The sequence below is a fragment of the Diadema antillarum genome, unplaced genomic scaffold, assembly GCF_040938485.1.
Source record: "Diadema antillarum isolate AM-2024a unplaced genomic scaffold, OU_Dant_1.0 scf00000082, whole genome shotgun sequence".
Taxonomy (NCBI): Eukaryota; Metazoa; Echinodermata; class Echinoidea; order Diadematoida; family Diadematidae; genus Diadema; species Diadema antillarum.
Genome location: NW_027270971.1, coordinates 2,335,807 through 2,407,895, shown reverse-complemented (window position 1 = coordinate 2,407,895; position 72,089 = coordinate 2,335,807). Strand labels below are relative to the sequence as shown.

General features: G+C 38.7%; 2 protein-coding genes across 2 annotated transcripts in view; one reads left to right on the top strand and one right to left on the bottom strand.

Annotated features, from left to right (window-relative positions):
- The window catches only part of LOC139717801 (WD repeat-containing protein on Y chromosome-like), a 28,508-nt gene extending 5,708 nt beyond the window's left edge, over positions 1–22,800 (bottom strand). Inside the window, exons 1-15 of the mRNA XM_071629301.1 lie at positions 22,534–22,800; positions 18,808–18,894; positions 14,540–14,608; positions 13,379–13,447; positions 12,502–12,504; positions 10,715–10,749; positions 7,827–7,992; positions 7,230–7,332; positions 4,350–4,434; positions 3,400–3,598; positions 2,239–2,357; positions 1,718–1,785; positions 1,283–1,431; positions 857–994; positions 153–506 (exon numbers count right to left, since the gene is read on the bottom strand). Coding sequence (XP_071485402.1) covers positions 153–506; positions 857–994; positions 1,283–1,431; positions 1,718–1,785; positions 2,239–2,357; positions 3,400–3,598; positions 4,350–4,434; positions 7,230–7,332; positions 7,827–7,992; positions 10,715–10,749; positions 12,502–12,504; positions 13,379–13,447; positions 14,540–14,608; positions 18,808–18,894; positions 22,534–22,800 — 1,911 coding nt within the window. The remainder of the gene's footprint in view (positions 1–152; positions 507–856; positions 995–1,282; positions 1,432–1,717; positions 1,786–2,238; positions 2,358–3,399; positions 3,599–4,349; positions 4,435–7,229; positions 7,333–7,826; positions 7,993–10,714; positions 10,750–12,501; positions 12,505–13,378; positions 13,448–14,539; positions 14,609–18,807; positions 18,895–22,533) is intronic.
- Positions 22,801–42,717: 19,917 nt separating this feature from the next.
- On the top strand, positions 42,718–68,146 carry LOC139717777 (equilibrative nucleoside transporter 1-like). Its single transcript, XM_071629277.1, has 13 exons — positions 42,718–42,942; positions 47,306–47,461; positions 48,675–48,756; positions 49,881–50,068; positions 50,760–50,854; positions 51,706–51,756; positions 52,933–53,067; positions 54,975–55,103; positions 59,092–59,195; positions 60,710–60,815; positions 65,121–65,203; positions 67,275–67,480; positions 67,924–68,146. The coding sequence occupies exons 2-13, from the start codon at positions 47,310–47,312 to the stop codon at positions 68,033–68,035; spliced, it is 1,443 nt and encodes a 480-aa protein (XP_071485378.1). The 5' UTR covers positions 42,718–42,942; positions 47,306–47,309; the 3' UTR covers positions 68,036–68,146.
- The last annotated feature ends 3,943 nt before the right edge of the window (positions 68,147–72,089 follow it).

The following is a 72,089-nucleotide window of genomic DNA, read 5'->3' as shown; positions in this document are numbered from 1 at the left end:
GGAGGTACTATCTATAGGCGAGCTTAGTACCTCCTTGGTAATATCCACTTTGATTTTTACTGATTTTCACGGAGCTTGAATCGGGAATGAATTAATCATCAAATCCAGTGAGATGGCGGAAAGCAGCCTAAAATACTCCCTGATCCGCTCACTTCAAGATTGTCGAAGACCTCCAGTTCTCTCAGACAGGCGCCGTTGTTGAAGTTCCAGATCTTGACGGTGCCGTTCCTGCCGCCGGTCACCAGACGACGACCCGACGGGTCGAAGGTCATCGCCGTGATTTCCGCCGTCTTCTCCACACCTTTCTCCATGTACTTGTGCGCGTTGGAGAACTGGATCGTTTTGGTGCCCGAGGCGAGGTCCCAGACGCAGACCACGGAGTCGTGGCAAGTGCTGACCACCTGACTGAAGAGGCTGTTGTACAGGCAGTGCGTGATGGGCTTATTGTGTGACGTCATCTCGTCCTCGTCGCCCTCCACTTCCCACTTGTGCTCCAGGAGGGCAATCTGTCAACGTCATGAACAACGCAGTGGGGACAGTTAACATCAAACCGACTGGTGACAGGGTCCAGACAGCATCTTCTATTATGTACTGACCTACCCTCTCAATATCACCTGAGCTATGCAAACTGGATAAGCAGATCGAGGACTCACTCACTATCAACATTTCGGCAACATATCTGTTTAGTTTACAATGATAATATCGACAGCTCTAATTTCCTGATCATTGCTGTTTCTACGCTTATAAGCTCACAGAGCCCTCACTCCTGTATTATTCTTCCCGCAGGACGTCGATACGGTCCTGTCAAAGCGAGATTATGCCTCTTCCAGACCCCAAACAAAAAGTCGACCCATACCTGATTGGTACCAAGGATGAGGGATCCCGTTTTGGCGTGGAAGCAGATCGTGCTGATGGCGTGCTGGCCCATCGTGATGTTCCGCGGGTTGATGTTCTGTAGACACGTCTGGTCACGCATGTCCCACACTTTGATCCCCTATGAAATATAAAAAAGGATATGAACAACACGGAAAAAGGGTTATAGTTAGGGAACCAGTTCTGAACAAGACTTATCTAACTAAAACCCCAAGACACTCGATCTGGAGCACAGGTAGTGAACCGTGCGATGTGGTTTGTAGTACGCCCAAAATTACGCCTTAATCATTCGTGATGACTTGACAAATATATTAACAATATAGCTGAGGCAAATCTAGTGTGGTTAGGCATATATGATTTTGTCTGTAGTGGAATTTCTTTCATTCCTTTCTGTCTCCTTTAGCCTTACCTTGTCCTTGCCCACGCTGATGATCTGACCATGTTGGGCGTTGACCACGACGTGCACCACGGCCGAGGTATGACCTTTCATGACTGCTGTAGCCTTCGTCGTGACATACGGGTTCCAGGTCCGGACTGAGCGGTCCATCCCACCGGTCACTGAAAACACACAATCACAACCTCATTGAAATGACCTCATTTTCATACTATATTCATCATTCCAGCACTTCCACTCCTATCGATAACTGAGTGAAACATCGCCGCCGACGTAGTGGTATTAGGGCACGGACCAACAGGCCGCAAAAGTGTTTCAGTTTCTGGCACACCCAGATATACAGTGCAATCACACATAAAGATTGATATGTGGAGTTGAAGAGGTAGGTATAGAAAAGTGAGGAGATAGATAGATAATGGTAGATAGATCGATGGAGAGAGGTATTCTTACCGATTACATTGGAGTCTTTATCGTAATCGAAGCAGAGGATCCCCTTGCGAATCTTGAAAAACGAGCCCCTGAAAATTAAGAATTGTGGAATAAATGCAAAGACGAGTGTTGAAAAAGAAAAACACAAACACGTCGAAAACAAGCCAATGACATCTGACCAAAGTCATTCAAATAGAAAATATGTTTTCATGTCTTCGAGACTACGACTATAGATATGAATCGACGTCTGTCTTTCCCTAAGTTATCTTAAAGGCAAACAATTAAACAAACAAATAGATCTAAAGACAAATGTGATATAATGACGAAAAGAAATGTGCATTATTTAATAGAGAAATTCATCCAAGATCATCTTTGTGCATGGTTCTCTCTCTCATATATCTACAACACTGTGTTCCCTACGTTCGCCATGATTAGATGATACCTTCGCCCATGCACTCGAACTTCCCAGTCTACCAGTCTCTCATTATTAACGCTCTCTTTTATTCATGAATCCAGACAATTCAGGAAGTATATGTACTTACGACTTCTTCCTCTCCAAATCGCCGATGAAAATGGACGTATCGTTTGTTGTGGCACATGACACGAATGAGTTCAGGTTACAGCAGTACTTCACTTTCCTCACCCAGTCTTCGTGGAGGGGCTACAGGGTCAGAGGACAAAAACTCTTACAGGAATTGTATTGTTTTGGTTGAGACCTAACTTCAGGTTTCAAACATTTTTTGTTGAGATAATGACAAACCTCTTATGAAATGTGAAAGAGGATGTAATTCCAAGAGGAAGTCAACGTTTATTTGACGAAAATTTTGAAATGGCCGAGATATCCAAAATAGAGCAATCCTAATAAAAGGTGGGACCCACCCTTTATTACGATCGCTTTGTTTTACTTTGTTTGTTTGTTTGTTTGTTTTTTTATGTTTCAGCCATTCCAAACCGATTTTCATCAAATAAACTTTGAATTCCTTTTACAATGCTATGCTCTGTATTATTTCATGAGGGGTTTCTTGGTACTTCGCAAAAAGTTTAGAGCCCATTCCTCATCTCCACCAATACCATACCATCCCTTTACTAACGTACTTGTGTATGATATATATCTCCAGTGATGTGTATGCCTATCACACACTGGCAACAATCACAGCAATTGCCAATGAGAGCAGTTGTCGCTGTTACTGAATAATCGTACAGACCAACAGATGGTCAGGTGCATGAGCTTCTGTGATCCGTTCACAGGGTGACGTGTTTCATCAATGGTGTACTAAAACCTATTGTAACCAACCTCCACCAGAAAATCATATTTTGTATCGACCCTCGCAAGTGAGAACTAAGATTTAAATACATCATTACACTTATTGCCCCAGACTCACAGAGAAAGATTACAAAAGTAGCTGCCTATGTTAATCCGGCAAACGCTGGGGTGTAGGACATTTGTGCTTTGCAAGTAAATTTTCATGTTGCGTACCGATTTTTGTTTTCACACGGAAACGGACATTAACGCATCATGCGCGAGATTTCTGACAATTTTATAACCTCAAAGACTAAGCGCTGTGTTTGTTTGTTTGTTTGTGTGTGTGTGTGTGTGTTATTTCCCTTTGTTTTGTCTAACATTACTACTGGTGGGATGATTGAGGTACTACAAACGCCTTTCAGTCTCTCTGGGTTGAATGTGTCCGCAAATCATCACTTACCGAAAACTTCAAGACCTGGATCCCTTTGACCAGTCCCTTCAGCAGTTCCTGGAACGGAACCCTTCGCGACCCGACAGACTTGGCGTTCTGTGAGCCGAATAGCGCCGAGCCCAGAGCCTCGCTGAAGACGATACAGTACACTCCGCCCCCTGCGTCGCCGAACACGAGAACAGCCCGGTTCATGTTCCGGTGGTCGAACCTGTTTGTCGGGTTGTATTCGATCAACAGAGAGAGATGACAATTTCACTACACGAATCATTATCAATCACAACAACTGCCAGGCGAGCAACGAAAAGACTACAGTGTTGTTGCTGATACTCTCTGCTATGGTGTGTGGACAAACCTAATTTAGTCGAAGTGAAAGGCTATTATGACTGTCCACACTAAATTCTGATGTCGTTTTTATAGTCGGTCACTGTCGAGAGAAAATATCGGAAGTACTAATGGAAATGATGATCATTATGAAAAGCATATTGAGTTGCTTCAACATATATGTTTATGCTACACCATAAGATCCCTTCGGATGCAGACCAATGATGGAAATATAACACTATGCACGTGATACATAATTTCAGTTTCTGATGACGTACTTTTGAAAGTTAGCATCTGTCATTCTGCGCCGTCACACGTTTAGCTTTAATACCACGATGATAACTTATTTTGATACACCAGAGATTAACTGTGACAGAAAATGAACGTGCGACGCAATGCACCGTACGTAGGTGGTAAATAATTTGACTTGATTTGTTCTTTATGTTCTTGTATTAATTGTTCTTTGTCAGCCAACTTAGCATATCAGTCTGGACGAAGGCGAATGGCAGGATAACCTACGCATGCTTTTTTGTTTTTGTATCGATCGAAACAGAAACTTACTCGACGCCAATCATAATGGATGCGGTTATGTGCAGTAATTGCGGAAGACACTCTACTCTGTTTCATGTCATACTTACCAATAGTCCATTGTAAGGGCGCAGTGCTCCAGCCCCGCGACTTGGAAGCATTTGTCACATTTACTGGCATTCACATCGAAGAAGCCTGTACAGAAGGGAGTATAATAGACCGGATAACAGAATAGACTCAACGTTTGTGGAAGCTCAGGGTTCAAATTTCCATTCCCAGTCTTCCATAATGGATTTTTACGAGCGATGGCAGCCTGCGTGGTGGTATAGAACCAGAAGGTAAGGTGTCCCTGCTGTACGGAACAATTTAACTTTCATATGCATTGTGTAATCTTATGGGAGCTAGATATTTTTTGGGTTTTTTTTTGTGTTAATGGTATTATGATTTGTTTTAAGTGACGGCTAAGGAAGCAACGACGGGACCAACGAAAGACCATGCAATTAGGAAAAAGTGCCCACGGCCTAGAGGGGCACAACAGCCGCTGCCAGGGGACCATGGATTGACATTCCGTTGTCTTATAGGTTACGTTGTCATATCTACTAGGCCTCATCAGCTCCTCAGTATCAATGAATGATTGTAAATGATTATATAATTGATCACGAAATTAATTAATGGGGGATTCACGCAGCCATGTCCCTTGCCTGAATTATTCCCTCAGACTAACTGGCATAACATGGCAATGTACACTTGTATGTGTAATCTGTTTGGAGTATACGCAGACTCCAAACCACCGCAAATGGGGGGCTTCTGCTGAAAATAGCTTTTAGTTTTGTGATTGAGAGCAAATATCCTAGTCTGATGTATAAATGTATATGCCCTACATTATAAACGTAGTGGAGTGCAGATTATACTTGAGGATACATCGTAGATATAATAGGTCTATGACAGGGCTCGATCGGGCCAATATTCACTGCTCTCACCGACATCTTTTGCAATGACGAAAAAAAAAAATGACATCTTGAAAACTGAGGGTTTTTTGTTACAGGTGACTCCCATTATAACGAAGTCCTCGGGACCGGCAGCTTTCTTTCGATTTATCGAAATTTTGTTACCACCAAACAATAAAGCATACAAAGTTATAAAGAAAAAAAAAAGAAAAAATGAGATTTGAATTTTAATTTCGGTGTAACGATTGAGAGTTTCGATATGTCCGTGTTCATTTATATCGTAAGTGCATTGTACTTAGTAGTATCAGAATATCTGTAGCGGTAAAACGATGATACACGCGAAGGAAAAAAAAAATCCCCTGTGTAGCTTAATTCTGATACGGTTTCTCTCTCATCACCTCGCTATTTGTAACACAATCACTTCACTGTCAGTAATTGTTTCCAGAGTCCTTTCCACATGACATTCATTGTAAACTCGTTGAGAAGTGTGTGCATGACATCATTCTGTCCTTTGGTGATGCTTTGTTGATGATTGGACTGTTCGGCTGGGGAATCTGGCAGTGCACTTAAGTCCAGTCCATTAAAACGAAACCAAACTCTATATATGCTTCTAAAGGAAGGGACAGTTCAGTAAGGAGAATGTAGAAAGTGAGTTCATGACGAGTTCTGTTGACAAATTCTGTAACATACTAAGTAGCTGTATATGCGAGACGCTGTACCGTAGATGTCCATCATGTCAACGAGTGAAGACGGTGTATGTTTAACTGTCAGCATATATATGCAATGTTATTCTTGGCAAAATGCGAAAATATCCTCCCAGTTTTCGTCATCGAAACTCGAAAGCGATATGTTTTTGACAGGTGGGAATGTGATTCTGCCCGGGCATTCTGCATATCAGTATCACAGCCACTGGTCAATTGCGAATATTTGCAGTACGTGCCCTCAAATGATATTACCATGCTATATATACACACCCAACTTTTCAAGACTAACGTAACGATGCTTCAACCGATAAGACGGGACCTCTCCATCACATTTCGCTATACATTACATCGCGACACTTTCAGCAAACAGATGCCACTGTGTGCTAAGGGTGAGATAGTGCATTTTTACATACAATAAATCGTATTTCCTCATTTATGATCTACATAAGGGGGCACAGGGATGATCCATTGATTGTTACGGTAAATATGAGGTAACGGTTTGTCTTAGGCGTTTGTTTACTGATGGGCAGGTTTCCTCAGCAGCAGAAAGATATATAGGTAGATGGCGCTTCATCTACCGCTCGAGATCACGATTGCAAAACCCTTTGAGATTGCATACAGACATGACGTGACAGACATGTTGTCAACTGTATGAGGAAGGCGAGGTTAGAGAGTGGGCCATTGGGTCAAACTATTAGTGATCCCCGCGCGTCACCAGTGCCTTGAAGCGATAGCTTATCCAAAACATACGACAAACTCAGGCATCTCCCTGTGTGTTTATCTGTTTTTGCAAGCCGCAGTCTTTTTTAGAATATGATGTTAATGCGGGGTGATCTTATTTCGTGACACCATTTCCTTGTTGCAGCCAAGGGTGTTGTTTCTGTGCACAGACTTTTAAGTGTGTTGCGGACGAACGATATCAGATTTACCAAGGAGTTATTAAAGTTACTCTTCTCCGTAGTGTGTGTCTGGACTGGTGAGTGTGTGTGGGTGGGTGTGCGACCGTTGATGTGTTCTTGTGCTATGTCGAAGAATATGTATGGTCTATAGGTCATTGTGTACAAGTGTGTCTTTGTGTGTGTACTATCATAATCCATGCCAATTACTGTCTGTGTTAATCACGATACAACTACTACTGACTCAGTCATTTATCGCGTTTATTCATTAATTGAGCTAGCTATTTCTAAATGCGAAAGCATTATTGCTGCGTGTGTACGAGCGGGTATAGCTACATACTTCTTGCATGTCTTCATTAAAGACTAGACTAAGTTGCTTTCAGGGATGAGCAAAGGTACGGGGATATATCAGGTCTTGGGTGTCCTCGAAGCTCCATACTCACTTATTTCCCTTTCTGTAGATGATATCGCAATCATGTTGACGTTGGGCATACACACCATGTCCGTCAGCCACATTGGTTTGCTCTTCTCTCGCGGTTGCTCCAGCTGAAAACGATGGTGGAATAACCATTTTTATTGGTGGGGGAGATAGTGATAACAATATTACAAGCATACTGATACTTGCCAATCTAAAAAACTGAGAAATAGGGATAATTTGGAGTACTATCTTAAAGAAATAAGGACATTTCTTATACATTAATACATACAGTTTTTAGAAAAAAGATAGGGGCAACATAAAAAAGGATCAAAAGATGGCACTTCCAGATGCCCAAAGTAGGAAATGTCCCAGTTAAATAGGGACAGTTGGCAAGTACACCATATGTAATGATGATAATGGTAACAGAAAATATGATACTGCTACTACTAACAATGATAATATTGATGGATACGAGGAAAAGAAGAATGATCATCAAAAAGAATAGAAGAAAACTATAGCGAAGAAAAGCTAGGAGATCATGGATTATAAAGACATGTGTCACGACTGGTCAGTTGGTAAAGTAATGGGGATACTGCATGAAAGCGCAAGGCAAAGAACTCACAACAACAGACTTCATAAGGTTCATCTCCATGTTCCAAAAATTGATGACGCCCTCCTTGCTGACCGAGATATGTCTGCCGCCATGTTCCCCCTCGTCAGCAATATTACCGTGACGCAAGTTGATCGTCTGATAGAAGGCTACTTTGGCGAGCATGTCACGATGGTTACTATGCACGGTGGGGAAAAAGAAAGCAGAGAAAGGTTACATAGATGGTGATGATGATGATAATGATGATGATTCTTGACAGCATTCGTTTGGCGCTATATTTCTGTTTTAAAAAGACATTCAAAGGTACAGACTCCTCCAAGAGAGAGAAAATGTGAGTCTTGATTGAAGCTTTGAAGTGCTCCAAATTTTCAATTTCATGTAGAAAAAACTAGAAATGTCGCTATGGCGACTGATGCCTCCGCCATAATGCATGATTCTCCCAATAGGCGTATAGTACAATGTCTTCACATGTGTGATCCATGACAGTTTCACATAACTGGCAAAATATTGATATGACAGGTTTGTCAGAAATGACTTGAATATTCACTTTCCTTGAATTGGGTTTGCTATAATTGTCGAAAAGTGCAGGTGCACATATTTGGGGAATTGAGAATTTTTACTTGAATTCTGACAGACCCTTAAGTTTATGCATTGAGTAATTTCCAAGGTATGAAGAAAGAGTTAATAACAGTACAAAATAGATTTTTTTTTTTGTTTGGGGGGGGGGACGCATGGAAACCTGGCCTTTGACCCTTAACCTCTGACCTTTGACATTCTGGCTGGAAATTTCCTGGAGAATCTCCATTAGGTAATGCATGTATATATTAAGTTTGAAAACTAATAATGCAAGCATTTCATATATTAGTGTATGAGGGAAACAGTAAAATATTGAGGAGTTGACCTTGACCTTTGACCCCATGACTATTGACCTACGACCCCTAAATTCCCTATATAATCTCTGCCAGTCAGTACATGTGTATGTACCAAGTTCTATGAAGATACATTGAACCATTTGTGAGAAAAGTGATATTACAACATTTTCACCTAACCTTTGACCTTTTGACCTTTGACCTTATGACATGAAACTCTCTCTGGAGAATCTATATGCAGTAGTACATGTCTGCACCAAGTTTCAAGAAAATACCTTAGGGCATTGCATAGATATTGGGGAAATAGCAACATTTTTAGCATTTGACCTTGACCTTTTGACCTTTGACCTCTTGCCAATGTCACTAAAATCTACTCAACTAATTGTCCCATCATACATCATCCTTGGACCAAGTTTGGTGAAAGCTGCTTCATCCAGTTTTGAGTTATCACGTAAACAGATAAATTTCAGGATTTGACCTTGATCTTTGACCTTTGACCTCAGTCCGATTTCACTAAAAAACTAATCAAGTAATTGTCCCATCATACATCATCCTCTGACAAAGTTTGGTGAAATTTGCTCGATCCAGTCTTGAGTTATCGCGTAAACAGATACAATTTCATGATTTGACCTTGACCTTTGACCTTTGACCTTTGGCGGATTTCACCCAAAATCTAATCAACTAATTGCCCCATCATACTTTATACTTGGACCAAGTTTGGTAGAATTCAAGTCAATATTACTCAAGTTATCGCGTAAACAAAAGCGGACGGACGTACGGACGTACGGACGTACAGACGTACGGACGTACGGACGGACGGACGGACAACCCGAAAACATAATGCCTCCGGCACCACTTCGTGGCGGAGGCATAAAAATAGGAGGGAGCTCCATAGGCGAGAAGCAGTAGAGGAAAATGTACCGTCTCCATATCCCTTGAGATGCGTAATGGGCATCTAGGGATTTTAAGGACAGGTGAACGAAGGCCAGGCGAGGATGTTGTCGCTCAATCAGGGATGACAGTCATCCTGCAGCCTGACCATAAATGGCTCCCCTATCATGCTCTTGATCCTTTCCATACGCACTCAGAGTCATAGAGACAAATGGAGTCCCGCAAGATTGCTAGACAGGAATATGATGTGAGTATGCCTGGAAAGGAATACCAGTAGCATGACAGGAGAGCTAATCACACTTTCATGTGGGTAAACTAACCAAACCGTTACCAACGGATTTTGTCGGTGAAGTGTAGCCATGTTATGAGTTACTGTATAACCCGTCAACATGGTCAAGCCCTTTTAACGTGAGCTGCAAACCTGTGAATGCATAGATTCTTTGTCCTACACTTTTTCCTTTATTTCTCATATATATATCTACAAGGACAATTTAGACATGGCTGCTAATTTTCAGTAAGCTTCCCGTGAGTAACAACTTTTCCATTCAGGATACATTTATTCCAGTCAGATTAATCAAAATACGGCAGTAGATTTATATGATGCATGACCGCTTGAAACAAACAGTGATCGTGTCCCAGGAAGTTACATAATAACGAGTAACTTGTGTTGAGATGCCCTGATACACAAAAGAACAGTGTGAATAAATTTGATACAAGAAAATTACGCGCGCGCACACACACACACATGCACACACACACACACACACACACACACACACACACACACACACACGCACATGCACCCAAGAATAAGAAAGTATAAGAAAAAATGCATGTTCACAAACTTTCAAGAAATAATGTAGGACACTACGTATACATGTAATCACTATGTGTGTGTTTATATCTACCTTGGATCAACCGTTCTGGCATGTCTCACTACCTAATCCTGACCCTAACCCATACCCTAATCTTTACTTTAACCCTATTACTAACCTGTATTTACCTGGGGTATAGGCCTAATTGTCCATCCCCCCACCTCCTGGGGGGGGGGGGGGGATTAAGAGAACATGCACAGACAGCATATGGAAAAGATAATGTGTCAGTGTAAATCACTGCACGGCTCAGTAGCAGTTGACTCACCTTGGAATTTGTCTCAACGGTTTTGGAAATGGAATCTGCGTATTGAAAAAAAGAAGGAAAGAACCATGAATGCACAAATATCAAATACTATAGTACACCACATTACGGCAAGCCAAGTGATACAAGTGCCTAATACAATAATGATGGACTTAAATTAGGTTCAGAAGGATGCTACAGGCAGACTTTGGTAGCAAGTAATGAATACGTTTGTTTAGACAAAAGGTTATTAGCAGTTTAAAACCCAACTTCTAGGCACACTACGGTTGTGAGGTTGATTCACGTATCCAAATTCAGATACAGTGGTTATAAGTTTATGCTATCTCCCATCTTACACTATACGTCCATAACTTTTTGTATCTCATTAAATGTCGGTGATTATTCAAATATGTCAAGATGGAAATATTTTACGATATGCATGGCACACCTATATGAGAAAGCATGTAATCTCCGTTCTGATGGTGGTTGAAACTGGGAATTTAATTAGGCATTAAACATTCGGCCAATTCCAGATGTATAGGAGTATATCGTGACACGATGTTGAATATGGATGCAGACATCACAAATGTAAATATGCTAGGTAAATCAGCACTCTGTTATTATCATGTAATGATATGAGATTATAATCTCCGACGAATCCTAAAATGGGTTAATGAGAACAGCGTTGGAAGAAGAAGCATTTACGCAAGTGTCATCTACAAATTCGATTATTGTGATGAGTTGTTGTATATCATGGACTCCCTGAATCTAAAATAGGGCGGCTGCAGCGGTTCAAACCAATCCTGCAAGACATATCACCCAAAATCTCAAAGCTCACACCATTTACGATAGATTTTAGCTCTCCACCAGTACGCTGGAGAATTTCGTCTCAAGTTCTGTTGAGCTTCGACAATAAGCACTTACCGTTCGAGCCCCGGGTGATATTATACTGAAGTACTAAAATCCCAATATTGATTCCAAGCATTCTCAAAACTTCGGCTAACGTACTCATAAGTATAAAAAGAATAAAAAATAAAGAAAAAATAGCAGAGTGTGCAATAGTTGAATATTATTCACACTGAGACACTGCAAAGTCAGATAATCACTCAAATGACAAATGAAGAAGTTGAGAACGTTTTGTAAGCAGAGACCGCGGAACCTTCTTTTTTATTATGGGGGTCGGGGGTGGGGTGATGTGGTTTGTCTAATTGTTCCTGTGTGTGTAGTGTCAAGGGGCATCCCCTCCGAAACAAACAAACAAACAAACACAATCTTCGGAAAGTCCTTTCTATAAGAGTCCCCGCGGTCAATGGTCAGTGGAATAACATTTTCATCTATCATTCTACTGAATAGTCGAAAAGACACGATCATTTTAGGTACTAACTCCTTCAAGCTGATAGCTGCTTTAAGCCCCTTGAGGTGTGGCCGTTCAAATTTAACACATTAAAACAATTATTAAAGAATATCATTTGATGCATGTACATCCACACACAACACGCAAACACGCACACACACACACACACACACACACAGCATATATATTCGCATAAAAGATGAAAAGAATGGACTGTAATGCATTATTAGCGTCCAACAACATTTAATCGTTAAAACTGCACCAAATTTCGACGTGTCACCCTTCTTCTTAAGGGTTTCGGAAAATCTCTCAATTTGAAACTATACATCGTACTGTCGTATACTGTAGGTTATTATATGGTTCACGCCATGGTAAGTGAGAAAGAACGTAAAATTGATTTGTTAGTGATGTGTTCACGACAAGCCGGGTTAGCATTTTTATCTCGAAGAATACTTACTCTCTGTTTACAGGTAGCATTGTAAATGAGAGGGAGAAGACACAGACACACACGTTTATCGTTTTAATATACCCGCAGCTTTTTACCATAGTTTGCCATCGTCAAACCAGAAGCCGATCACCATTCCCACAATCCATTTTTCACATTACTGTTACAGAACATGTGGCAATATATACCCCAGAGTAAGCCCCAAATACCGTCCAAGAGTACAAAAACGTATGTCAGTTTGATTGCATTAAAAGCATTATATAGTTTATACCGGTGGTTCATCGATCCGATTCCAGAAGAAAAAAAAAATCCCACAGAACAGAATTTCACGGATACGGAACTAATTGACAGCCAAGTCATACAAAATCTGTTAGAACTTTCAAGAGAAACATAACCGGCAATAGTATAGTGCACACATTGATTAGAGCCATATGATATTATTTCAAGCCGTAGATACCAGCACATTGGATTGACTTCTCCTCCAAGTTTAGAGTTTATCACCTCTCTCAATTGGAAGCGAATGAAGAATAAATGTCTATTGAATGTTTACCGTTCTCCCTCTCTGTCTCTATCATAATCACCTATACTCGTGCTGGATGCCGATTTATTTCTTATTCATCGGTCCCATGCAAACCATCTATCGGGTGACCATAAACGACATTGTAGTTTTGCAACTACACTCGTGGCGGGCAGGTGAAGCAAAGTTTATGATACAGGCGCTTCTTACAGGTAATAAAAAGACAGAATAACACCATGGAGTTTCACATCTGGGTTTGATAACCTAATGATACTTTCGTTCATACAACGCGCATCCTCCGGAATGTTTGTTTAAAAGTAAACAGTATATAAAACTGCTGAAAATCACGAAAAACCAAGAGGGTTAACTTACGTCCTTGAAAAGGTTGCTCATGTGATCGCGCTCCTGGTATTCCAGCAGCATGTAAGACAAATACTCGTCCTGTGGAGAAACAAAGACAATTTGGTCACGTTATTTTTAGGCCTACATTATAATTATCGAGCACATCCCAAAATATGACCCAATGATTATGATCCTATGAAATGTCCACATTGCATCTACAAGAATTACATGTCGAGTGTGCAATGGCCCCACAATATTACCCCATCATAGCGTTTTTATTTTATCTAAATGCATTAAAGTGAAGAAATTAATCTATTCAATAAAGAAGTCAACTTAAACTATAGCACAATGTGTATTTGTCGTGCCAGCGAATTTATTATAACCATCACGTAATAAAAGATTACCAGAAGACGAATAGAACGTAAACCTTCCGTCTAATCTGCGAGTTACACTTGTGTATATATTTTTTATTACAGCACAGGTTAGCAACATTGGTTCATCATTTCTAATATAGCTTTGTGAGTTGTGTGGCGAATTTGCGTCCAAGCATTCGATTTCGTCCAAAGCTTTCGTTTGACACACAAGATGAGAAACTACCGAACTGTACAGTGTACAGATTATACACTTGTAATTATTCTCTGGACATTGTAACCCATGACCTGAAACTACCATTTAAAAGTGAATACGAAGATGGTGCTCTTTTGTGTGTGTGTGTGTGTGTGTGTGTGTGTGTGTGTGTGTGTGTGTGTGTGTGTGTGGTTCTTCTGTTTTTATTCTTTGCGGCCTCAAGTATTAAGGAAAAATGATTAACTCATTCATTAGGGCATGTACATGCAGGAAGTGAAACAGCAACATGATATATCAAAGAAGTATAAAACATAAATTTGAGTCAGAATGTGTCTTTCTATAATGGGTTTCGAAGTAGCACTATGCGTGATAACGAATTTGTGCTCATTTACATAGTGTAAAGTCTTACAAGTTCCTACAAATCTTTATTGTTGTTGTTTTGTTTTTTTGTGTGTATGTGTGCTGGTTTTTGGTGTGCTTGTGAAAGTGTACGTGTTTTGTCGGTTTTATGCCGGGGTTGAGAGTATAGGAGAATGTGGTGTCAATCACTCTTCATGTGTCGCCTATACAAACTGGCATCATACAGAAAAGTGACAGCGCCTGCAACACAAAGTTCGAACTTACCCAGTCTACGGTTCCATCGCAATTGGCGTCGACCTTCATGAAAACGATGGCGAGCTCCTTGTCGTCAACCTGCGATCACGGAACAAGCATCGACTGTCATGTTATTTCATGCATTCAAAGGAATCATTTCTACGCTAAACATGACCTCTCAATTTATTGTTTCTTTGGTTGAAGACCAAAAAAAAAAAAAACCAACAAAAAACAGTTTGTGCTATGAATGGATTCCACGAGACCAGCGGAAATTTGGGAATGCGGAGAAGAAAAAACGTTGATGCAACGTCTTGCGTTCATAGGTTCCATGCACTATTTGTATTCCCACATGACGTTTAACAAAACATATTGCCATGTCAGAGCGGATTATTCTTATGCATTGCTTTTCTTGAAAAAAAAAAAAATATATATATATATATATGAGACGTAGATGTTACATGAACGTTAGAACGATGACCAGTCTGTGGGGACTAAAAATGGCCGTGGTCCGATATCTCATAACGCTTTGTTTTACGCTGTATAGGACTTCTTCCAGTTGGATCTCGGCAAAGTGGCTCTTTCATAGTCATGCTTCAGCAGGGCTTGTAATCAGGTTTTTTTTTTTTTTTGATTGTTTTTTGGTTCAGATTTTGATTACATGAAAGGACTATCCAGAACAATTACATTTTTCAATAACATCTTGAGTAGCATATGACTTGCTCAAAGGGAAATATGGGATGTTTTTGTCGAAAATGTAGTTTGCAGGAGAATGAAAAGTAACGAAAAGTGTCATCATGCATATATCATATCATATTATATGCCACACAGAGCATGCAGAAAAAAGGAAAACAATCTTCTACAATTGTGGTATACTAACCATGACAGAATAAGAACAGGCTGAGATACACAATATCAAACTCTAAACTTCAGTAATGCTACAGGTACGGACAACATTAATCAACTGAATTTGACTGTTATTTAAAAACAGGAGGAAATTAGAGAAAACTGTGTTAAGATGCTTCTTTGTTCGCTGGTCTGTCGGTGCGTATATTTTACGGTTACCGTAGTCCGGACCAGGCTGGGACAAGCTCGGCCTTGTTGTTCGCTGACTGAATAGCAAATCGATTTCTTGTTTGTTTTACGGTCCTATATCTTCATTCGAGATTAAAGGACGAAATCGATAAACTGCACCAAAATATTTGAAACATCGACAGTCGGTATAACCTGTCTGCCATGGTTAAGCGTTTATCAGAAGCCATTAATTGACAATATTTTTTGATATTTTTTGATGGGTTTTATGTTGTTTCTGAGTGACTGAACATAAATACTATGATAGAAAACACAAATCGAGAGACAGGGTTGGTTAGGGACTGAATGGGATAAAAAAAAGTTGAAAGGGATGAAAGTGACAGTAAGGACATTTCTCAAACAGCTGCAATTGTCGTGACTGTAGCTATGGAGTTTGCATCGCACACTGAATTGATGAAATGAAGAATATGTTATTAATAAGCGTGCTCAGCGGTCATATTAATGCGTTCCACAACATTTAGAGCCATATTGATTTAAAAAGTTGATGACACGTCACAGGTGAATGTGCAAAAAGAGATTAAAACAGAACGTATAATCTACAACACGTCGCCTGAGAATGAGAAGGGCGTTAAGTTGTCTTGAACACGGGTTTAGCGGCAACAGTATAGATAAAATATATTTCAGACAGTGTCTCATGAGATCGTGTATGACATGAGAGATGTTATACACGTATGACCACCCATGAGTCGAATGCCCTGAAATAGTGTGTGAATAAAGTTCCTCTATTACGAATTAAAAAAAAGAAAAAGAAAAGGTTAATTATGTTCTGGCAAGTAGCTGTGTAGAGGGTTTTTTTTTTTTTTCCCAGAGAAGCACGCCTAAAAATCTCAAGTACGTGACAGGCGTACATAAACACAATGCAAACAGATAAAACCTACAGCTTCTATGCACGTCGCGAAAATTGTTGGGATGTACGTGTACGTACTGTTTTCACATAGCAGTTGATCATTGATTTAATTGTTAAATTTGGTTCAGCGTTCACGATAAGATCGTCTGTGCAGTATTGACGTTGCTACAGTGTGGGTTATTCTGATGAATTCTGGATGGACTGTGAGCTTGACGTTCTGCAAATGACATTGGTGATCGCACAAAGATATACACGAGGAAAAAATGCTGAAAAAAATGGAATGATAATCATCTCTATCCACTAGAATACAAAACCGGTGATGGGAAAGGATTATCGTCATGCAGGTTATCTATACCTATCTTATGTGTGTATCTATTTATGTGTTGAGAAAGAAACTTAACATTTTGCTTTGATAATGATTTCGGATCACAATTTCATTGCCAACAATCAGATTGCGGGGTTTACTCCCAGGATATGATTTTGTGATGTGACAAAGGCAAAATGCTATACCGAAATATTATCGATATCAGGCTTGGTGCGTTAAAAAAGCAACAAAAGTAGAGAGTCAGGTGCAATGACACGATTTAGTACATGCAGTTGTTGCAAAGACTGTTGTTAAAGACTGCAAAGACAGCTGAGGATTATGTTATAAAATACGCTGAAAGTAATGATGATGACGATGATAATAATAACGATGTAATTATCATTTTACTATTAAAATTTAAATTGTTATCATGATTATTATTATTGATATTATTGATAACATCAATACTTATAACGATTTATATGGTAATAATAAAGATGTTTACAACGAGAAAGATGATAATTAATGATGTAAGCCTGATGGGTGAGAGTGGGAATGATAGACACGCTATACATACGGTGGGGGAATATACCAAGAGCACAAGAATACATTATACATGTTAGAGGTGAATCACTTTCTTTCTACAGCTATTAATTGTGCAACCGAGTTAAATATACGCATGCACATGTGACTGAGTGTGTATCCGTGTTAGGGATAGGATATCTCGAGGTGCGAATGGTTTTCGTTTCTGACAGTCGAGTTACTTACTTCATCCTGTGTCAAAAGCGGAGCATGCAACGTGAAAAATGATACTCATCAGAAGTTATTTGACGGAAAAGAGAACATCATTTTTCATACTATCGGAGTGTTTGAATAGAATCATAGGTAAGTGAACGTACTGATATCATGTTTTTCGAACATCTTGAAATACAGCTTGAAATTTGAAACTTCACCTGTTTAGTTGGAAACGGCACTTTACAGACAAATTTTTGATTATTTCTTGCAGGGATCGAGAAATATTCAAGGCTGAAGTAAAACTAGTTTATTTTCATTACACTGTAGACACCAAGTTAGAAGTATTTTAAGTTTATGTCTCATTAACCTGTTTCTTCTAATGAGTCATTATCATATACAGCTGTACTTCTTTGGGGGAAATAACGTATGACTTTATCAAATCAATGTACACAGAATGTAAGCATACATAATTATTATGTTACATTTACCTATAATCATTTCAGTGTAGCCCTAGCTCAAGTGAGATCTCTCAAATGTCTTTCTTACTTTTGATACTCTGCTGAACTGAACAATATACTAGTACTATCCGGTATCCACAGTGACAGACTAATCGCATTACTAATCACTTATACATTGAAGTTGAATGCATGTAATTTCCAACCAAGGAGCTTGTCTGAAGATTGCACCGAGAGAGCGATTACTGTTTCGCGTATCAGAACTGGATTGACGTATATCAAGACTGGACACGTGAAGTGGATAGTTCATGACAAGGTCCTCAGTGGGAAAATGTCCAAAAATAGAATCTATTAAAGGGATGGTATAGTTCTGGTTGAGATGGGGATTCAGGTTTTAACTTTTTGCAAGATGATTGTAATTCACTTATATGAAATATCAAAGAGCATACAATTCTAAGAGAAATTCAAAGTTTGTTTGATGAAAAGTGGTTTTGAAATGGTTAAGATATCTTAAAACAAAGTGGTCCTAATAAAAGGTGGGACGCACCTTTTATTTGCGCTTTGTTTTTCTTTGTTTTCGGATATCTCAGCCATTTCAAAACCGATTTTCATCGAATAAACTTTGAATTCCTATTAGAATTGCATGCTGTTTAATATTTTATAAAAGAGGTTCCTAGTTATCTCGCAAAAAGGGAAAACCTGCATCTCCATCTCAACCAAAACTATACCATCCCTTTAAAAGTCGGCCAACTCCCTTTCCAGATATGTAAATGATTTGTCGTTGTACTTGGCGCATGCTGAGGCATGAATGATATCAAGTCACCATGATTTTGGAAGAAGCCAGAAGCCCCTTTTATCTGGCTAGAACTCTTACCATGCCTTCGCCCATGATCTTCCGCATCGCTCCTCTGAACTCATCGATGTCCAGGCCTCCACCGCCATCCTCATCCGCTTCCTGTACGATTACGACAAGCGTGAAAAAAAAAGTAACGGATCACGCGACATGAATACCATTCTTTGCGAGAGCTGATCTCCAGTGCACTGTATATACATTTTGTCTTTATATAGCTTGTTTCTCGTAGTCTTTATGTTGTCGATCAATACATTGTACTGACACCGTATAGCCCGCAGCATGATTAGTGAAAGGCGTATTCACAAGTGCGAGAAAAAATAAACATTCGATTTTACAGTGAAAAATCTTGATCGAATTTCATTTGACACTTGTGACAATCGTTTAGGGCACGTGTTAAAGAAGAAGATTACAACAGAAATAAAAGAAATGGAATTTTGCAAAGCATGAAGTAAATCAATAAGTAAATATGAATATACCAATACAGATATACACATTTTTTTTTTTTGAAGGGGTTCGGATTTTGCACTTATGAAAAGATATCATATTTCACTGTTAATTATGGTACTAACAAAGTTCGGATCGGCCCCTTTATTTTTTATCTTTCTTTGTCACGTGTGACGTTATATTCTGTCACATAACTTGTTAACTGAGTTTCCATGCTGAAGATGACGAAGAGAGAGAGAGAGACAGAGAGAGAGACAGAGAGACAGACAGACAGACGGGGGGGGGAGATAGTGAAAAGGAGCTAACACGACTTGTATGGTTTAAGCTCTAACAGTTTTAGTTTCGACAATCATATCAATCGTCAGATTAGATTATGTACATCTGCAACTCCATAATGCCTTTAAATCATCGTATAATGTTAGTGTTCTCAAAGTATAACTACGGCAACAATCAACGCTCCGCGAGTCAACAGAACAACGACTACTTTTCTTTGCAAAAGATGATAAAATTTACTATTTAACATTTGATTTTATAGCGTCACTACACTTAAGTTCATGGCACTACATCAGATTTTTCTTTTTATGTGGGATTCGCATCAGAGAATGAAGCAAGGCTGTGTATGCAAATTTGGCCAAAAGCCGTCAAATTCTACCGCAGCCGCGACCTTTTTGCAGGTTCATTCTGGCGTTTCGTAGACACTCACGCAAACCTGGAACCTTACAATTATTATTAAGGACTTAGAGGACCAGTGGCGTATCTAGGGAAAACGGCGCCCGGGGCAAGCGCGAAAATTGCGCCCCTAATTTCTGAAAAAGTGTTCAACCCCAACCCCATCCCGGTAGGGACTTTAAAAAAAAGTCCACATGATATGCTTTGTCAAGCACTTAAAAGGGGTCTTTTGAGGGTGATTTAAATGTAATAAATTTAGATAAAGTTTGACGAGCGAGCGCAGCGAGCGAGCCGAAAATTTTTGTATATTTCCGCGTCATCATCACGTTTTGTTCTTATCTTCTTCTTTTTTTGATAAGTTTTGGCGAGCGAGCGCAGCGAGCGAGCCGAAAATTGTTGTATCTCAGCTTACAAAGCATGGAATTCTTGTAACTTTTTGCCTATTAAATCTTACAGTTCTAATCAAGATATAGTGACGGCCTTATAGATAACGATTTATACCAACAAACTGAGGCGAGCATATTGATAAATTTTGGCGAGAGCGAGCGCAGCGAGCGAGCCGAAAATTTTTGTATTTCAGCTTACAAAACATGGAATTCTTGTCATTTTTTGCCTATTAAATCTTACAGTTCTAATCAACATATAATGACGGCCTTATAGATAACGATTTATACCAACAAACTGAGGCGAGCATGTTGATAAATTTTGGCGAGCGAGCGCAGTGAGCGAGCCGAAATTTTTTGTTTCAGCTTACAAAACATGGAATTCTTGTCATTTTTTGCCTATTAAATCTTACAATTCTAATCAAGGTATAGTGACGGCCTTATAGATAACGATTTATACCAACAAACTGAGGACTTGAAAAATTACTCTAAATTAGTACGCACGAGTGAGCCGAAATTTGTATATTTCCGCGCCATCATCGATCACGTTTTGTTCTTATCTTCGTTTTTGTATATATAAATTTTTTGCGAGCAGTTAGCGAGCGCAGGGGGAGAGCCAAAATTTCAGCTTACATAACATGGAATTCTTGTGTGAACACAATAAACATTGTCATTTTTTTGTTTTTATCTTGTTTTATTTAGTTTTCTCCTCCCCCCCCCCCCCCCGGTCTGGGCGAGGTTTCTTCTTCTTCTTCTTCTTCTTCTATTTTTTTTCTTTTTCTTCTTCGTTTTTTTTTTTTTTCGTTTTTCCGTTTTCGGCGCCCCCAAGGAGTGGCGCCCGGGGCACGTGCCCCCCTTGCCCCCCCCCCCCCCCTAGATACGCCACTGTAGAGGACTCAAGTTTGGCTTACGCCGCCACTTATCCAGACATTTTCCACCGTGTTTACGATTTGTTTGAGGAATAAGCGAATAATCTCCCATCGTGTTACAAAAGACTGCGTCTTCTCTTCATACCAAGGTGATTTCTTCAGATGACATTAGGTGCTCTGAAGAATGCGCTTAAAGGATAAACGTGCTGTCATTCCTCGCTAAGCAGCTAAATCCAGTCTTTTCTTTTCAAGCCAGCAAAAAGAAGGATTCAAACCTCCTTTGAGAGGTCCTTGTAGAGTTAACGGTATACAGAATACAATTAGAAGGCAGGCAGTCTGTTCATGCCTATATGGCGATCTCGTGTGCCTCGTACAGTGTTTTTGTGATGCAAATGTCAGAGTTGATACTCTACCATTACGATCATGTAACTTCCTCAAATTTTGCTTGAAATATGACACGCTTACTTCAGAAATAATTTCACGCTTCACTTGCGGTGATTTTTCACAATCAGTCATCGCCGTTCTGATTGAAGGGTTAATGGGAAGAAAGCCCAGCGCTGTTTTAAAAACAAACTACTCACTGCTGGGCACATCGATGCTATATCATAAAGACGATGCGATCAGAAACCATTTCTGATTGCCAATTCATATACAAGAAACCCCCAACATAATTAAGGAAATACGCTTGTACGTTTGATGCATGTTTTCTTTACTCGGACCCAGGCTTGTTAGTTTTTCGAAAAGGGGGGGGGGGGGGGGGGGAGAACAAGAGGAAGTCGAATGGCCTCGCATGATAGCCATGGGGTGATTATTTCATTTCTTATAGACGCGTTGTTTATGTATTCGAGCATGCCTCGACAATTTAGGTGTGTGATAAGTTCTTCATTACCATTCCATAGGACCAGAAATTGTCTGATTGTTTAAAAAAAGAATAAAATAAAAGGTTGTGAGGGGTTGCGGACGAAAGCTTAGAAACTTTCAGTCAGTCAAAGAGAGCGATATCAATTTCACCATCTGTCTTGTAGTTATTTTTTTTTAATAAGCGTTTTTACGCGGTTTAACTTTTCGTATGATATTGTCTCAGATGACAACATGACGTTCATCACCGAATTTGTGTTAGACTGCAATCACGGCATTTTAGTATTGATTTTAGAAACTTCTGTATTCTCACAAAATATAATATCAACGAAAAGAAATTGAAATCTATTAATACTCAAAGTATTCTGCAATAATGAATAAAAGTAACAACACAAAAGGACCGGGAATAACATATGCATACGTAGTAAAAATATAGCATTTGTATCATTCGATTTTTAACTCCAGGTGCGATGTAAGATGGGATGGCAGCGTTAAAAAGAACTGAAGTATACCCTTACCTCAAATATTTCCTGTAGTTTCTGAAGGTGATCGTTGTTCATTTCATCTTCAAGCCTGACGCCCATGCCTGGGTCCTGCTTCCCCGTCAGCGACGTCTTCGAGCCCTGCGAATCACAATCAGAATCGTCACTGTCATCGTCAGAGTAGCTCGCTCTCGATCTCGTCGGCCGGCTCGATCTCTTACTCGATCGCCCTCCTCCGCCACCGGCACCGGTCCGGCGAGTCGAGCCGTCTTCCGGGGTGTACGGTGTGGGACTGAGATACATTTGTCCAAATTGTAAAATGTTTACCCACTCGAATCCAATCTAATGGCGTATTCCAATACAATATCCCTCGAACCACAATCTATATAAAATTCCTATTCCAGGCTTCCATCTCTTAATGAAGTCCAATGAAATTCGAAGTGCCTGATAATATAACGTTGCAAAAACTTGTTATTGGATTTGAAGATCTCTCACGCATCACACAATCACATTATGCTGCACTGCGAGCCCTCTCGAACTCCGTTTTTAGCGTCGCCTTTGGTCGCTCGGTGGCTTTTATTTACAATGGTAACGGGGGCTGCAGCGTGAAACAAGAGTTGCATGGGCTCTTTGTGCAGTCTTTGCTCTCGCGGTTCGATGAGCGGGGCCTGAAATGCCCATTGACGACAAGCCCTTCATTTGCATAAATCCATAATATTGATCATTTTACCCATGAAACTCCTTGTACAACAAGCTGGAAAAGTTGCCGGCTATACGATGAAAATAACAGGTGTATAAGCTGTATATTATTTGTTTCTGTGTATAGTTTACCGGACGATTGGGGCACAAGGGATCGGAGAGAGAGGTACTGGGAACTGAAGCTGTGCGTCTTTCAGAAATCCCATTCTTTCGCATTAAGGGATTACTCTCATAATGAATAGCGCTTCGTATTGTTGTTGTTAAGTTCGTTGTCTATTTTTTTCTCGTTTCTTTTCAGTATCGGCAGTGATAGGAGACATCGGATGACTGCGTCGAGTGTTCATACAACGTCATCATATACAACGGTCATCATTAATGATGACTTTTTTTTTCTCTCCAAGTTATTGTACCCCCAATAATACAAATCACTGTGTTGGCGGAGGAGGAGAAGGTGGGGAGGCTGTTGGTCAAGGAAATTAAAGACGGTGTTTCTAAAACTGATGTACCACCCAGCATAATAACACAAGGTTAATCAAAACCTTGTCTATATCAGCGGAGAGACTTTGATTTAAGGTGTTCTTAAACGTGTCTCACTTATTAGGCCTACTTGCCCTGTGCACTCATAGCAGGTATAGAAATAAGTGATTCGGATAACATGAACGTTCAATTTTCTGATGACGAATTGCATTCAGAGCTCATCAGCATTTGACACAAACACGACGGTATCACACCACAGCACATAAAGATCGCATGGATATCGCGGAAATAACTAAAATAAAATGATAATGGTATTTATCCAGGGTAGCTTTTTTCAGTGTTGACACTGTTCTACCAGAGGGCCCTACCAGAGGGCCCTGCCTTAGCGTTGCCAGGTACCCAGAACTTGATCGAGAGGGACATGGTGAGTAAGAACACCTTGTCCACGAGGACGTAAACACTTGATTGGATTCGAACTCGGGTCGGGAAGCAGGAGTTTTATCACTATGCCACAGTGCCCTCAACAAATACGAAGACACTACTTTCAATAGAGAAATCACAACGTTGACGCAACTCACACAGTGAGCGGTAACAGAGATTAAATGACAGTTTTGTTTGTTTGTTTGTTTGTTGTTTGTTGTTTTTTAATCAGCACGAGCACAAGCAAAAAATTAAAATAAATAACACTCCCATTGCTTTCGGAATTCGGTATACCTCAGACCATGCATGCCTTGGTGAATTAAAACTTATGACCCAACGTGACACATCATACTTTCAGAAAAAGAGTCAAATCATATCATTGTATCTTTGTTCATTTTCATAGAAAATGGGCATGCTGAAGAACGGTCCTGGATGAAGCTTGTACCTTGCTGAAATGGAAATGAATGAATGAATGAATGAATGAATGCATGAATGAATGAATAAATGAAGTGAATGAATGGATGAGTTCATCAATTAATAAATCAATGAACGAAGAGAAAGTTAGGGAGAGGGAGAGACATAGGGAGGGAAAGACAGACAGACAGATGGGGTGCGCTTGACAACCCACTGAAGAAAAAAATATATGCGTGATATAGGCTCTATAGTTATTGCTGATTTTGTGAGGGTGATCTGGAAATCAATGAACCATTTTCTTGATAATAAACTGATAAGTATAAAACTGCAGAACATGAAATGCCTTTAGAATGCTGCAACACCTTATCTTGCTACAGCATCGATTCGTCGTATAGCAGTGCGGTAGTTACAGGGGATCGATGATTAACATGCAGGTATACACTCGGTGTGATTTTTGAAGACGGCAATGCATCTTATTATGGAGAGCCGACGTCGAAATGAATTATGATTCCAATGTAGACAGCGTTCCACCTTTGGCAGGTGCAATCAACTCTGTTGCTATGGCAACACACCGCCGTCTACCCGTCTGGCAGTTGTCGGCCGGCATTCTGCTCGGATGACATTGTTGTGATTTGCGCGCCTCATTAATTTCCATTGTGCGTGCACTGTCTTGGAGTCAATAACTTAAACTCGGAGTTGACACTCCGTGTATAAACGCTAGGAGCGCTGCTTCAGTTAAGCGAGTCAGAAGCATAGCAAAAATGAAAGATCTATGTTACTTTTGCCTATTGTAACCTTGGTCCTCGTGTATGGAAATGTTATTCACCTGCAGAAGTTCCCAAGAGGGCTTGCAGATTTGCCAACCAAGAGATGCTACCCTGAACTGATAAATCATCAGCTGGGATATATTAACGTATGAGGCTATAATACTCCCGACCCCCCCCCCCCCACCCCCGCCCGTTGTACTGCGTCATAAACAGAAGAAGATGGATATTATGTTATTGTACAGTATTCCTTCCTTTTATCCTTTCGTAAATCCTCAGAGATACTTCAATCTGAATTATGCAGTATCCTTCATACCAATCCTATATTCTGTGGTAATTACCGATAGTAGGCCCTAAGTTTGCTCACGCGGGGTCAGGTGGGCCAGGACATAATGTGATCAGGACTGGATTTGGCTCGTGTCGCCTTTTCAGCAGTAACAGGCTACAAGTCGTCCTAGAAGGTCTGAATATGGTCACAAATACAACATTTTATCGTGATAATATACTCTATATAGAATACTGAATCATTCTGCTATAAACAACATTGTTTACAATATGTCTCATTGACTTGACATAAATGTAACTTACGGTGACGGTGAATAGAACGTACTTAAGGACGTTCAAAGAAAGTAAAATCAAATGTTCAAACGAGTATAACCGTACACTGGCTATATAAGACGTGCATTTGCTTCTGTGATTCTTGCGATGCACACTTAGAAGAAAAATAGGTTCAACTTTGCGCGTTTACGAGAGTCACATCGGAAGCACCTTTACGGGTGCAACTTTGCACCTTTATAATTCAGCCCAGACAGGTGCTCCCACTGCGACACTGGTCTAAAAGGTGCAAATGCATCCGTAAAGGTGCTCCCAGTGTGACACTGGCGGTAAAGGTGCAAAGTTGAACCTATTATTCTTGCATGTCGCCTATATAGATCAACATGACGGAAACGTAAAGAAGCTCGCCAAAGAGCTCCAAGAACGTTGAACAGCAACACAGCAACATTTCCGATCACTGTCTTACCTTGGAGACTTTAGTCTCAGTTTGGGTCGAATTGTCGGTGCTCGTGAACGACGTCTTCGAGTCCGTGGTCGTGGTCGTGGCCGCAAACACGCTCTTTCTGCTGTCTTTGGCGGACTTCATTGTGACTTCCCTAACCGTCTTCGCGCTTGTCTGTCCCAGTATGAATACGTTCAAATAGAGAAATATTGTGAGAGGCAGAGAAAAAAGAAAAGAAAAGGAAAAGGACCAAACCATCTCGGCCCGGGTTGGACGGTAAGATTGCTTTTACGATGACATAGCACATGAGGATAAATATTAAATGACAATGATAAGATAAACGGATTAAAAGCAATAATAATTAAAATGAGTAATAGAAGTGTAAGTAATGGTGATTGTCATGATGAAGTAACGATAAATGTAATAATTGTAACAATAACTATACTATCAACAATCATATTTCTACCAATGTAATTACTTTTTATTATGTCAGATTGGTGGAGTTTAATATTTTCAATGTTGGCAAGCGGTAACTTTTTACTTTTTTATTTTTTCTCCTTTTTATTTTTTATTCAAGCAATAATGATCTATCAGTAGGAGCTTGCAAGCATTTTATGTTACGTAATTGAGATGTGTGTATATAAAGAAAATAATTAACTGTGGAAGGGGAGTAATCAACACAAAGTGGTAAAAGAAGATTTCACAGGCCTCTTACATTATACATTTAGAACAGGCTGTTCAACTTTGTCATAGACATTGCTTGAAAAAAAAAAGAAAAGAAAACGAAAATGATTCCTTGGTCCGTGTCTGTGCGTCTTGAGATAATTCTGCTCAATTCCTCTCCAAATTCTTGACGTAAAATTACAAATATAACAGTACAATTTATTAACAAACAAATTTAATAATGATAAATCAAACATTCATGTGGACATAGTTCCAACTTCTTAGTTCTATAATAGTTCTAGCTTCTATGATGGTATACTGGGGCATCATAATGTTATATTTTTAATCCATTGCTCAGTTGTAGTACGTTGTATAATGAAGAACCTTTGAATCACTACAAGAAGTCTACTTAAATAATGACTCAACACTGGACCTAAAATGTTGATATCATCTAGCTTACTATAATATTTCTGCATGGTTCAATTTTTCATAAATTCAATCTAGTGCAGATCTAACATTTGTCTGATTATAGATCCTAGTCTAGACCATTGAAGTCTAGACGTCTATACGACGTTTATACATCGGGAATAAGATTCAGATTCGTCTACACATGAGGACGTGGTAATAATTTCTGCAGTGGAATGTTGATGGGTCTAACAGGGCTTGGCGATGACAGCGAGTTTGCAAAGTATCGTTCCCGCTTTTAACATGGCATGGATGTTCTTTATTTCTATGGTCTAGGAGCTAGATAGAACGTCTTTGACTATTTGATTGACACCGACACACAGTCTCTCTGCCTGACAATTTATAACATTAACAATACATATTATTATATAAATGTAGGGCCTAAGACTATGGATTGCTGCTTTTCTTTTTCAGGTGTTTTCTGAAGTAGTAAAGGCTCTAACCCCACCCCCACCTTTCCACTAAGCTTAAAAAGAAGCTAGATATAGGGACTGCTGAAGGTACCTCGAAACTCTGGAAGATTCCATCTGAACCCATGTTGTAAAATGTTGCTCTTCAAAAAGTTGGAGATAGTTGTGATGGTGCAGAGAACGATATAAATCTTACCTTAAAGGGGGTGTTTCACAAAGGTGTTCTGAAAGATACGAAGAACTCAAGAACGACTGGTGATCAGTTCTTGTGCTGAATTATTGAAATTCTGATAAGTAGGCCTATATAGCACATAAGAACTGATCACCAGTCGTTCATAAGTCCTTCGTAACTTTAACTTTAAGAAGAGCTTTGTGAAACACCCCCTTGTTAGATAACGTTATATGCTCTAGAACTCTGTAACGGGAATATGAGAGCAAGAAAAAAAAAAAGCCCAGCCTACGGATCTCTAGATCTACCCTTTTCCTTGGCATGGCAATAACCAGGGGGTTACTAATTTTCTTACCCTGTAATATTAGATGATAAGAAAGGTCGCTGTCGATGCCATTTCATCTGTGTAGATCACAGGCCTGCATTGTCTTCGTACTTTCATCACTTGGACATTCCAGATACCGGTAGCGTAGCTCTATAAGTTTTACTTGCCCGTTACTCCCGGGGTCCATCTCTTTCACAATACGCTCTTCCACCACTCGTGCAGCTAGATTCCCCCATCTCAGAGCCTTGATAGAATCAACACGCACGTACTAAGTACGTGTATATCGCCCACTGAAAACGGAAAGGTATGATGCGCGCTAAATTGGGATTTGCGCTGCGCAACCGTTGTTCGATCTTGGCTTGGATCTTGGTATGCGCGCATCAAAGAGATTATACCACAAGAGGGCGTAGTCCAGTGGGGAGGCACAGTGCCGTATATTAAGAGAGTCTGGCCAACTCATAAATTGAACGCCATGTCGTTACCCAGCGTACAGTGCGCTTATGGTTTTAGCGTGTGCGCTTTGGGGTTAGCGCGCGCAGGCGTCCCAAAGGCGCAAGGCACTGTGTTGCTGGGGGTGTTTTTTTTTTTTTTTTTTTTTTTTTTTTGAGAGAGAGAGAGAGGGAGAGAGAAAGGGTGTAGGTTGGGGGAGGGACATTCATTCATTCCATCCATGTTGAACAAAGCCAACAATCAATCATTTTTACACATTCAAATAGACACAAGCACACAGGTATATAAACTTAATAGGGAAGCTGTTTAAAGGACATAATTCCTGAATATGAATATGATAAATTATTGCTGTATAAATAAAAGAAGAATTCACTGCATGTCGTGTCGTAAACTTTCACTAGACTGTAGGCCCCCTATGCTATATTGTTTATTTAGCAAGTTGTCCAGGGAACAAGAATATTGTACAACAAAATGATACAATGTATATATATTTACAATTCTAGCTGTAGTGTGCACAGACGATAGACGAATTTCACAGTTTTACTGTTTTGCACATAAATAACCATCAATTACCATCCTATATTTAGTACCATAAACTGACATGAAGGCCTACTAGTATAAGTAGGCCCTAATTCAAGAGGAATACACCTATGTACAATGTATATACAACATGAAAAGTCATCGGCAAGTGCACAATCATAATGGTAATATGTCATAAAATGATCTCAAATTGTTTAAAAATAATTTTAAAAAAAAGACCTGTAATTGAACAATTGAACAAGCACAAGTACCTCATAACATGATAATCATGAGGGATATCCTCAGTGACATCCGTACCAAATATAAACTATGATCAGGACCATTGACTGGATATGAAATGAGTTTTAAAAAATGAAAATGTCCAAATGGCGACCGGTATACCTCCGCCATATTACATTGTTCACAGCAGATGTAGAGTACGCCTTGACAATGTTACACGACAGTTTCACATAATATTGGCAGAAAAATTTGTCACAAAATTTAATGCGTCGAGTGTTTACTTTCCTTGAACTAGGTGTAAATGGATGAGTTTTTTTTTTTAAAAGAGAAGTATTAAGGAATTTGAGCATTTTTTTTACTCGTAAGTTGACCAATCTATTTTCATGGCAATACTTTAAGCGGTTATTTCACAAATCTGCGGAAATTACTGTCATTTTAGTATTTTCACTTGACCTTTGACCATCATGGCCAAAATCTTCCCCCATGCGTCATTGTGTACGAATGGTGACTTGCAAATACCGCGTTTGGTTTTAAGTTTGTGCATTGGGTATAATCTCCAAGGTATAGATGAACTGGGTAATAATATTTCAACAATAGATAGTAGAATTTTAACATTTTACCCGACATCGATCCTTGACCTTTGCCACCTCCCATGACCCCCAACCCCACCCCCACCCCCACCCCCCCCCCTCCAAAAAAAAAAAAAAAAATCACAAGAGAATCAAGGTCGGGCAGTAAGTTTCGTCTGGAAATACATGTGCTCACCTTCAGAAATTGTATACAGATATGGGGGAAATGGCAGTATTTTAAGATTTTAACCATTATGATTTTGACGGTTCACTTTGAGCATGCTTACACAAATGTTATATGCTAAAAAAACTTCGTCCACTCCCACATGCACACAATCATGTCAAGTTTCGTGGCCAATGGTTTCAACAAAATTGATTACGAATGAAGGACAGACAAATGCCTCAGGCGACACTTCGTACGTCATAGAGGTGACATACAATCTTAATGTGAATCAAAACTTGGATAGTCTGAGAGACACCGCGAGGAATCCAAAGAAAAAAAAATCATATAGTTTTCCCGTCACACTCTAATTTATCACTTCTTTCCTTCGTTTTTGGATCTTACGGAAAGCGGTGCATCATTACACTTGAGCCAGGTCGATCGGTTAGCGCAACGCCATGCTGCGCAGGAAAGGCATGACGAATTTTCAGTTTATCGCCGTAAGATATCAAAATATCTTTCGTATACTTCACTAAAATAGACAACGGCAAGGACACTGCACCGTGACTGATGTTGGGGATGTCCCAAAGGCAAGCAATATTAACGCGTAGCTGCGCATGTTCAACAATGGGCACTGCGTATGAACTCTGCTCACGCCCGCGTGATTGACTTTGGTAACGACATGGCGCCTGTAGATCACGGGACCAGCTTTTGACCAATCACAGGCTTCAAAACACATCAGCCGAAAACAGAGTTGGCCAGACTCTCTTAATATACGGCACTGGGGAGGCAGCCGCGCGAGGGAGCTGCCATTTCGCGTTATGGGAGCCGCCATTGCACGGATCCTGTACAGTTATTAATCAGTAGATGGCAGCGCACTGTTTTATGCGCTCGACTTGAATATTCGGCGCAGTGACGGTGCGTTGTTTTATTGTGACGTCACAATGGTCATGTTTAAGCGTCATAATGGTGCTGATGTTGTTTGATTATATGACATGAGTGAGAATGTACGCGAAACAAATGTCATAATGCTCAAGTACTGTCTAGTCTACACCCGAGTTTCCACTATTTATTTTGCGAACAACAAAAAGGTCTGGACTCTACCAAATGGTTCAAATGATATGATATCATCGTAGAAATTAATATTTAAACAATTAACCACATTGTGATTCTGAAAATGAAAATATGTAATGAAGAATAACATGTCATTCCAGATATGATATGAGAAGATATGACTTGAACGTAGACTGAGTGTGCGCTCCCTCTTCAATTTTGGACGCACTATTTGTACGCACGCGTATGGTGACTACTTACTCAATAGCCGGGTTCACACGTACAAATTAGCGGGATGACGATCGCGATGCTCATCCCGAGTTTTTTTGCGAGCGTCCACACGTACCAAATTAGCGGGATAGCGATCGCGATCGGTATCCCGCTAATTTGGCGAGCGTCCACACGTACCGAATTATCCCGCTAATTGCCGATAGAGATAACAACAAAGCCTGCAAACTGGGTCACGCAGCGCCCTTCTCTATCACTGCCTGCGCGCACTTACCTTTGTCCATTGTCTTTTACGCGTCGGTGGTGTGGTTCGCGCGCTGTTGTTGTTGTACTCCAAAGAGGTGAAGGACCTCTTCGCAGAGGCCTCGCTGTTGTGATGTGTGCATTGCATGATGGGATGTAAAAACTCGAGATTCTAATCCCGACCGTTCACACGTACCAGCGCAGGGCCAATTATCCCGCTAATTGACGAACCAGCGCAAGATTTCTTGGGATTAGCATCGCGATGCTTATCCCGCTAATTTTCGGGTTTTTTCTGTCCACACGTGCAAAAAACTCGGGATGCCGATCGCGATGCATATCTCGAGATTTGTATCCCGCTAATTGGTGTACGTGTGAACCCGGCTTATAGGTATAATCTCTTTGGCGCGCATCAACAACACAGAGCCAGTGAGTGCGATGTGGTATAATTTTGCTCACAGTTCAATAGAAATTTGCCCCAATTTGAAAGAGTTTCTGGCTGAAACTATGGGCAAAGGTGAGTCCAAAGTACAATTCAAAGAGGGTTCAGTTCCGTAGTGAATATATTAGGCAGAGTATATTTGCGTTACTAGCATATTTTGGATCAAACATAAAAACAAAACAAGGGGAAATGACTGAGAAATCGTGATGAAGAGATCCTGCAGTAACGTAGCCATACGAAGCATGCAGGGCCCGGGCGCGATGATATCACAAAGTGAGTGTAACGAAGCAGCGCGCGATGTCAAAATTGCTTTGTGATGTCACAATTGCTTTGTTACGTGTATATCACAAAAAAAAAAAAAAAAAAAGATTCTGTACTAAAGCTCTGAGGCCTTTGCATAACTGTTTAGGCCCTACATAATAGCCGGGTTCACACGTACACCAATTAGCGGGATACAAATCTCGAGATTTGCATCGCGATCGTCATCCCGAGTTTTTTGCACGTGTGGACAGAAAAAACCCGAAAATTAGCGGGATAAGCATCGCGATGCTAATCCCAAGAAATCTTGCGCTGGTTCGTCAATTAGCGGGATAATTGGCCCCGCGCTGGTACGTGTGAACGGTCGGGATTAGAATCTCGAGTTTTTATATCCCATCATGCAATGCGCACATCACAACAGCGAGGCCTCTGCGAAGAGGTCCTTCACCTCTTTGGAGTACAACAACAACAGCGCGCGAACCACACCACTGACGCGTAAAAGACAATGGACAAAGGTAAGTGCGCGCAGGCAGTGATAGAGAAGGGCGCTGTGTGACCCAGTTTGCAGGCTTTGCTGTTATCTCTATCGGCAATTAGCGGGATAATTCAGTACGTGTGAACGCTCGCCAAATTAGCGGGATACCGATCGCGATCGTCATCCCGCTAATTTGTACGTGTGAACCCGGCTAGTGTGACCGTACGAAGTAGCGCGCGAGCGCGTACTGTGCGACAGTTCACTACGAAGCAACGCGAGATGTCACAATCCCTTTGCGATTTCCCAATTGCAACACAAAATCAATACAGTCGTACAACATTGTTATCAAGGAAAGTATTTAAATTGAAATACAATAACAACATTGGTTGGAAACTGAAATGGAGAAACTGCTAAAGAACAAAGCTTGTAGCTTGCAGTCTCCTCTTAAATAATAACTAATAAATAACTGCTGAACTATAACAAAACTAGGCAAATTGCCATAACAAAAGAAAGACAAGAAAGAAATCCGCACACACACAAAGACAGAGCAGCTCTCTTGTGAAAAAAGAGAAAAAGAAAAGATTAGCGTGGAAAAAATAACAGAAAGAGACTGAAGAGGACTGGGAAGAGGGGCGAAGGAAGAGGAGTTGAACTTCTTTCAAAACCAGCGCACGCGACGCACGACATTCTAGGGCTCTGGGTATAGAGAGGATATTCCATAAATGAAGGTGAACGCTTACAGAGAACCGTAATTAGGGCTTTCAAGAGTAGGGCCTACACCTATTCTACCATATGGGAATTCCTCAAAATTATTTCTTTAACTTAGAAGTGGAGGTTTTTAGAAGCGAAGGGATGATACAATTTCGGTTGGGATGAACTGGGGCTTTACTACGTTATGCAATTCCATTTTTTTATTATTTTTTTTTTTTAGCTAATGAGAAACCGTGCTCTTAAGAAACATAAAAGAACATGTAAGATGAATTCTAAGTTTATTTGATGAGAATTGGTTTTGAAATGGCTGAGATATCCAAAACAAGGCAATCCTAATAAAACATGGGACACACCTTTCATTAGGATCCGTTTGTTTTACTTGTTTTTGGATATCGCAGCCATTTTTAAAGCGATTTTCATCAAATAAACTGGTTTGGAATTCCTCTTAGAATTCCATAAAGTGGTTTCTAAGTAGGCCTATCTTGCAAAAAGTTAGAAGCTGAATGCTCACCTCAACCAAAGGGGGGGGGGGGGTTAAGGTCATACTCATGTTGATGACAGCCAGAAAATATTGCATCTGAAGTCTCGCCGAGCTTCCTCCATTTATGATGACTAGAATAAGATACTCGCTGAAGAAAACTATCTATATGTTCCGGATTGACTGGGTGAATTTGGGCGAATAAGAATAGAAGGGCGGACGAATAAAAAAACGGATACACAGCAGAGAAAAACGATCGAACAGCGAAAGTTCAATGAACACAAAGCGTATGTCATACTCTTCGTCATCAGCTCAAGTTATGGACTATGCCCAAAATCAAAATTTTGCTCCGACAATCTGCGAACCTTTACGAACAGCCAACGAATACAATGTCATACGGATTACGAACGACAAACAACGAATTTGTGCGGATCTCCAAATTTTCGGATTCGTTAGACATTCGTTGTCTCGATCCGTTCTAGTGTGACTACGGGGCCTTATGGAGCAGGGCACGATGTCACAGCTATTTTTGTGCCTTTTCACAAAGAGACCATTAGAAGTGCGCAATGTCACAATTGCTTTATGGTGTCACTAATTGCTTTGTTGTACGCTGTAATTGTTATACATCACAGAGTTATATAGGATACGAAGCATCCGAATCGTGCAATGTCAGAATTGCTTTGTGATGTCACAATACAATTGCTTTATTAGAAATTATCACATCCTATTAGGCCTGCAGACGATGGCCAAAAAGTGGCTTAAAAAAGGCTCAACTGGCAACTATCGTATAACAAGCAAACTTTAACTTTTTTAAAAAGTATACATCCTGACAATATGCCACCTGAAATTTACCCAAAAAAATCTAATCGGAACATGCTCAAATGACGTCATCAAAATGGCCTCTTAAGAACTACAATTTTGCCAGAGTAATTGTCACTTCGACATCTCTAATAATAAAAATGGAATATTTCGGAAAGGAAGTAATTCTAGCTACAGTAATGCTATTTCTCATGTACCTCAGGTCATCAGCCATCAATTATGCTCATTTTCAGTTGAGCTGGTGAGTTGTACGCATACCAATAGCGTTTCTATAGCGACCTTACACTGACTTAGTAGAAATAAACAAAAAATTTCATAATAATTTTCATAATTTTCATTTAATTTGTTGAAATATAATAAGAATGCCTAGATATGTGTTTTTTATATGTGTCTTGTTGGTTTCAGCGAAGTGCCGAACCAATTTCCGTCTTAATCATGTGTTAATATGGGGGAAATATAGTCATTGCCATGGTAACGCTTTCATGAAAAAAAACCCCTAAATGATAAAATGTAATTCTTTCTACGCAAATAGTTATAGATTAAGCTTAATAACTTTCAAATAAGTAGGTGCCCAGTAAAGGTATCCAGTCACTAGATGATTCAACTCATTGTAAGGCTAACCATATCACTGGTCACCAAAATTGTTTCCATGGCAACGAGAAAGAGCTTCGGAAACAGGTTTACGCAATGGAATGAGAGTGCAATTTCAACATATCTGTCAAGTGTCATTTTGCTTGTGTATTCTGTTTATCAAAATATATTAATATGGATGTCACATTTGAGGTAAAGAACTATGTGACAATCTGTATTAATTACATTGCATTTCTTGGAAACAATCGTGCCCTTGCTATAAGGCACGACAGCATGTACGTTTGAAACATATCATATATTCGCGTCATAGAATAATACTAGTATATTATGTTTTCTATATTGCCAAGAGGATAAAGGGCATTTTGGGGGCACACGGTACCGGGTCGCCCTTCAATAAGCACCCTCTTTATCATGTAGATCTTGTCAGGTAAATCTTCTTCTATCATTTCGATGACTTTTCATTGATGTAAGAGTGTATTTGCTGCATTGCCGGACCTACTTTTAAAACCATTCACGTTAGAACAACTGTATATTTGCGTTGCTAATATCCGTATTTTGTAATAAAGGCCGTTAGCGTAGGTGTAAATTTAGACACCTCCCCAAAGCTTACCTTTGAATGTTCACCTTTTGACAATGTAGTTATTGTAGAGCAATGCTTCCTCTGTAATTTGTTGCATTTTTTAAATACAAAAGTGCCTTTGCTATACGGCACGATGGAATTTCGAGAACATGTACGTTTGGAACATATATATATTTGCGTTATATGATATTACAATGTTTTCTACATTGCGGTGAGGGTGAAGTATTTTTGGCACATCCAACAGGGTTGCCGTTTAATGCGCACCCTCTTCACTGTATAGATCTTGTAAAGTTAAGTTTCTTCTATCATTTCCATTGCTTCCCGTCGATGAAAATCGTATTTGCTGTATTGCCGGGACTACTTTTACAACCATTCACGCTAGAACAACGGTATTTGCGTTGCTAATATATGTGTTCTGTAACAAGAGGGTGTAAGCTTAGGTGTGAATTTAGACACTTCCCAAGGGATTAGTTTTAAATGTTCACCCTTTTGACAATATATTTATTGTAGAGCAATGTCTCCTCTATTAATAAGTTATAATTCTTGGACACAAAAGTGCCTTTGTTGTACGGCACGATGGCATTTTAAAGACATACACGTTTAGAACATATATAATATATTCGCATTATATGATTTTATATGTCTTATATATTGCCGTGAGGGTGGAATATTTTTTGGCACATACCACAGGGTTGCCATTTAATGTGCACCCTCTTCACTGCATAGATCTTGTAAAGTTAAACCTCTTCTATCATTTCCATGACTTTTCATTGTTAAAAAGTGTATTTGCTATATTGCCGGAACTGCTTTTAAAACCATCCACGCTATAGAACAACGATGTTTGTGTTGCTAATATCTATATTTTGTCTTAAGGGGGCTTGAGCGCAGGTGTATATACTTTGGACAATTCCCATGGGGTTGTCTTTTAATGTTCACCCTCTTGACGATATGGATATTGTAGAGTAATGTCTCCTCTATTAACTACAACGTATTTTTTAAAACAAAAGTGCCCTTGATTTACGGCACGATCGAAGTTTGAAAACATGTATGTTTGGAACATAGTGTATTCGCGTCAATGATATTCAATGTTTTCTATATTGCCATGAGGGTGGTGCACTTTGGGGCACATCCCACAGGATTGGCATTTAATGTGCATCCTCCCACTAAATAGATATTTTGAGGCAATGCTTTTCCTATCATTTCCACGACATTCATTGATATAAAAGTGTGTAGCTGTATTGCTGCAACTACTTCTAAAACCATGCATGCACAAAGGAACGTCGGTATTTGCGTTCATAGTATCCGTGTGATGTAATTACGGGTCTTGAGCGGCGGTGTAATTCTTGAGATTTCCCAAGGGATTGCTTTTGAATGTTCACCCTTTTGACAATGTAGTTAATGTAGAGCATTTTTCTTTTTGTAATTATATTGCATTTCTTACAAACAAAAGGGCAATTGCTCTACAACCGTAACGATCGGGAAAATGAGAAGGCATGGAAAATTGAAACATATTGTGCTATATGCTAGTGCATGTTTCTATATTGCCGTGGGGTTAGATGATTTTGAACACATCCCACTCGATTGCCGTTGAATGTGCACCTCTTTGACTATATGATCATTGCAAAGCAGTGTCTCTACCATTTAAAAATCATGAAAAGTAAAGTGTCTTTACTTACTAGTCGGCAAAACGACTTTACATGCATGTACAAGTGAGTTTGCTTTGGCATAAATGCATGTTTTGTTAATCTATTTCAGGACCACGACGGTCAGGGTAGGGGTAATCTGGGCACTTCCCAAGGGCTTATTGTAAAGCAACGTGTCCTATATCACCTTAAATTGCATTTTACGAACATAAAAGCGTATGTGCTACACAGGCGGAAGAGCTTTTTAGAGGTATGTAACCATGGAACATTTTTCTCGTTTGTATACTGCATGTTTTTTATCGCCTTTAGGATGCATGGAGTTACTTTGAGCACCTCTCCTAAGATGGTCTTTGCAAGTGAACCCTTTGGACTGCATAGATATTGTAGATCAATGTTGTTATTTTATCTCTACCCCGGCAACTTTTATAGAAAAAAAATTGTCTTGATATGGCAGGAATCCAATTCAATACAATTCAATTTGATTTTTATTTCATTTTCAATGTAACAAGAACAGATCGAGACATCACTTTCTTTGTAAAAGAAAATGATGTGCGTAAAACTATGTCGAATGAAAAGAATTTACAATGATTATAGCACCATACGATAATTATACATAAACATAAAACTCAAGTGATAGTCATAAAACTCAAGGAACGACTTTTTTTGTTTGAGACATGCACTTTTGGAACGAGTGTAATTGCGTTGATATTTGCGTTGCAAAGGGTAATGTATAGAGGCAATTAATGTGGGTACTTTCCATATTATAGTACGCTCCCTTCGAATGATAACCACTTTAACTATGTCAGTGTAAGTCAAAATTGCAGAGCAATATATCGTCTGTTGACTCCGTTGAATTTCATTAAATAAAAGTTTCTTTGCTAGAGGACCAAAAGGACTGTTTAAAGGCATGTACCCATAGAACATAATTATGTATTTGCGTTGGTGCATGATTATTGCATGTCTTAATACTACTGCCTTTGGGTGGGGTAATTTCAGGCGTCCTCCACGTGGTTGCCTTCGTATGTGAACCATTTTTACCCTATAGAATTGTAGAACAAAAATTCTTCTATAACTTCCACTGAATTTTAATGGAAATGAAACTAAAAGGACGTTATGCACAGAGTTTTTTCGCTTCAAACAGCTGTATTCACGTTTGTATAATTATGTTTTGTACCGAGCCGTGAGGGTGTAGGGATGAATTCTGGTACCTCCCTATATACGAGTCGCTTTGACTGTGCATCACTTTTTAAAGATAGAGTATTATACAAATTGTAGGAAAATATCTCTGTCAATGCCAATTCTATTTCATGGAAATAAAAGAGTCTTTGCTAGACGGCCAAACGACTTAAAAATAAAATCTCGTACGCTTAAAACAACGGGAATCGCGTTGGTTGATGCATGTTGTGTAAATGGTCGTGGGGATAATTATGATCGAGTGGGTTGACTTTGGGCACTACCTACAGGGTTCCTTTGACTGTGCCATCTTCAATATCTCAAAACCCTCAAGGATGCAAGAGATGAATCATCAAGATTCGAGCAAACCACCCTCCAAATAGAGTTCATTCATTACAAAATTAGACAAATTATAGATGTTGACACTTGTTTAATTTCGTACTTTTAAGCTATCATTATCTGTTGGATAACAAACTCTAATTTTATGATATTATTCATGCTAGTTTACTAAGGCTGCAAAGTTTGTTTTTGGTGAAGAGAAACTGAAATATCATATTTGAACACTCTTGATATGCTCATATCGGGCACTTTGATGCATTAGAATATTCCGTTGGCTCGGAACCCTTTGCATATTATGCAAGAGGCCGAGATTATATAAGTGGAAATGTTTGCATCGCACTAACTCACATTGCAAACATAGGTTTCAACATTTTCGGTGTTCCAATCTGAAACCTAGAAGCATTGTTTTCATGGAAACACTGTATTTTTATCATTAAGGGAGCTAATTTGCATACTATGCAAATGAGGCCCAGACTATGTACATGGAAATAGTTGCATTGCACTAACTGACATCGTAAACATAGATTTCAACACTTTCGGTGCACATGTTCCAGTCTCAATCCTAGAAGCATTGTTGTCATGGAAACACTGTATTTTTATCATTAGGCCTATGGGAGCTAATTTGCATATTATGCAAATGAGGCCCAGACTATGTACATGTCATGGCGAATGTTTGCATCGCACTAACTGACATTATAAGCATAGGTTTCAACACTTTCGGTGTTCCAATCTAAAACCTAGAAGTATAGTTTTCATGGTAACACTGTATTTTTATCATAATGGGTGCTAATTTGCATATTATGGAAATTTAGCCACTATGCCCCACTGGATTTCTTAGGACTTTGAGTAAGGTGTTAAGTAGCCCATAACAAGTAGCACTGCAGTGGAATTTCCTACTGCAATTAGTATAGTGGGTGAAACCCTATTTTGACTGGACTAATGTGATCTATGACAAAATGTGAATCCAGTAACAGTGCTTCATTTCTTTCAGAAGTACAGTATTTGTTGCAGTAGTCCATCGAGTATAATGAGCTTGCTTTGATATCGTACAGAAATCCATGCAAGACCCGTTTCACCACTGGCATTGATTTCAGTGAGATCAGTGTCAATTAGTGTTTTCAGTTTCACTTAGCAAGTCCTCGTGACTGAAACATAATAAAAAAAGTGAGATAGCGAGACTGAAACCAGTGAAGTGAAACTGAAACCAATGAGAAGTTTGGTGAAACACCCTACAGGACTGTAAGAAAGGAACAGCCATGAACTAACAAGGGGGCTGAGGTGGAGGAGGGTCTCATCTTATATGAGAAATTGACTTAATCTATATTCTATGCCTAATTGGCTTGAACAAAATGTCAGATTGTCTTATGATTGTGCCAAATGCAAAACGAAAAACAACAAAAAAATCCAGCTACTGAGATGGAATATACATAATATACCACTAATAATGAAAATTGTGATATCTGGACAGCTGTGTTATAATGGCTACAGGCAAATTTGAGTGTAACCATGGTAGCTATGGTATCTCACAGGTTAGGTCTCAACTCTAGTCTATTAAATTTACATACTTATATAAATTTAGAATGGTGTTTATCGTTGGGAGGGTGTTGCATTTTTTGTTTGAGAAAGAAAAATGTTTTCAGCATAAAGTTGCCATAGAAATGACCTAATTTGGGCTCAGATTTTATGAAAAGAGGTCACAAATGGGCTCAATTTTGTTTGGAGAAAGGCAGGAAATAAGAAATACATACACTGGCAACTTATCTAATGATTATAATGTCAGTTGTATAATGAACACTTGAGATATCCTAAAATTCTCATTGATTTTTGGGGGTTTTGTGGTGGCCATATTGATGACGTCATTTGAGCTTGTTCCGACGCAGAAATTTCGGGTAAATTTTACTGGTAAGTTTCTTAAGACATATACTTTCAAAAGATTACAAAATTTGTTTGTTATACGATAGTTGCCAGTTGACCCCAAAATTCAGCCTCAATCCGCAGGCCTATATGCAGAGTGACCGTGCAAAGTGGCGCACGACGTAAGCAGATCAGCTTTGTGATGTCACAGTTGTTTTGCAGGGCAGCGGAGCGTTTTCAAAAGTGGCCGGGGGGGGGGGACTTCCGGGTTTTGTGAGCTAACACGCAAAAAAAGAAAAGAAAAAAAAAAGGCCTTCAGCGCAAAAAATTAACCATTAACCTTACCGCGCTCACACTTCAAGGTGGCCACCTCCCTGATCTATCTCTTTCTAGTGCGACTTACACACTTCCGAGGTAAAAAAAAAAGAAAAAAAAAGGGGGGGGGGGCAAAGTGGTAACACCTTATGTATTACTTTGTATGGTGAAAACAAAACAAAACAAAACAAAGTGGGGGGGGGGGGCGCTCCCCTGTTCTGCCGGTGTCGCCGGCCATGTTTTGTAACATCACTTATTTTTCACAAATCGTGAACTATTGGTTAAAAAAAAATGTTGTCACAAGGAATGACGACATTTTCCAAATGGTATACAATGGAGTGTCAAATTAACATTCTGAAATTTCAAATACTAGTAGTTGAAAAAACATAGGTAATCACGTGAAGTTCTTTCAACCAATCACTAGATGAGAATCAATTTGTGATCCAACATGTATGTCCTATAATCACGTGAAGCTCTTGTAGATAATCACTAGAGGATAATCTTTTAATCCAAAATATCAGGAGGAGGACAAAAACTTAGACAACAAATTCGCTTCACATTTATGTAAATTTCTACTTCAGGCCTTGTTCCAATAGTACTACAGTGGAGATACAAGACAAGCTTATTATCATTGCCGCCATCGCTATTGGGCCTAATGAAACTAATGTGTGGTCGTCGCGACAAGACTTTTTTCTTTTTCAAATGGTATTTTATTTTTTCCCTCTAGATATACATTCACAATACACGAAAAAATACAATAGCATTCTCAATACATTGATACATGAAATGATTATACTATACTATAGTATAAAACAAGACGATCATCGATACAGAACATACAAAAACACTTCTGAATCATTGCTTTACTCAATCATCGAGAAAGAAACCACTCATTATTTTACTAAATTTACCGCTTGACTCAATTATCGGAAAAAACAACTCTCACAATAATACAACCTTCATGAATTACATCACTAGATGATAATAAAAATTCAAACTTATACATTTGAATCATAATTTTTCCTCCCAAACCGAATAGGCCTAGTATATAATCGAAATCAAGGAAGATGTGAAATCATTTCCCACACCCCGCCTATAAAGGATCACTGAGTGTTTGCTGCCAGCTACGGCAGTAGACAAGTACACGGCACACGAACCAGGGAGGTGAGACAACCTGCACGAACAACACACACGTACTCATACTACACAGCTACAAGCAGTATAGCCACAACGCAACGGATCGACAGCAAAGATCGTACACACACATAGCTATAGGAAGCCTACCGCGTATTTTACAGACGACTAAGATTTGACACGGGACGTGAAAACCCCACAAGATATATTTTTGTAGACTACAAAACTAGAAGGCACAGTGGATGATTGTTATGAAGATGTGGATTCGTCTAGCGGCATTTTAGCAACTAATTCTCACCAGTGGCTCCAAAACGGGCTCGCTGGCCTTGCTAGGTTGACTGACTGACGCCTGACGGTCTTGCATCCACAGCGTATGTACATTGTACCAAGAAGTTTGTGTTTACGTGATCAGCTGGGTAGACTTGTGACAGTGATATTGCCTATTGCCAGATTGGTGATAACCAGTGATTCGTGCATGCAGTAGGCCTACTTTCCCTATGTGCTCTGCTTAGTACTAGTAGCCAGTTGGTAGGTAGGCCTAGTAGAACTGTTCAAGAAAAGATACTAGTATAGTAGTAAACAACATCCGACATCGACAACAGGCAAGAAGTGGCTTTTCATCATTTCGCTTTCATATTTGGAGAGAGGGCCTCCGCCTGTCTGCCTCCCCCCCCCAAAAAAAAGAGAGAGTTTGGAAAGAGTTTTTGAAGTTTTTATCGCACGTACGGCTGTATAAAAAGTACTGTAGACTGCCTTATTTTAATTACATGCCATCGATTATAGTCCCTGCACATGCATGATTGCAGTGCAGTATACCATTTCATTGCCCATTTCATTGGACATTGGTATACGAGTCGGTACGTCTAGCCCATCACTATCACTTAAATCAGCAAACTTTAGAGCTTTACAGTATTTTGTACAATTGTACACAACACTAGTGCATTGTTCTATTGACATTGTTTACTTTGACTAATTATATTTTTTGTCATGTTTAGTTCTATTGCAATGTGTGTGAAGTGTCCCTTAAAATAATTTTGAGAGTGTTTTGATTGTAGTATAGTAAATGTAGGCCCTATACTGTTCTACGACTTTGGCATAGATTTTGGAACTGTACTTTGAGATGTTAGTTGCCATGCCATGCACATGGGCCTGTAAGTTAATAGTGTGGAATATATGCAGTTCATAAATTGCTTTTTAGACAAGATGGAGCTTGTAGTTTACAAGCATCTGATGATGCTGATATGTTGAACCTCCAGACTGTATACGTCTTATGACAGCTGTAAAAGAACAAAAAGAATGAAGCACAGATGGACAGCAGAATGATTGACAAAAGGGTACTTGGATTAACCGTGAAAATGAAAGTGAAAGTTTAGTTATGTTTATCAATATTGTCATGGCAAACATTTGATGGTATTTGGGGCATAAACAAAGAACTGCACTTCACTGCACTGTTTGCCAGATCTCATGAACAAGATTGACTCAGTTTATGATTTCCTTGTTTAAAGGTCATACTTCTACTTCTACTTCGGTACTCGACAGTATCCATCACTCTGAATGTACCATCGAGGGTTGATTAGCGTCGAGGATAGCTTGTACAGGTAGATCCTATATTGCCGTAGGAGGCAACAAAACATGATCTCAAGACAGAGTTCCCCCATTACTCTATTAAATAAAGGCTTTTCAGTGTGTGTAAAGAAAGTTGTTTAACGGTTCTACTATAGTTTCTACTTGTACTTGACAAATCTGCTTCACTTAATTCTTGCAAAGAGCCCACTTCACCTTGACAATACACTCTGCTTTAATGAAGGCTGAATTGTCAGTCGGCTCTGTGTGTAGTGCATGAGAAGGAATGGACACAACTTTGTCATTTAGGGCATTGTATCTTTGAAGATCGTATGTTTAGGAGCCAGTCCATAAAGAGGCATTCCAGCGTGCCAGCTGAAATTTAGTCTGAAAAGGAGTCGTAAGTAAAATTTTCTTAGCACAACAATGAAAATTTAATCAAAATCAGATTAAAAAATGTGGAAGTTATGATATTTTAAAGTTTTGCTAGTTTTTCAGGGAACAGTTCTTGAACAGTCAATGTGAATATGTGCAAATTTTGCGAAGTGATGATGTCATCCCCTCACCATTTGCCATGTACAGTAGTTTCTACATGAAATTCTGCAATTTTCAGATTGTAACATTCCTACCATGCATGATGCAAACATTGCACAGTTTTTCATTCAACACAAGCATGCCACAGTCTCAAATCCTAATTAATCTAAGTGATCATTATTCTATAAAGTTATTCGTCTTGGAATAACATCATGTTATATGCTTTGATTTGTAACACTAAAAGAAACATTGAATTTTTGTCTTTTTGTTGTTGTTGTACATTCTGTATACATGTATGATCAAATTTTGGAAAATTGTGAGGTGATGACATTGTCAGCTCTGACTATTAGCTGATGTAACTGTATGACAAGAATTTAATAAGAAAGGCTTTCACAGTGTAAAATTTCTTGGAATACATTGTATATGGCACCCTTTTGTGTATTCTTCTACACGAATATGAATTTTTAAACAATCAGTATTCATATTCCTGGCCATCACTAAAACTTACTAACATTGGGTGATTTCAAGTTCGGTGCTAGTGCAAGTGCTACACCTTGTAGCTCCCAAATAACTACCTTAAATCGAGCTCCAGCACTGACAGTCAGATTAACGAAGCGATACCAGTCAAAATTATCGATCACCAGCACTACATGTAGGTGTTTGAATCACAGCACTGCGAGGACCGCGGGAATTGTGCGCTGAAAAAAGTGATGGCGTATGATTACTGCTTAGTTTTAGACACATTTGAAGAAGACTGATTAAAATGCCACAAATTTCATTCCTTGTTTAAAACACAAATATTAATTTTGCTGACAGGCTCTGATTTATAGAGCCATGTCTACAGTGTTCGTGGACATTTACATGGGAGACCACTGCATTAGCATAGACCTTGCACGTAGAATGTGTATCTACAGTACTTATGGACATACAAACTATGGGTCTTGCATGGCAATGCCTGCACCAGCACTGAACTTGAAAAGACAAAAATGATAATCCCTAGGGGCTAGTGTTAGTCAATGAAGAAAAAGCATGTAAATCGCTAACACAAATGGCGGAGCTTGGTTCAGCAGACGACATTCAACACCAAGCCCAGCACCAGCAACCGGAAATATGTCATGATTTTGAGGTCAACCTCCCAACAGTGACTGATTTCAAGTTCAAATATTGCTGGTGCTAGTGCTGAGATAGCACTAGTACTATCACTAGCACCGAACTTGAAATCACCCATACCAAGGTAGTCAAAAAGCTTGAAATCATATGAAAGTGAGTTCTTAGTGTACATTGCAGTTCCGAACTATTCCAGTGAATGCCTGTTTTATTGACACTATACATGTACATGTAGTGTTAATAAACAAACCTCAGAATGTCTCATAAAACCTAAAACTTTCCAACAATACAGTGCTTTGCTTTTGGCAGTTCTTGTACAATTGTAAAGTGAATTACAGTGTTTCCAGTGTATGTGTCTCTGAACTCTAGTTTAATAGCATGTGATGGCTTTATTGTCACATGATCCCCGACAACCTCTTGTTTTATCTGTATGATAACATCCTGTGGGACAAGGCCGCTTAGCAAACCGGAGGATCACAACTACCTTGACTTCCCGTGTTAGTTCTTCACTTGGAGATTGTGACAGAATTAGGGACTAAAGCGCCACAACGTACAATCCGTGTATCTAAGGTCCCAATCTTCACAAGTGTACAGTGGATACAATAATGTAGCTCCAACATTGTTTTAGGCTGTAGGTCATGTGACATGGAGGTGGCTCTGTCTCATGTGATTGCGTAGATTAATGCAGTGCTTTGTCACAGGGTAAAGTGTCATCAATCCTTTGTATAGTTCTTGAGTGCTATCTTGGTACTTATCCCTTTTCTCTGTCTCTCTCTTTCTGTGTATGCTCTGTCAGAAATATGTCAACTATTTTTTTTTCAAATAAGACCAAATTGAAACTAATGTACACTGTACAAGCATGTTTGACCAATCACTGAGAAATCTAAGTCTGATAAATTGGTTAAACATTGATCTTCTGATTGTGCTGATCATTATTTGTTGGATTCTCCTGTCTCTAACCTTTCAAATGAATGCCCCACTTTATTTCTTGAAACTTAACCAGAGGAAAAAACAAAAATGACCACACTTGATATGGACAGCAGTGAGATAATGAGCGTGGAAGTTAGGATACAGAGAAGTGTACAGGAGACACTCAAATGCAAGCGGTCAAGTCAGAGCAAAAACATTAACATGCTTCTTCGAGACACTGATAACTTTTATACTTTGTCAAATTTGTAATTATTTCAACATGGAAGGTAATCAATAAGTGTTACATAGACAATATCAAACCTTTTTGTCTTTGAACAAAGAAGAATTTTTATTCTTTTTAGCCAGCTTATTTACACCTTACTCAATTACATTATTTTGCAGAATTTCTGATTTCTAATGCCTGTGACTGTCAGAGTGTCAATATGAAGGGCCACATACAAGTATTCACTCCAAAGACAGTGAAAACACATTTCTGTGGTTTATGCAATTAAAAATGGAAACTTCATCTACTGCATTACCCATTATACTTCACACATGACATGTTGCTGTATGATATTGAGCGTGACTGAAACCCCCTTCTTTCAATTTGTGCATTGGCAGAGCCATGGCTGAAACAGACAGTCTGCTCGAAGATGTGGACAACTTCAGCAGCAGTAGTAATGGTCATGTCCATGGTAACCCAGCAGTCTCCATCAAATCAGGGAGAACGAGAGATGCAGTCTACGACTCCTCCCCACCCGATGCTCCAGTAGATAGGTGAGTATTGATAAGCAATGTGTTTTCTGTACAATAGTCTAGAGACCATATGACGTACCAGCTAATTTGACACTCGTACCTTTTAAACTTTTGATCGGATGGATTTCAATACGTGCACTTCCTGTGAATGTGCTTGTATGCGAATTTCACCTTTGAATTTAAGTTCTAGAGTAAGTTGAGTTAAATAATCCTCTCAGGGACTGTATTCCATGAAATGCAGAGTGCTGAAATACCAATTTTTTTAAAACATATTCTTTTTTTCTTGTGTCTGTTGACGTGATATGAAATCCACACATAAGTAGGGTCACTTCAGCTGACAGTGAAAATTCCCAGGTATGTCAGTATGCGATAGATACATGTTTCCTTTACAGGTAATTAACCCGTTGAGGACGAGTCCCTTGTATACTTGGGCAAGTGTCTATGGGAAATGCGTGTTGTAATAAAATCAGTTCGTCCTCAACGGGTTAATCAGATTTTGAAATATTCTGACAGTTATACCCAACTTCTTACTGTACGTAGGTATTTATTTTGAGCAGCCATGACTACATGGATATTTCAAATGATAAAACCATGACCAATTAAACACAAGTGTTGTTTAGGCAGTGATATTTATGAGTCATTGATAGTGAATCCCTGATTAAAGAGCAAATTCAATCGTGCAATTTGCACGTACATTCACTGTGGTATACAGAGTATTAGTTTTGTGGGAAAATTGTTATTACTGAGAATTCAAGTTAGAAAGGAACTTAAAAACATGGCAACTTTTCTGAAACATGGACTCCCTCACGTTGCCTTTTTCTACGACACATGTCTCAAAGTGAGCATCACATGAGTTAAAAGTATCAACAATTTTGGCCGTAGCACAAAAATTACTCAGCCACTGAGGTATTACAATGGCTGCACAACAGAATTAGGAAAGAAATCATTATAGTTTTTACCTCTTTGTAAAGAATCAGATTATACAATATAATGTACATGCTATGTGTAACATGTCAGTGAGCTGTAAATTTCTGCAGGTCATCTTGTGTACAAATACCTGGATATCCATATAGTATGCTAAAGCTAGTATTCTCAATTTTACCATAATACACGTAATATGTCAGTATGACATGCAGGCCGTGATGTGTGATTATTGTCTGAGAAATCTGTTCAGAGGGTGATTGTTGCTAAGCTTCATTCATTATCAATACAGTGTACATGCTTCTCCTTGTAGGTATTTCTTTGTGTATGCAGTATTCTACACCTTTGGAATGTGCTCTGTCCTTCCGTGGAATATGTTCATCACTGCTAAGAACGTAAGTGTCAAGGCAGTTTATAGTACTGGTACATCATTTGTTGTATTCATATACCATGTTGCTATTAAAAAAGTCCTCATTTTCTATGTGTGTGATTGTTCATGGATGAAGTTTGAAGTCTGTTATCTGGGGTCCGCTCAAGGGTCATGGAAGCTCTGAAGATCTACAAGATTGTAGATGTTCTCTTGTGCTCTCTCTGCTCTTAGTTTAAAATGTACAACCACTGAGGAATGCAAGGATATGTAGGAAAGCTTGTGGATGTAACCGTAATGTGACTCATACTTTCTGCATGTCAAATCTTTGGTGTGGTGTTTAGAATCCGATGGAGGTTCAAGATATGCAGATCCAACTGGCTATGATTATGCAAACAGCCATCAGTTTTCTCTAGTTGCACTATGGTATGTAGCAGCAGCAATTTGATTTTGCAGGCAACAGTTGATTCATGAAGATCAAATATACATTGTAGATAGAAAAGGGAAATAATCTGGCAAAATTCATTCAAAGTACATACATTATGCAGAGTATAAAAAATATATTTAACCCAGGAGGTTCAAACTAGCTGTTTACTGTGTTATTTAAACAGCTGTCTGTATGGATGCACCAAGAAATTCCATAGGTGCATTTGCGCCTTTGATGATGGGGTTTCAATACCGCATCTTTCTGGGCAATGTGAAGATTTGTTTTAACGCTCACATTAAAGGTATTAGCCCACATTTGCAAACCCACGAAAATCAAAACTGCATAAAACGGGTCCAATATGACTTCAAGTACAAGTTATAAAAGTAACATACCTCACCTGTTGCTCTTTGTCTATACCATTCGATAAAAGAGAGAAAATCATCGTTTTAAAATCAATTTTTAAACCGGGTCAACCCGACCCAAAATCGAATTACGAGCGCGGGCTAGCTACGTACATGTAACTTACGAGTGGCAGCATCGAACATGGGCTCAAAGGGAATAAAATAGCTGTCACTCCATCTCTTAAACATCCTTGGAATATCTATTGTGGTTTTTTTATTATTTAATGTTGCATTTTATGAACATTTTAAGGTGCCACTGTGGCACACTGAAACCCTTGCAGACCACCCTATATCTCCTGTATCTACAAATTGATTGCCTTTCAGTACTTTGACTTCAAGTTTGCACCACCAGAAGAAAATGCGACAAACCCTGACACCGGCGTAACGGCTGGCCCTACCCTGAAGCCTGCAACCGAAAATGACCTTGTGGCCATGTACGAGGCATACTTCTCAGTTGCTGCACAAATCCCAAATGTTCTCATTGTATTGGTGAATATGGGTATCAAACATAGGTGAGTCATCCTTCCTATTTAATAAAAATAATGATAGTGGCTTCTTGTATAGTGCACAGGTCCACCTTTCTGTGTTCATGGCACTTCAAAAATGAAAAGATAGATATACACTGTATATATACATGTTCAAACATGACAACAGAGTAGAAAATGGCAGACAACAAACAAACACATACCAGATAAAAGAATACAATTGTTCTGAACATTATAGACCACAATTATAGTCCTCAATGTGAGAGGAATAGATATGTTTAAACTAAAGGTGGGATTTGAACGTTTCTGTGGATGTGATTTTTTTTTTTTTTTTTTTTAAGATTACACAACAACGAATTCGAAAAATCCAACCGGGAAGAAATCAAAGCATGAATAAGTATCTCAGCTGCAGATTTAGACAAATATTTCCTTCTGAAACTTAAATTACGCAACTGATATCTAACATTGCGCTGAATTAGAGTTTTTCAAAATAATTGAAAAGAAAAGTTTTCAAACTGACTGAATTAAGATATCTGAAGCATGTGTGGATGATGTATTTAAACGTATGTACATGTAATCCAGCGTGGTTTGAATTGATCTTTTGTAGTGTCTTTTGTTGTGCAGTTATTACTATAAAGCAGTTTGTTATTACTGATCCAGATTGTACTGCACAGCACTAAGGATTGTATTGTTTTTAATCATTTTGCCTTCCTTACAGAGTGACCCTAAAAGTCCGAATGATAACATCTTTAACGGGGATGCTGGTCATATTTACATTTACAACAGTGCTCACAAGAATAGATACAGAAAACTGTAAGTACAGAAAGCTTGTATACTATAAGTGATAACTTTTGCCTTACCTGTCACTTGCCCAGTGTTTTATGGAAATTTGATCCTTTGTATCATATTGCTAATAAACAATAGAATTTCCATTCAGAAACTTCTTCGCAATGAAATTGGCCTTTTTCCCCAATTGAAAAAGTCATTTTCTGAAACAAAAAACCATCACCCGTAGGTCTTATAATTTGTCCATGTTCTTGCCACATAATATTAACCATTATTCAAATTATACACCGCTGTGAATATGTTTGGGATATGCAGCATACTGTAAAGGGCAGGAGACATACTGGTACTGTGTTGCTTGGCAATGTTAGTACTTTTTACAATGCAATTCATCATCACAATGTCGTTAGCGTTGAGCTGTGCATTTTAAACAATTTAAAAAAAAAATCTTAAGGTGTACCAGCTGTTCATGCTTGGCTGTAAAATGCATGTGACGTCCTTAATGGGTTGAATTCTACCTCGCCATGACTCAGGTTTCATTTATTTTAAAGGGCAGTTCAAGAACTGGACGTATGTTCTACACAGTGTTGCTCTCACAAAGTTTGAGCATTGCTGCCATCCTTGTGCAGAAATGTTAGGCATGACCCTTCAATATGTGAAAACGTTTGATCGAGCAGTGATTAGTAGGCAGCTTGACTCGTGCGCTGAGTACATGTTGCAAAAAATGAATGAATTTATGACCTGAATATACACTGGCCATTAGCTTTATTCTTTAATCTGTCTTAATTATGTTGTGCTGGATTTGAAAGTGTCCTTGTGTGTGGCCATTTATGTATTGTAATCAAACATACTGATGTTGTATGTCTGGCTTCCTTTTCCAGGGCAAACACAGTTCTTCATTGTCACCTTGGTCAGTGTAGTCGTCATTAATTGTAAGTAAAAAGACATTGATTTTTTTTTACTCTTATCTTACTCATTGCAATTTGCCTATACCTCTGTGACCTTGTCATATTTTTATATCATTTGTGCTCTACACACATTTTACTCGGCCAGTTCAATTTACTGTAAAAGTGGATTCGGCACATGAGTAACTTTTCCTGCACGGCTGGGTAAGATGAATTTCACATGCTTTAATTCCAGGGGATCAGGACATTATTACTGGAACATATGGCATGCAAAAATATTAGCATGTGTTTGTTTTTGTGCTAACTTCTCGTTGCGCAAAAATTTCCACCATTACAGTGCTTTAGTTTCTTTCAGTTCACTTCCAATCAATTGACTTTTACAGTTGTGGAATTTCCATCAGGTAGATGCATACATATATTCAAAAACATGAGCAATTACATCAATCATGGGTGCTAGTAGAGAATGCAAAATACAAATCAGTGAATGGGTTATCTTTAACTAATAGCCATTCCATGGATTGTATCAGAAATGCTCTTTTCATTTTATCACCTGGTAGGTTTTATGTAGAGTCTGCACAATGGTGACTGTCTTGATTTTATCTACATTTCACTCTTCTTTCTTCTTATCAATGTTATTTTGCTGATGCACTGTAATTTCCCACTGAGAAGTGCAATATCGTAACAGTGTGAATTTATTACAAAGCTCATGTCAAGTATAAAACTGTGTATGCCATTTTGGGCCACCTGCAGAGGACATTGAAGCAAGAAGAAAATGGATGGAAGTTTTAAAGGGGATGGCTAGTAACCGATCAGTGGGAATCAGTGGGAATGCTGAGGGATGATTGTTCCAATCCTTGTGGGATTCATTTAAGAGTACATTATATATCTACTATTGTGTGAAAATTATTTGCTTCAGAACGGTCTCATATTCAAGTAATGTGCAGATTAATGCCCCGTCACTGACCAGGGACGCTTACCTGGAAACATTAAACTGCACATTACTTGAATATGAGACCATTCTGAAGCAAATAATTTTCACACAAGAATAGATATATAATGTACTCTTAAATGAATCCCACAAGGATTGGAACAATCGTCCCTCAGCATTCCCACTGATTCCCACTGATCAGTTACTAGCCATCCCCTTTAAGTGCAGAAAGAATGATATCTCTGCTTTTGTCTGGATGCATTGTATTGGCTCAGGTTTCAGTGGGATTTTCCAAGGCAGCGTGTTTGGTCTAGGAGGGCTCCTGCCAAAGAAGTACACACAGTCTCTCATGGCTGGCCAGGGCCTCGGCGGAATACTGCCAGCATTGGTCTCAATCATCTGTATAGCAAGTAAGTAAGTCAGAGGAGAAATAGCCTCAAAATACACCCAATCCATCTTTGTTGTCATTTCAGTGGAGCACACTCTGCCTATCAAAAACAGAATCTCCACTGGCATGGGACCAAAACCAAAAAGGAAAGATGATGTGATTTTTTTTTTTTAAAATAAGGATGCGTTACTACATCATATATATGTTTCTTTCTATACAAAGGCAACATTTCACGGAAACGGGTATCTTGACAGTATCTAAACATCAAGTTTGTGTTGTGTAGAATGCTATCTCTGAAACCAGAAGCTACAAGCTCAAAATAGTGATACCATGTAAATTGTATGAAATAAAAGGAAGAGGAAATGTCAAGGAAAGAAACTAAGTCCTGTCTTACAATATGCGGGCAAATATTACTGGACTTTGAACAAAAATTTTATGAAAGATCTGCAGAGGATTATGCTCTCTCATAAAGCGCATTTATTAACCGATTAATTCATCTGGTATGTTAGCACCATTTTATTCAACTCTGACGATTGTTGAAAGCCGTTGTCAGAATCTTACCATTCTCAATGCCTTGGGATGTAGAATTTTTCCATGCCAAAACTCTTGTAGGGAAGTAAAGCTTGTGTATGCAGTAAAATACATGAACCAGGTATATGCAATAGAGAGACTTAGGACTAATTTTATGTAGTTGTCTCCGGCATTGCTTATCTCTGTGAGTATCGCAGGTATGACAAATTTTCTTCACATTGCTTTTAATAAACTCTAAGGATGTATACAACCAAGATTCCAGAAGTCACAGTGTATACTATATGGGTATTGAATGCAATATTTGTTTAAAGAAATATCTCATCATGCTCTGTATCCTAGATACATGCCACTGTCTTGATAAACCATCCTTGTAAATTGCCAACTGTGTACTCTATTGCGAATGCAAAATTTCTTGTGTTTGCAGCAAGAAAATACTTCTCTTTCATTGTTACATTTACGTAATAACACATTATGCATGATTGGGACATTTCAGTAATCTGTCTTCTTGTGAAAACTGTACAGGAGTCTTCTTCTCATAATTTCCCCTCAATTTCTATCAAAAGATGGTTTGAAATAACTTGTGTCACACTTCTGCCTGAAATGATGCATTTAGAAGCAAATTCAAATATTCTGTGGATATTCTGTTCTGTATGAGAGCTAAGGTAGTTTTACACCAAAAGACTGCAGTTAATAATCTGGAGAATGTTGATGATTCCCCAGTGAAAATTCTGTCGTTGCATTGCTAGTTGCCTAACTTTGTTCGTCATTTGAAAGTAGATTGAAACCGTTTCTGAATGAGACCCCATCCATGCTCACAAAATTGTTGGACTGATGAATGCTGCTAACTTAAGGGAATGTTTGTCATATTGTTTAGTACTAATAATTTCCTTACAACTACAATGTATCCAAATCATTGCACTGGATTACAGTGACACATAATGTCTTTCTTGTTCCAAATGAAGACAAATATGCCCCAGATGAATGCCACACTGTGAAGGGAAAACCCCCTAAAACAGGTTCCGCTATCATGTTGGTGACATATGAATTTATGTTATGATAAGCATTTTGCTTCTGTGTTTGTATTTACATTGTATGAGGGTTCCCAAACTGCTTTGATCACTCTTTAAACATTTTGTCAGTGTAGCACTGCAGAGATTCAAAGAAACACTGCATACTATTAGATAGTATTGGTTCCTGTTTGTGAGTGTGTGAATATGTTATTGAACATCCCGAAACAAATGTATGGTTGTAGAACTGTAGCATATTGGTGTCAGGATGAGTGGCTTTCTGAATGATTTATAGCTGTTTCGACCCCCACCACCACTATCAGGTTTACAGGGCAAAGTATACTTACCAGGCTTTATGGCTACTTGCATTTCTTTTCTTCATTGTCACCAGCTATTGAAGACGTCTCACTTATAGGATTTGTGTACTTCCTGCTTGCCGTTCTCTGCATATTTTTCACTTTTGCTGCCTACCTCGTGCTACCAAGAAACCAGTTTGCAGAGTATTATCTCAACAAGCAAGGTAATCATGAAATACCACATTGAGATATGACAATTGTTTTTTTTTTCTCCTTCATCTTCTTCTCTGTCTTTTTTTTTTCTCCATCTTTGTCTGTGTCTTCTTCATCATCTTCTTCATTTTTGTTGTCTTTATCTTCTTTGTCTTTGTCTTTGTCTTTTTTATCTCCTTTTTGTCGAGCCCACCGGAGGTGCGGGGAGACTAAGGGATCGTCTGCGGCGTCTGTCCGTCCGCTGTCCGTCCGTAACGCTACAAAAACTTGAATAACTCTCTACTGAGGACTTAATTTCAATCAAACTTGGAGGGAAGAGTGGTTATACAAAGTTACACATTTTACCAAACATGGAGGTCACCTCAAGGGCAAAGGTCAGAGGCAGGGGTCAATGAACTTTATGGCCCAATGTTAAGTGCTTGCAGCGCGTTTCGATTATGGCTCATAACTTTAGGTATATATGTCTGTTTGTGATCAAAATTGGATGGTAGACGTCCTTTGGGGAGTTAAAGGTCACCACAAGGTCAAAGGTCACAGACAGGAGTCAACAAACTTTTAGGGCCCAATGTTGAGTTTTTACGGCACGTTTCCATTATGGCTCATAACTTTTGATCCATATGCCCGTTTGGGACCAAACTTGGATGGTAGATGTCGCTTTGGGATGAAGTTGAACACAAGGTCAAAGGTCACAGACAAGGGTCAACGAACTTTTAGGGCCCAGTGTTTAAGTCTTTATGGCGCATTTCGATTATGGCTCATAACTTTTGATCCATATGTCCGTTTGTGACCATACTTGGCTGGTAAATGTCCCTTGGGGAGTTTAAGGTCACCTCAAGGTCAAAGGTCATAGGTGGGGTCAATGAACTTCTGGGATTTAGAAAAGCATTAATTTCTTTTATACGCGAAAGGGCGAGACACATTTTGGCACTTGCCTTGTTTTGTCATCTCGTCAGTTCTTGTCCCAGCTTCCACACCAGATAATGTCATGGGGCACTGCTGCCCCACCGCCCTTTTTACTGGATCTAAGGCTTCACTGAGAGTGTACAAAATAGGCTGAAAAAGTTCAATAAATATTTCCGTTTGTTGACCTGAATTTTGCAAATTAGCTACAGCATGGGTATAAAAAAATAGCTGTGAACACAGCATGCACATACAACAATTGCAAATATTGCAATGATTCAACAGATCATAAGGTTGCAGGTTTCTGAAACGGGTTGGGCTATATTTCTTCTGTCCATGAGCAAAGTCTACTTGATCACTTACTAAAATGCCTTTCAATACTTGGAATCAAGTTTGCATATAGTGGTTGTTGCTATGTTGTTGCTGTGTCAGGCAAACCTACCTTGGGCAAGCTTTCAGTTTGTCAAGAAGAACCATTGTCTGAAAGGCATGCATAAAATTTGATTATGTTAGTAAACCTGTCTATTGTGCAGGTTTTTACTTGCTTGTTCACTTTGTCTGCAACATTTTACTTCCCCTGATTTTAGGCCAGCACTTGAAAAAGAACCAAATCTGTCAACGCTGGGTCAAACAGCAGGGGATTAGCTCATGTGGTAAATGTGTTTGCAGTTCTGGCCCTTGGTCATTTGCGCAATAAATCTCTTACGATCTGTTTTGCCCCCTCACTAACAACATTCTCCTATCCGAAATATTCTGAAGTAGTTTGTAATGGTGATGGCTACACTATTTAAAACGCCCTCATTCTGTGGTTTGCTAATCGCACTTTTCTCCCCAGCCTCTGCCTCCAACTCCTCCAAGTTGATGTGAGGGGTTTCACTTTGAACCAATCATCAAATTTGAAGTCTTTTGCTCCACTACTTTCTCCTTGCTCCAAATTCATCAATTTCGGACAGTATATCAGCTGCACTGCTGTATGGAACCCTTCGGAAGAATTGGATATCTACACTCTCTCATGCTCTGGTCTCAAAGCAATTTGGCTTGTACATCCCAGTTTTGTTCTCTGATGTCTTTCAGCTCTTTACTACCCTTGTCTATCAAGGACCAGTAGTTGTACAGGAATCATTCAACAAGTTATCTTTAATATTGGAGGATTGTGTAAACTGAGTCACAAAACTTCTTACCAGTCAATTATAGTGATATCACCCCATCATACCGGAGGAATGACTTTTCTTTGATTCAAAAGAATTGTTGTGGAAAAAGAATGGAGAATGTCTGTTCAAAGCAAGTTTTCATCACCTGAATGCTACATTGTGGGTGTGATCACCAGTGTGGTAACTTGTTTGCTTTTTCTGGGCTGTCATCCCAGTGGTGACTGCTTGATAGATACACAACTCTTTCTCTCTCCGAGCAGCGGTCCTCCTTGCACCTTGCTGTAATTCACCCTCTCCCCATATAATTCTTTGTTGCAATTTTGACCATGCGGAATTACAGACTTAAAGGGTAATTGCAGTCACTCTTCCTGTGGAGTGTGAACGTGCTGTGTTTTGTCTCCTGAATATTATCAACAATTTGGTATATAGGAGGCTATAAAATCATTAGGGGGAAGATTCACATGAAAAAATGCAACAGTACCACACCATGACAGTTACCTTTTTTTCCCATAAAGTGATCACTTATATGACATCCAAGCAAATCTCAAGACTGATCAACCAACATGATTCCAGACTTGATACATTTACCAAATGAATCAAAGTACTTGAGTTGCTCTGTATAAGTGTTGGAACAACCAGCTGAAAGATGTTATGATCATCAAAATGTTTGATCATAATCTGTTCACCAACTTTAGAGATAAGCATCGATTTGATGAAGGTTTCCCTCAAGAATTTTTCAAAAAGCAGCTTCAACTGTATGAATGACAAGCAGAGTTGGTATAGTACCTTGACATCACAGCTGTGAAATGCTGCATTAGTGTAAGATTAACTCAGACACTTCAACAATATTAAGTTATAAATACGCCTTGAAATGATGCCTGCAGCACCTGTTCAAAAGATGAACAAGAATGCACAACCAGCGAACACAAAGTGAATGTTGTCAAAGGAGAAAAGAATGCATTATGGTCATGACAAACGTGCCTTGTGACACTCATGTAACACTTGTCAATGTTTACAAAATGAAGATATTTCAATTCCAATGTCTTAAAATCCCCCTTCACCCTCCCTCCCTCCCACCTGCTTCCCCCCCCCCCAATATCTATGCAGGTTTGATGAGCAAATACTAAGCCAGTAATGCATAGAAGACTAAAACTGCTTAACCCTATGTGGCGGAAAGTGTATGGTCATGGTGGTGTCAGCAGGGCAAGAAAGTTTTGGGAAAAGCCTGGTACTATAAAGCAAGCATTATCTGCCAAGGTACTTTCTAATAGGTGTAATTTACGATACCATATATTTTCTTCAGCATTCAGTTCATCCTTCCTGCCCTTTGTTTTCAGATTGGCATGCACCCCTGATCAGCGCAGATGTCTGGAAACTAATAGTCAATGAATAATGATTACCTAATCCTCCTAATACATGTATCTCTTGTGTCACCAGGGTTTTCCTGTTGGACAGAAGCATGTTGCTACACTTGAGTAGGCTTTCTAATCTAAATATTGAGAAGGCAGGTTTGACTGCAACAGGTACTATAAAAAAATCCCTCACTGTGAAGCTCGCGAGTTCTAATAGATATTTCTGTTTTAGATTTCCAGAAAATGATTTTTGAATTTCATGTATTTCCTGTACTTGTGCTCATGTATCAAACAATACATCTGGATGTGCAATTAGAATTCCATTGTTCAAATTGAATTCAACGACTGCGACAACGACATATCATTTTCATGAATGGTAGACATCATGTTGTCCTACATGCTGTTGTTCATGCTGGGATTTTTTTCATCTTGTCTTGCAATGGGCACAGTAATCTGCATCAGGTATCCCAGGTCACATGATCAGGAATGAATGACTATTATATGTAAAATCAAACTTGCATGAAGTGTAGCTGAGTATTTTAGAAACAAAGTGCCATCAAATTCCTCTTTCTTTGTTGTTCTTTTTAATGTTCTAGTTACTACAGAGGTTGATGATGTCGGAAATCTGTCAAGATCCTTGAGCAGCAGCTTCGAAGAGAAGAAAACCCCCAAACCGCCATTTTGGTTCATATTCAAGAAGGTGTGATCATGTGATTTCCTATGCATCATTTTACTCTAAGTTTAAAGGTCCTGTTTACCTTTGGGAGCAGTGATTTGAAGAATGTTCAAGATATCACATTTAATGCATATGTGTAAGTCTGTTGTACCACAAAACATCTTACCATATAATTTTTTGTTTTGTTTTTGTTTTTGCAAGAAAGCCTAAAATATAAGGAGATATCAGTATCATTCTCAATAAACTAACTGCAGACGGTTTTGTCTGGAAACATTTTTATTGTAACTATTGTTCACATTTTGTATATTTAACAATACTTAACATTGATTTTACTGATTCAAATTTTTACAGTGGTTGTTTCTATCCCTAACTAACATTTTTGAACTATTTTAAAGCACTAATGCTGGTTTTTTGTTTCATCTGCAAATGGTAAATTATGCCTTTAATGTATCCCTGTTTGCCCTGGTTTGTCCTTTTTCCATGGCAGAATGACAGTCTCAGTTTAGCACTCAATGGGCATGTTAATTCAACATCTCTTATACTCTGTTTTTTCCCTCTTGTGGCAAGTGATTGTAGCCAATGTTCAGCTTGATAATGAGGGTGTAAAACATTGATATTTTGCAATATAAATGGAACATTTTTAAGTATTGGATAGGTCAAAATCCATCCTTTCTATAAGAGTTTAAAGTTTTGACTAAAGCATATAAGGGTATTGATTGCAAATAGTAACAGCAGGTTTCGTTGATCTATTTTAGATATTTAGTGCCTGCATGCCATGTTAACTGTGTTTGTATCAAACATTCAACGCATGAGTGATGTAAGAAATAATTGCTAGTGATTTATGTGAAAGGAAGATCGTTCAGAAGTTCTTTTGTCATGACAGTACAATCCCAAGAGTGCATTAGTCTGAGAACAGTGGGGTCAAATAAACACAAGGTGCCAAACATGTTACTAGGAGAATTGATAAACCACTTTACAAGACTTAAGAGCATTCATTATAATCAACTGCAGTCTTGGAAGTAGAACCTACCACAGACCTCCCAAACATTCTGAATTTGGAGGAAAGAATCTGAATTTTGACCATTCCCAGCCCTTGTTTCAATAGGAGTTTCCTATTTGTTGTTGTTGTTTTTGATAATTTCACTACACACTCCTATAGGAACTCCGCTGTCTTTCCTGCTTTTGAGCCAGATCATCCTTATTTTTCAGTAAGGAAAGGGTGGGAGGTCTCATAACATCCAAATATTTGGCATCATGTGTCATACTGTCATAACAAGTATTGTGCCTATGCTAGGTAAGTACAGCCAAACCTGTATTTAGTGGCCACCCAAGGGAAACGAAAAAGTGGCCGTTGTAGACAGGTGGCTGTGATAGACAGGGTCATTGACATGGCTTTTCTCTTGGGGGGATATGTGTTTAGTAATCGTGTACGGCAGTGGTCGCTATATATGGTGGTCGTTATAGACAGGTTTGACCGTAATAAGTCTAAGAAAATCCTAAGGTGCTCAGCTTTATGTTACAGCTTTTTCCATTCACAGATCTGGATTCCGGCTGTCATGGTTTTCCTCACCTTTGCCGTAACGCTGGGCAACTTTCCAGCGGTTGTATCCCAGATCCATCCAATGCATCATACAGAGTTTACAGGTGAGATTACAATATGTTGAAACCTAAAACCTGGTGCGTGTTAAATTTATATGGAAATGTATTCAGAGAGGAATACTGTGAATCTAATAATTTGTATTTTGATTGATTGAGGAAGCAGTATACATCTACCAGGTATCTTGTTTTGATATGGGTTGTGTAGAACGTTCCAAAGTATGTGAACTCCCTGGTAATTATGATCAGAACCTTGGCAAGATCATTTATGGGAGTAATGTAGAGTTTAGAGTGTGTGATCATATATATATATATATATATATATATATATATATATATATATATATATATATATATATAATATATATATATATATATATATATATATATATATATATATATATATAGTGAGAACTTTGAGCAAAGAAAATGGGTTTTCATCGGGATTCGAACCCGAGACCTCCGGATTACTAGACCGGTGCTCTACCGACTGAGCTATTGAAAGCCCTAGATCGGTGTTCGTCCCAAACCCTTAACTCTCTTTGCTTGTGTGGTCAGAAGCTATAGTGTGTGTATGTGTGCCACACACACACACACACATTAACCTGACATAAACCCAAAGGATGTAAATCAACTTTGAAATAAATGCGAGGGATCGCCGAAGCGATGCAGCTTTTTGTAATATATTTTGAAACAAGAGAGGGAAAACTGACCAGAAACAAATAATAATAAATAGTGAGAACTTTGAGCAAAGAAAATGGGTTTTCATCGGGATTCGAACCCGAGACCTCCGGATTACTAGACCGGTGCTCTACCGACTGAGCTATTGAAAGCCCTAGATCGGTATTCGTCCCAAACCCTTAACTCTCTTTGCTCATGTGGTCAGAAGCTATAGTGTGTGTATGTGTGCCACACACACACACACATTAACCTGACATAAACCCAAAGGATGTAAATCAACTTTGGAATAAATGCGAGGGATCGCTGAAGCGATGCAGCTTTTTGTAATATATTTTGAAACAAGAGAGGGAAAACTGACCAGAAACAAATAATAATAAATATTTGTTATTATTTGTTTCTGGTCAGTTTTCCCTCTCTTGTTTCAATATATATATATATATATATATATATATATATATATATATATATATATATATATATATATATATATATATATTGTTTGTTTGTTTGTTTGTTTGTTATTGAGAGAAATCAAGTCTGAATGATTACTCATATGCATTCACATATATGTCAGTCTATCTTTAGATGTATTTGTCTATCCATCTGTCTGATTTTATGTGACATTATGTGTGTGTGTGTGTGTGTGTGTCTGTGTTTTCTCGGAGAACAACAAAATACATCGGATGATCTTTGGTCAGTCCTAGCAACTGCTTCCCACAGATCAGAACACTGTTGCAGGTTTTTATGATTGTGAAAGTAATAATTTGTCAGTTTATGCTGTGCTGGATGAGGTGTTTATAATCTTGACAAGTAATTTAGAGATCGTTATCTTAGTTTAAATCTCACATGGAAAGTACATGAACTTGAATGCACGATACCAGGTTGTGTGTCTCACAACATGTAGTTTTGCACATCTCTTTCAACTAAGCTTTCAGCCCTTTTTGAACGACACTGCTGTCGCAGTGTTGTTTCAAAAGGCTGAAGGCATGGTTGAAAGAGATGTGCACAACTACATGTTATGCAATGTCACATTATGGCATAAGGGGGAAGGCCTTGGAGTGGTTCAGGAGTTACCTGCAAAACCGAAAACAATATGTATCTCTGAACGAGAATAACTCAAGTTTCAAATTTATTAAATGTGGCGTCCCTCAGGGTAGTATATTAGGTCCTTTACTTTTTATTGTGTACATCAATGATTTTTGCAGGTCATCTGATACACTCTCATTTATACTTTTTGCTGATGACTCAAATGTTTTCTTTTCCCATCAAGACCCAGTTAATACTTTAATTGACACCGTCAACTCTGAATTGAAAAAAGTGACTCAATGGATAAGAGCTAATAAATTATCACTTAATCTTCAGAAAACTAAGTATATGCTTTTTAGTAAATCCATAGAAACATTAAGCACAAATCTTATTTTTGATGGTACTCAATTAGAACGTGTATCCCACATAAAATTCCTTGGTATTACAGTGGATGATAAACTTTCGTGAAGGCCTCATATTATCAACATAAGTAAAATAATTTCACGAAATATTGGTATTATCAACAGACTTAAGTTTCACATTCCATCGTCGTCTTTGTTAACGTTGTATTTTTCTTTAATATTACCTTATCTTAATTACGGAATTTTAGCATGGGGTAGCGCCCATCAAACTTTATTAGATAAACTATTATTATTACAAAAGAAAGTACTTCGTATTATTTGTGGGGTTTCGCCACGTTCTCATTCAGATTCATTGTTCATTGAATATAAGATTTTAAAAATTAAAGATTTGTTTCTTTTTCAACTGGGCCAGTTCATGTTCAATTATAACACAAATGCTCTTCCCAATATTTTTAATTCAATGTTTCCACGAAATCAATCTTTTCATGATTATCCTACTAGGAGGTCTAATGAGTTTCACTTACCCCTTTTGAGAACCTTATTAGCTCAGAACACATTTATATACATCGGCCCTAAATTTTGGAATTCATTAGGTCCTGAAATAAAAAATTCTTCATCGTTATACATTTTTAAGCGTAATTTGAAATCTTTTTTGTTAAATTCTAGCTGAGATATTTATTTTCATTACCTATACAGGTTACAGCAAACATGAGGGTCATCATCGGTTATTTAATTCATTATTACGCAGTGAAAAATGGCATTACTAGGCAATGAAATACGGCATGTTATTTGCATAATTTCTACACAGCTGCGTGCAGTCACCAGCTGTTCGAAGCACCTCATCAATTCTCTCTTCCGTTTCTCTTGTTCAGCATGTAGGCATTCTCTATCTTTCCTCTCCCCCCTCTCCCCCCCCCCCTTCTCTCTCATTTCTCTCTCTCTCTCTCTTTCTTCCTTTCCCTTTCTTCCACTAATTTTGTTTTTGTCCCATTCCGTTCGATTGTATCTCCTTAGTTTATTTATGCCATGTTGTTGTGTGTAATGTATTTGTAATTGTATGTGAAGTACTGTATTTTTGGAAGAAATTCTTGAGTGGTCCACAATCTACAAGCACTGCTTTTTAGTGGACCTCTCAGTTCTCTTTTTTTCTCCTCAAAATATAACTTTGTATTTTCCCGTATGTATACATGATTCATCTCTATTAGTTTGCTGTATATCCTTAATCCTTCGCACTTTGTACTGTATACATGCTTATGATGGATTTTCTGATTTACCTCGTGTTATGTTTTGTTGGAAAGAAAATGAGAATGAAATAAATGAATTGAATTGAATTGAATGCTTAACACTGGCACCAGTCTGACGGTCCAAGACCGATAAAAATCACTGCAGGGTCAGTAAATTTTCAGGAATTGCCAAATTTACTGGACGTGACCGCAGAAAATAATTGAAAATAACAGTGCTGGGGCTAGTTAAGGAAAGAACAGGATCATCAAATATTAGGCTTGGTCTCGTAAAAAATGGAAAAACCTAGATATTTACTGGTCTGAGAGGGAAAGGTCATACCAGTATTACAAAAGAATGGGTTAGTGTGCAACCCTGTGTTATGCATACAGAATGTTTCAGTGAACATACAATTTACTTCACCACTTGCAGTGTGAGAGCAAATAATGTGTGTTTATAAACTTGATTATCCATTAAAAAGAATTCATAGTCACAGTGCTTGTCCATGACTCGTAGTGAAATCCACAAGTGTCCTTTGGTATCTGTTTGACCATCTAACTCCAGGATATAATGTAAAAGTAGAAATTTTTGCCGTGTTGAAGTTTTAGCACATTTCAATGCGCACCTAGCGCGAAAATACAAGCACTTGAAAATTTTTGCTTCCTGTTGGTAATACTATTTCATATTTTGATTCCGCAGAGCTAAAAACTTGTGAAATTCACTTTACCTGGCTGAGCACAGAAAATGCATGAGTGAAAATATTCACTTTTACAGTACTGTGATTATGCTATTAACTTTTTTGTGTGTGTATATGTATACTTATGTGTTTTTGTGTGTGTATGTCTGTACTGTATGTATATGTATTCATGCTTGTGTTGTTTAGTTTTCATGCGTCAGTATTGCCAAATCAGATACGGAAAGACAAAGCTATAAATGAAAATGTAAGAGAAAAATCTTGAAAAATTGATTGTTGAAAGTCTGGCTCAGAGTTATCTGAAAATATACAATCATGTTTACCGTGGAAGCTGTTTACACTTTTTCTATGTCTTTCACTTCTTCACAGATGTATACTTCACACCCATTTTTTGCTATCTATTATTCAACACAATGGACTTCCTTGGACGATCCCTCTCAGTCCTACAAGTTGTAAGTATGGAGATCAAGATTACATTGTGTGCCATGACTCCTGTAGTTTGTTTGTTGAGGTCGGGTCTTTATTTGCATTACTTAATGTTTAACCCGTTGAGGAGGAGTCCTGAGAATACGTGGGCAGGTGTCTATGGGAAATACATGTTGTAGGAAAATCAGTCCGTCCTCAACGGGTTAAGAGTGTGTGAGGGAGATGATTGGGTTCTCCGATGCATGTTATAGAATTGTACAACCTGAGAAAGATGGTCAGCAGCTCTGTGGGGCAGACTGCTTTTTTTTTTTTTTTTAATTTGAGAAGGCTAGTCCACAGCTAATCCCCAACAAGCCTTCCCGTGTGAAACAGTAACACACTGTGGAGTACTCATTCCATCCCTGTAATACCGACTCTGATTTTAGCATTGTTAAAAATCATTGACTTTTCACTGTACACATTGGCCCATTCACGTTAACCCTTTATGTGCGTTGACTGCTGATTGGCACAGAAAACCCCATAGCATTGTACACTCTGTCCAAAGTCCATGGCACAGAAAGGGCTATTTTTTTTTTTTTTTTTTTTAAAGCAATGACTGTCCTAGTGTTTGCAGCTTGTTATGATAACAACCATATATTGTACAATCTGTACTCCATAAAGGACATTTAGATCACATTCCTTGGATTGAAATAGAAAGTAGAAATAGGACAGATTGAGGAGATAGCAGGGTGCTGTCATGCTTCAAAACTGTGTGTCAGAGTGCTTTCTCAGGTCAGTTTCATGGGAGAATGGCATCATTATTTGTGTCAGGTTTTGAAATTTGATATCATTGCCAGAACCACACACCAGAGTTTATTTTCCCCTGCTGCCTTCGCAGCAGAATTTATATTGTTACGAATTTAGTACGTCCTTATCTTTTCCTCGGGCCGGCCATCTTTTCAAGCAATGCTTATAATGGCGGCCCTCTGCATAATCGTTTCTTAACTATAAATGTTATTCTTATCACTGCTGCATAGACATGCATACTGTATATTAAATTTCTTTCATATCGTTGTTTATGCAAGTCAAAAGACTGTGTTAAATTTACTTTACATATGTCCTACATGTTCATGATTACGTACTTAATATGTATCGTGGTTTATGCAAGTCAAACGACTTTGCATTGAATTTACTTTGTATATTTCCTGCATTTTCATGATTATGTAACTTATGTATATTGATTTGCAGAAAATAAAGTATCTATCAAACAAAACCATAGCATACCTAGCTTTCAGTGCCTTTTATCAGTATAAGCTGCAGATTCACTACCAATGCCTTAATTGCTGCCTTTAAAGGGGACAAATCCTGTGGGAGAATCCTATTAATAAGTAAGAAATCCAGCAGCTCACAGACCTACTACGTGCATTTTGTAAATGTTGCTTCATTGAAAAATTTGTTGTCTATGATGTTTTATTTTTTTATTTTTCATTGACAAAAGTCAGTGGCCTTTGCTGAAATGTACTTTATGATGCAATGATCTAGTACTAGTAGTTTATGGATATCGTCATTCAGGTGATCAGTTTTACAAATATTGAGCGATGACTACTTTTCTTCTTTTTTTAATTTCAAAAATATTCACAGTAAATCAGAGATCGAGTAGTCATGATGAAATCTACAATGTCATATTTTATTCCGATGGGTCATTATTTGTATACTTCTCAGCAGTCTCGCAGTATATCTTCATTTTAATGCAACATAGTTACCTGGTAATTTAAAGATATGACATGAATTTCTCCCACAACCTTGTGGTTTGTCTTTTGTAATCATTTTTTAAAACCCCTGATGGAATAACCTTGTAAGAATCATTTTGACAAGCCTTCATTGGGTATCATAAGCATTCATTTTTGCTCCCATATCCCCCTGTATTTGATAAGTGATCAATAATATTCAAGTATATTTGTGAACATGTATTTATGATGAATGGCTACATGTAGCTCCATGTGTTGTAGCTCCATTCATAAACCATCTGTTTGCCACTGAACAGTAGTAACAAACTGTGATCAGCTAATGACAATATTTGTATAACCCAATTCTTACTCCTTTCCTTTGGTCAATCAGCCGAGTCAGAATCGCATGGGCGTGCTCAGTCTGCTGGTCTTGCTGCGGCTGGCGTTCTTTCCGCTCTTCGCTCTGTGCAATGCCAGCCCTGCAACGAGATACTCTGAAGTGGTCTTCACGCACGATGCCTACCCTATTGTCTTCATGATCTTCTTTGCATTTTCCAATGGCTACCTGGGGTCACTTTGCATGATCTATGGGCCAAAGTAAGTGGAAGCTCTCTTGATCACCTGTGCTTTAATCCATCAAACCCCAGATACCACATTTTTAGAGTTTTGTGCTCTATCTGTTTCATTGTGATTTTTACTATTAATTTGTTACAGTTTCATAGGGTAGAGAGGGAATAATCGACCTCGTTCATTTGAGTCATAAGTTGTTTGCATGTTATTGTTTATTTCAATAGTGGGATTTTGCAGAAGCTTATAAATCACTAAATTTGTAAGTGATCCTTAAATTGGCAACATGTTCAAGAAGAACATTTTATTAACAACTGAGATTTGAACTCGTATGGCCAGGATTGCTTTAATGTCAGCTAAAGCTCAACTTTGGGTAAACTTTGCTGAAAAAAACCCCAACAACAACGACAACGATGACAGACCAGACAGAGACTCTGATAGAGACTTCACTGCATTGATCTATCCTTTCACAGATTCGTGGAGTCAAAGTACCAGGAGACAGCAGGCAACATGATGGCATTCTTCCTGGTGCTCGGCCTGGCCACAGGCTCCTTCCTCAGCATTGGCGTCCTCCGGCTACTGTGAAGGCACCCATGGATGAAAGACATGTCCCATGCATCTACGTAGGGGCAACTAAAGCCTTTTTTTCCCCCTTCATTTATTTTTAATGAAAAATAAAAAAGTATCAAAGGAAGATCTCAGGAATTAATATGTAGGAATTTATGGAGGAATAAAAACTTATCTTAGATATAGGAACCCCCCCCCCCACCCCATAAAAAAAAAGAACTAACACAAAACTGATATCTGCTTCTCTCTGATCACATAGACCGATTAGTATTGCTGCAGCAAGAAAATTGAATTTCGTTTGGTAGTTCAATTTAGTTGTCTGTGGTTGCTGCAGTGCACTTACATCATTGTGGCATTGAATTTGTCTGAGTTCACTTCCTTTTGTTGTAAAGAGGCTTTCATATTTACCTTTGCTGTGTCTTTTTTTCCTCCTCTGCCCATCAGGGTTGCCATGGCAATTTGTGTATGGATTGTCCATTAGTCTGTCTTTTTGTCCCACATCCTCATTATTGTCTTTTTGTCCCACATCCTCATTATTGTCAGATAGAAAAGAAAAAGCTGCCCAATAAATTTTCATGGTACTTGTCCCAGGTATGGTACATGAGGTGTAGATTTTGGCAAAATCCCTTGGGGTCAAAGATTACAAGTCAGTGAACTTTAGCTAATAATGGTATTTTCTGCCGTGACTTGCTCTCAGAGTGTCATGTGATAGTACTGTAAAAGTGGAAATTTTCGCGGTGTTGAAATTTTCGCGCATTTCGTGCAACCAGAAACTAGCGCGAAAATAAAAGCATGCAAATTTTTTTGCATGCCTTTTGTTCCAGTACTTACAGTCTTGATCCCGCGGAATTAAAAGCACTCGAAACTCTTCTTACCGGGCCGAGCGCGAAAAATTAGCTGCGCAAAAATATCCACTTACACAGTATCTAGTAACATTTGCTAGGGATGGTAAAAATAATAGGCGATCATTTCCATGAAAGTAAAGTTATGTTAGGTCAATGGTCAATCGTGAAAGGTCACTTTTGAGATGAAAAAGAATTGTCATTTCCTGTCATTACTTGTTCTCGGGTATTGATGTTAATTGGTGGACAGGACAGAAATAAATCAACAGTCATTTTCCCAAAATGACAGGAGTAAAGGTCAGGGTCAGAGGCCACCAAAATGTGCCCAGAATGTAATTTTCTGGCCGTACGTGCCATCTGGTGTAAGTTTCAATAAAATGTTATGTGGTGTGTGGAAAGTAATGATTTAGAAATCATTTCCTTTTCTGCAGAGAGGGTTGAAGGTCAAATCCTAAGCCAGTGGGCAAGACCAAGGAGAGTCATTAGATTTTAACTCTTTGCGTGCCATGCTTGCACACCCAAGTCAGTAGGTGGCTTGCCAAGTTCGCATATTTTGCTCAAACGTACAACCCTGTCCAAACCGATCGATTTATAGCCAAATGCCATAATACAACAAAAGCTTTACTCATGATACCATTACTCACACAGATAGCTTGCTTGCAGTGCATGTTGATGGAATAGTGGTTTTCCAGACAAGTTTTTTTATAGCGAAGTCTTGTTTTCTGTTGCCGTTGTGTCGTACCTTCCCGACCTGGACAATAACATAGCTGGAGAACATTTACAAGAACAATAATCACAGCTGTGTCATGAAACTTACATCACAGCAAAGCTTGGAATTTTCTCTCGAACTTTGCTCTCCAGCATGTGTAGCATAAACGTTCCTATAGAATGTAACATGGCTTATTAAAACAGAATATTTTTCAAAAAGCGCTCATACATTGCTGTCTCAGAATTATGTGGCACACATGGGGTTTACACCATGGCACACATAAATCAAATGAAGGACATGCAATTGGAGTGATAGAGTGAGAAGCTGCCAAATCTCCCTGATTCTGCCGAAGGCTTCCTGAAGACTTTGATAGCTCTTCACATCTAGCTAGATAATGGAAAACCAAAGTCTTCCTGTTTCAGGAATTATTTTTGCCCATGGAGTTGCTTGCCACACACAATGTGTCTCTCCATTGTTCTTTGGACTCTCACTCATTTTGGTGTGTGAATGTAGATATATCTTCCAGTATTTTTTTTTTTCTGCCTTATGAGTAAGATAAATAGGGCCTACACGGGAACCTCTTTGTAACGAGTACTTAAAAACCATGACAATTGCCGTACCTTGTTATAAGAGGGTTTTGCTGTATCTGACCTCTTTATAATGAGGTTCCACTGGACAACACAATACTAGAGTCACTTACAGGGATATTATACAGGTGACTCTCATAATAATGAAGTCCCTAGAACCAGCAGTTTTCTTTTTTCATATTGAAATCAAGATATAACCCAACAAATAGAATATGTAATGAAAACATGCATACCATATTCGCATTGCGCTGCATTGATATTGTACACTCAACATACGCGTAAAGGCAATGTTAGATGCGTTACTATCTCATTACAGGTAATTTTGTTTAATGTGTCATGTGAGAGAGAGAGCATAAAGTTGTTTGTACTCTCATGTTACGAGAGCTCAAAATGGGTGAAAAATTGAAAATGTATGTACGGAAAGTGATGAAGAAGAGTGTGGGACAAATATTGAAACTGTTTCATGTTCACTTGCCATCTGAATCTCATGATTATGTAATTTGATGTATTAACACTTCAAGTAGCCTTTTGCAAAGGTAGCTCGCTATAATTTTAGGACACGCACGCAGAGAGTAGTGGAGTTGCACACACAGTGCGCGAGCGGCGAGCTCTGATCCGATTGATGTGTGCTTTGCGAGCCCATTGCGAGCTGCCTTTACAAAAGGCTACACTTCCAAGTGACTTTTCATGCACCCGATTTCAACTTTGCACCCATTTTGCACTCTGTAAAGTGTAAAAGTAAAAACAGTTTGCATGGTCTCTGTGTTGTAAGATTTTTAGAGAGAATTTTACTGCTCAGACTGTGCGGTTTAGGATTTCATGTCTTTCCTTCTCACTCCCCACTTCACGTCATATGAACCAATCATCAAACCATTTTAGACACACTTCTTTTCTGCACAGGTGCTATATACTAACCTGATGCATGCATACTGTAAGCATTTCACTTGTCTTTCCCTGTCTGTTTGATCTCTTGAGGTTCAAATCATAAACTGCATGCTTTGCACATGCTACATACATGTATGTGATACATTATACACTTGTATCACTTGACATAACACAACTCGTAATTCTTCTCAGAAACGATGTGGCACAGGGAGCAAATTCACTGAAATGTAAAATCTTCGCCCACAAGGAGACACTGTAAATTTTTGTTTTACCATGTAATTTCGTGAGCAATTGGCATTATGTTATAATGGAGCATATTGTGTTTTTCTTTATAGTACTAGGAAATGACTTCCATGTAACAAGAATTTTGCTAAAACCATGTTCTTTGTGAACAAATTATACACCATAGACTTAACTAATAATTTGGGACCTGAATTTCTACTTATTTATGTCGATGTAGGGCAATTTGTCAATCAGTTGCAATTTCTACTTTGTTATAAACATGTTCATTATTTGTGGTAACTGGAGTGCCCCGTATGTATATATGGGGTGTTAAATGAAACATGCACTTTTGTACTCCTTAGAAGGCAGCAGAAATAAGTACATGTACAAATTGAGAACTAGAGTTTAAAAAAAAAAAAAAATCAATTTTTCAGTAGGCACGTAAGTGCGTTGGATTGTCACTCTGAAAGTTAATATTTTTTTGGAAAATTCTTTCTAAAGTAGCGATGTGTGATACAATTACACAAACCTCTTGGTTGCTTCATTTTATTCCAACAGACTATGCTTTCATGTTATGTGCCTTAAACTGTTAATGCCACCATTGCATCTAATTATTCATTTGATTTAAGCTTGAAAAACTTCAAGCATACTCCAGAAAAATAACGGACGGGGAAAATGTCTTTACTGTTCTGAACTTCATTCGTAACTGCCATTTCATTTCTAAGAGAGAGAAAACTGTGGTGTTAATTATCTACAGGAGTAGTAGAAAAATAAAATATATGTAAGTCTTTCATTGTAGTGATCCATGTGTGTTGATTTGAAATGAT

Coding starts and splice junctions, on each gene's coding strand:
- LOC139717777 (XM_071629277.1), top strand. CDS start 47,310: ATGGCTGAAACAGACAGTCTGCTCGAAGATGTGGACAACTTCAGCAGC. Junction 51,757..52,932: donor CAGTGTAGTCGTCATTAATT/GTAAGTAAAAAG, acceptor GTATTGGCTCAG/GTTTCAGTGGGATTTTCCAA. Junction 55,104..59,091: donor GTATTATCTCAACAAGCAAG/GTAATCATGAAA, acceptor TTAATGTTCTAG/TTACTACAGAGGTTGATGAT.